Source organism: Lepidochelys olivacea, assembly GCF_965140295.1.
Source record: "Lepidochelys olivacea isolate rLepOli2 genome assembly, chromosome: 3".
Taxonomy (NCBI): domain Eukaryota; kingdom Metazoa; phylum Chordata; order Testudines; family Cheloniidae; genus Lepidochelys; species Lepidochelys olivacea.
This window is the reverse complement of record NC_140413.1, coordinates 191993587-192065675: the sequence shown is the minus strand read 5'-3', so window position 1 is coordinate 192065675 and position 72089 is coordinate 191993587. Positions and strand designations below refer to the sequence as shown.

The following is a 72089-nucleotide window of genomic DNA, read 5'->3' as shown; positions in this document are numbered from 1 at the left end:
TACCGGACAATGAAGTTGCAGACGGTTTAAAATCTCTAATTAGGCTGAAAAATGTTACACTACAAACTCAAACTGATTTGTTTGGGTTTTAAATTCACTTGTTCATCCTTCCACGATCAGAACAAGATTTTTCAGCTTCAGTTCTTTCTTTGCTAATATTGGAGGCAGTAGTGAAGGTAGATTTTGCTGATGCACATTGTTAATGCAGAGTTGTTTGCACATCACGAGTTGGGATATTTGTGTTGCTGTATACTTGGAATGCTGATGGACTTTTACAATGTGGTGCTACTCAGAAAGTGACTGTAAAATGGCACTTTCTTCTTCGAATGCTTCCATTCCATGCTAGGTGTGTGCATGTCACGGGCACTGGTGCCTGAGATTTTTTTTCCCTCAGCAGTATCCACTGGGCCAGCTCTAGCACTCCCTGGAGTCGTGTTGGGCCACTCATCCTTGCACAACCCAGTGATGGCACCACCAACTCTGCCTAGAGTGCCTAATCCAGTTCATTATCCACCACCAACTTCTGCAAGCAGCCGTGAGGCCAGACACTTTCTGGTTCCTTTGACCCCGGAGGCTTTCCAAGCAGCGAAGGACACACCGTCTCCTACAGTCCCGCCAACTCTGCAAGGACCCCCATCAACTAAGGCGTCAAAAGATAGGAGAGAGAAAGGAGCATAGAGCTCCTTCCTGGCACCAGCCACCTAGGCACCTGCTAGGGGCAAGCCCTCCATGATCCTGACACAGTGATAATCAATCTGCTGCTGGTCCCCAAATCCCCAACACCACCTGGCAGCAGAAGCAGGTACTGCTACTCTTCGCAGTCCGAAGACTAATCTTTCTGTTGACCTAAAACCTACACTCCACCAGACTTTGATACTGATGCAGTGGCTGTACTGGAACCCTTGGGAGTTTCCCCTGGTACTGGGTCTGCCTTCCCACCACTCATACTCAGTGGCTTCAGAAAGACAGGCTACCGGCCCTTCCGACTCGGCACTGGACCCTGACTCTGGTACTGACCTCGCTGCTGACGTCCAGAAGCTGGCCCCAATGGATGTGGTAGAAGCAGAGGAAGAGGAGGGAGCCCCTCCTCCAGGGTAAGCCTCCTCCTCATCGATCCAGATGAGGGGTTGCAGGACCTAGTAGCCTGCTCCCTCAAGACTATTTCAGGGCCCACTGGGACCTCCTGAAAAGAGTTGCCGTGAAGCTGGGTCTGGAGGTTGAGGAGTTTAAGGAGTCAGCATACAACTTGATCGATATTCTGGCTGCAGCTGCTTTCTCCAGAGTGGCCTTCATCAACAAAGCAGTGATGGGACCCATCAAAATGCTGTGGCAGACTCCTCCTTCTCTGCCCCCCCACCTCAAAGACGACAGAGAAGAAATACTATGTACTGGCAAGTGGGTTCAGATACCTTTATTTGCCCCCTCCGCCCCCAGGGTCCTTGATAGTGTTGGCAGATAATGAACGGGACGGACAGGGGCAATCAAGTGCTACCCCCAAGAATAAAGATGCTAAGAGACTACACCTTTTCGGATGAAAGATTTATTTGACAGGCAATCTCCAGTTACATATCTCCAACCAGCAGGCTTTGTTGGGGAGGTACAATTTTAATCTATGGGACTCATTGTCCAAATTTAAGGTCTTCCTCCTGCAGGAGTTGAGGCAGAAATTCATAGCCATCCTGGAGGAGGGCAAGAGTGTGGCCAAAACCTCTCTACAGGCAGTTCTTGATGTGACTGACTCGGCAGCCAGGACTAGGGCATCTGCAATCACCATGAGGTTTTGTTCATGGCTCCAGTCCTCTGGCCTATCTCACGAAGTTCAGCAGTCCATCCAGGACCTCCCCTTTTGAAGGCTACTCCCTGTTTTCAGAGCAGACTGACTTGAAACTTCAATGACTCAAGGGCTGCCCTTCCTTCCTTTACACGTCACCAGCTTCCAGGAAGCACTTTAGGCCCCAGCAACCTTTTGTGGAGCCTTCCAGGCAGGAGCCCTACAAAAGAATTGGGAAGGGTTACAAATGATGCAAACCCCTCCCTTCCACCTAAGCCTCCCAATCGGGCTCTCACAAATACTCCTGTGGAGCCAAACAGGTCTTTTGAAGATGCACCCGAGGGCTTTACACCAGGCTCCAGTCCAGATTTGCTCCCTCCTTTGTTTTTCAGCCCAGCGTGGTCATATATAACGTCGGACCATTGGGTCCTGAGTATAGTAATAGTCCGATTACAGCTTTCAGTTTTCATCCATCACTCTCCCACCCCCATCCATCTTCAGGGACCGATCTCATGAGCAACTCATTGCCCAGAAGGTGCAATCCCTCCTATATGTGGGGGCCGAAGAGGAAGTTCCCTGAGACTTAAGAGGGAAGGGTTTTACTCCAGGTATTTCCTAATGCCAAAGGGGGCCTATGGCCCATCCTGGACCTGCATCACCTCAACAGATATCTCAAGAAACTGAGGTTTTGCACTGTCTCCTTGGCCTCCATCATTCCCTCCCTGGATCCAGGAGACTGGTACGCCACCCTCGACTTAAAGGATGCTGATTTCCATGGTCATAGGAGATTCCTCAGATTTGTAGTGGGTCAACGCCACTGCCAATTCACTACTCTCCCCTTCAGCCTATTGGCAGCCACATGGGTCTTCACAAAGTATATGATGGTAGCAACCCTCCTCAGGCGCAGAGGCATGCAAGCTACCTGTACCTCAATGACTGGCTGACCAAAGGTTGGTCACAGGCTCATGTACAGCACAGTATCAGTACAATCTTGGCTACCTTCCAGGTGCTGGGCCTGCTGATAAACAAGAAAAAGTCAACTCTGGTCCCAGTTCAAAGAATAGAGTTCATCGGGGCAGTGCTTGACTCGACACAAGCCAGAGCACGCCTGCCGGATCTAATATCTGAGGTCACAGTCCACCCAATAAAGACTGCTCAGGTCTGCCCCAAACTATTGGGACACATGGCAGCATACAGTTTGCAAGGCTGTGCCTCAGGCCTTTCCAGATGTTGCTGGCATCAGTCTACTCCCTGAGCAGACTCCATTTAGACTCAACATGCATGGTCCCACCTTCGGTCCTCGCTTCCCCAGGGGTTGGTGGAAAGACCTAGGATTGGTAATGCAGGGGGTACCTTTTGTTGCCCATCAACCGTCAGTAGCCTTAGTCTTGGCACGTGAGACCTACGGTGTGGAGCCCATCTCAACAATTTCAGGAAGAAGAACTTTCCCTACATATAAATGTCAGGGAACTCAGGGCAGTGCACTTAGCTTGCCAAATGTTCCTTCCCCAGATCTCAGGCAAATTGGTACATGTCCTAACAAAGAACACCGCATCCATTTTTTACATCAACAAGTAGAGAGGGGCCAGGAGGCCCTCTGGCTGTAGGACTTCTGTGTGAAACACGCCTTCACCTTGAGGCAACACATCTCCCAGAAGCCTGTAACATGCTGCCAGATCATCTCAATCTTTTCCTCTCACCACGAGTGGTCCCTTCACCTGGAGCTTACTGGATCCATCTTCCAGAGGTGGGGTTCTCCCCAGATGGACCTGTTCGCTACCAAGCAGAACAGGAAATGCCACCAGTTTTGTTCATTGAGAGAAAGCCTGGACTGTGTCTGCACAAACCGCTTTCCTGCTGCCATGGGCAGAAAAGCTCCTCTATGCCTTTCCCCCAATTCCTTGGTTCAAAAGGTCCTCCTAAAAATCAAGTGGGATAAGGTGACAGTTACTCTGGTAGTCCCAGTGTGGCCATGCAAACATTGGTTCAGCACTCTCCTGGAATGCTGTGGCACCTCTGCTTTTGCTTCCACTCCACCCAGACCTGATTTCTCAAGACCATGGCCAGCTGCTTCACCTGAGCCTCGCTGTCCTGCACCTGACTGAATGGATGCCACGTGGCTGAACCCTGAAGAACAGGCATGCTCGGAACAGGCTTGACAGGTCTTGCTAGGTAGTAAAAAGCCTTCCATGAGGGCTACCTACTTGGCCAAGTGGAAACATTTCACTTGTTGGGCCTCTGAATGGGATCTCTCTCCATCTCTATCTTCTCTTCAGTCTATCTTGGACTATCTGCTCCACTTAAAGCAGCAAGGTCTGGCACACACATCTATAAAGTTCATTTAGTGCCCATATCAGCCTTTCACTCTCCAGTGAGTGGCAGAACAGCGTTCTCCCATGAGATGACAGTCCGATTTCTCAAGGAAAGACTGTATCCTCAGGTTCGCAAACCAAGCCCCGCATGGGACATAAACCTGATCCTGTTGAGGCTCATGCATCCCTCTTCGAGCCATTAGCATCTTGCTCCCTACAGCTTCTCTCTTGGAAGGTTGCCTTTCTGGTGGCAATCACCTCAGACAGCAGGGTCTCTAAGATCAAAGCCCTTATGTCAGAACCACCCTACACAGTGTTCTTCAAGGACAAGGTCCTACTGTGCCCCCATCCGGCCTTCCTACCAAAGATGGTGTTGCAATTCCACAGCGGCCTTCCTACCAAAGATGGTGTTGCAATTCCACAGCAACCAGGTCATTTTTCTACCTGTCTTCTTCCCAAAACCTCACAAGACTTCACAGGAATGTCAGCTTCATATGGTGAATATTAGGTGGGGGTCCTTGCCTTTTTATAGTGAGAGAACTAAGCCTTTCTGCAAGTCCATGCAACTCTTTGTAGCAGTAGCAGAAAAGATGAGAAGGCTACCCGTGTCAACCAAAAAAATTTCATCCTGGATAATCGTCTGTATCTGAGCTTGCTAAGAGCAGGTGAACATTCTGCCTCCAGCCATCATGACTGCTCATTCCACAAGCGCCCATGCTTTGTCAGTAGTATTCCTCGCACAGGTACCAATCCAGGATGTAGAATCATAGAATCATAGAATATCAGGGTTGGAAGGGACCCCAGAAGGTCATCTAGTCCAACCCCCTGCTCAAAGCAGGACCAATTCCCAGTTAAATCATCCCAGCCAGGGCTTTGTCAAGCCTGACCTTAAAAACCTCTAAGGAAGGAGATTCTACCACCTCCCTAGGTAACGCATTCCAGTGTTTCACCACCCTCTTAGTGAAAAAGTTTTTCCTAATATCCAATCTAAACCTCCCCCACTGCAACTTGAGACCATTACTCCTCGTTCTGTCATCTGCTACCATTGAGAACAGTCTAGAGCCATCCTCTTTGGAACCCCCTTTCAGGTAGTTGAAAGCAGCTATCAAATCCCCCCTCATTCTTCTCTTCTGCAGGCTAAACAAGCCCAGCTCCCTCAGCCTCTCCTCATAACTCATGTGTTCCAGTCCCCTAATCATTTTTGTTGCCCTTCGCTGGACTCTCTCCAATTTATCCACATCCTTCTTGAAGTGTGGGGCCCAAAACTGGACACAGTACTCCAGATGAGGCCTCACCAATGTCGAATAGAGGGGAACGATCACATCCCTCGATCTGCTCGCTATGCCCCTTCTTATACATCCCAAAATGCCATTGGCCTTCTTGGCAACAAGGGCACACTGCTGACTCATATCCAGCTTCTCATCCACTGTCACCCCTAGGTCCTTTTCCGCAGAACTGCTGCCTAGCCATTCGGTCCCTAGTCTGTAGCTGTGCATTGGGTTCTTCCGTCCTAAGTTGTGGACCCTGCACTTATCCTTATTGAACCTCATCAGATTTCTTTTGGCCCAATCCTCCAATTTGTCTAGGTCCTTCTGTATCCTATCCCTCCCCTCCAGCGTATCTACCACTCCTCCCAGTTTAGTATCATCCGCAAATTTGCTGAGAGTGCAATCCACACCATCCTCCAGATCATTTATGAAGATATTGAACAAAACTGGCCCCAGGACCGACCCTTGGGGTACTCCACTTGATACCGGCTGCCAACTAGACATGGAGCCATTGATCACTACCTGTTGAGCCCGACAATCTAGCCAGCTTTCTACCCACCTTGTAGTGCATTCATCCAGCCCATACCTCCTTAACTTGCTGACAAGAATACTGTGGGAGACCGTGTCAAAAGCTTTGCTAAAGTCAAGAAACAATACATCCACTATACAATACATCTGCAGAGCCGCAACCTGGTTGTCGGTTCATACCTTCATGTCCCACTACGCCATCACCCAACAGGCCCATGACAATGCCAGTTTCAGGAGAGCAGTGTTGCAGACAGCACATCCATGAACTTTGAGCCCACCTCCAAGGGTACTGCTTGTGAGTCACCTAGCATGGAATAGACATGAGCAAGCACTTGAAGAAAAAATGGTTACTAACCTTTCGTAACTGTTGTTCTTCGAGATGTGTTGTTCATGTCTTTTCAATGACCCACCCTCCTACCCCTCTGTCAGAGGTATTGGCAAAAAAGAACTGAGAGGGTGTGGGTCTGTGGCGCCCCTTATACCGGTGCTTATGCACATGACTCTAGGGGGCGCTAGAGCCAGCCCAATGGATACCATTGAGGGGAAAATCTCTGGCAACTGTGCATGCGGTGTGCACACACCTAGCATGGAGTGGACCTGAGCAACACATCTCAAAGAACAAAAGTTACGCAAGATTAGTAATTTCTTCTTACTCAGCAACTGCAGTTCCTGTGTTCAGAGTCGCATCTGACTAGTGATTGATGTCTCTTTGCCAAAATAGCTCTGGGAGAGTGAGCTGCATTCAGTTTTCTTGTGCATCACCACTGTCCACAAGTTTCTAATCTGTACTAACTCTAGTGAAGGCAAAGGGGTTGTTCTGGGTAATGGGGTTTACCCTCACAATGCTATTTTTAATGTCATTCAAACTATCTAACCACATTTTAAGGAGTTATTTTGAAAGCAAATTTTAAGCATCAAAATTTGGGCTTCTCAGCCTTTATCATCCTTTTCAGTTCTTCTAACATCCAAAAAAATATTTTTAGAGAAATATTTGTACTAATAGTTTCAGTCTTAGGACTGTGTCTATTGAAATGGTGGATTTCTGGACTGGGTGAATCAAAAGTATGTTGGGTTAATATACTGACATTTCCCTGTTGGAGACTGATTCATATCTAGCTTTGTTCACAGAAATGTTTGTTTTATCAGTGATGGACTCTTGGTTTTCACAAAAACATTATCCAGCTGTGTCTACTTTTGATGAAAAGACTGGAACAGCAGAAATATTATAGCAGTAAAAACCTGTATCACTGTTTTTGGGGTTGTTTTTTTTTTGATTCATGGACAGTGAGTTCCTGTCTCACTTGCCTGTTTCCACTCACTTAAGTTTCTTTTTTTAAAGGTAGTATTTCTTGTCACTTTAGTTCTGATATGCTAGGCTACAATAGTGAACTCTCAGTGACATCAACCACTGTTTTAGGAGAGAACTGAAGGACTACAATTAAAATACCCTTGGCTTAGTAAATCAGGTATGACTTCACTTACATAGCATATGTTAAATAGATGTATTTAAAATGTAATCTGTTGTTTGGGATTCCATCAATACTAACATTTTTTAGCTCACCTTTATATCTGTTTCTAGGTCTTTATGCTGAATGCTGGACATAGTTGAAAATTAAGGTTTTTTTATCACCCTGTCCTAAATTTTCCACACAAGATGAGGAAAATTGGTCATCAGATTCATTTAAATTGAACAGAGTTTACTAGTTAGATCTAAATCCAATCCTCAACTGTAAAAAAAAAAAAAAAATACAATTTCACATTATCCCCTTCCCTGCTGAAATGAAAGTTGCTACAATATTTTTTGAAAATGCTTTAAGTACAAATAAAGATTCCAATAATAACTAGACCTGCCCTCTTATTTTTGTAGTTCTGTATCTTTTTCTGTGATTATATTACTCTCTTTAGCAACTTACTATCTTTAATAGCCATGTAATGGGAGACACACAGGCTTAGTCTTCACAGAGAAATAAGTAACTAGCTGGTGGATGACTGCTGAGAACTCATTAATTTCTAGAGTTGCAGGAGGCTGTTAAGGGATACGATACGAGGGAGGGTTTCAGCTGCTTGGAATAGGCAGGGCAGGATCTGTTACACCAACTGCTCCACCCTGTCCCCTCTCCCTGCTGCTTGGAAGCCATTCACCTTATTGCTACCACGACGCTATAACTATTAATGGAAGGATGTCCGAGTGGAGAGAGGGCTCAAGTGAGGTTCCACAGGGAGCTGCTGTGGGTCTACTGTTGTTTAACATCTTTATTAATGACCAGGATGTAGGAATAGAGAGCATGCTGGTCAAGTCTGCAGAGGCCACAAAGCTAGCGGGAGGTTGCCAATACTTTGGAGGACAGAGCTAAAATTCAGAGGGATCTTGAACACTGGAGAACTGGGCTCTAGACAACAAAATTAAATTCAACACAGACAAATGTCAGGTTCCACACTTTTTAGGGAAGAAAAAACAAATGCACAAATACAGAATGGGGGAAAGGGGCTTGGCAGCAGCACTGCTAAGAAGGATCTGGGCGTTTGGTGGATCACAACCTCAACATGAGTCAGCAATGCAATGCTGTTGCAAAAAACAAAAACAAACGCAATTTTAGGTTGCATTAACAGAGACATAGCATGCAAGTCACAGGAAGTGATATTACTGGGCCCTGGTTAGACCTCAGCTGGAGTACCGTGTCCAATTTCACCAATGTATAGAGAAACTGGAAAGGAGCCAGAGGCAAGCAATAAAGATAATCAAAGGGATGGAATGCAAGCCATATGAGCAAAGGTTGAAGGAACGGGTATGTGTAGTTTAGAAAAAAGGAGATTAAGGGGGGATATGTGATAGAATCATAGACTTTAAGGTCAGAAGGGACTATTATGATTGTCTAGTCTGCCCTGCAGACTGCAAACCACAGTATCTCACCCACCCACTCCTGTAACAAACCCCTAACCTATGTCTGAGCTATTGAAGTCCTCAGACCATGGTTTAAAGACTTCAAGGTGCAGAGAATCTTCCAGCAAGTGACCCGTGCCCCCTTCTGCACAAGCGAAAACCCCCCAGGGCCTCTGCCAATCTACCCTTCAGGAAAATTCCTTCCCAACCCAAACTATGGTGATCACCTGAACCCTGAGCATGTGGGCAAGACTCACCAGCCAGACACCCAGGAAAGAATTTTCTTTAGTAACTCAGATCCCACCCGATCTAACATCCCATCACAGACCCTTGGGCATATTTAGTGCTAATAGTCAAAGATCAATTAATTGCCAAAATCATGTTATCCCATCATACCATCTCCTCCATAAACTTATCAAGTTTAATCTTGAAGCCAGATAGGTCTTTTGCCCCCACTGCTTCCCTTGGAAGGCTGTTCCAGAACTTCACTCATCTGAGGGTTAGAACCCTTTGTCTAATTTCAAGTCTAAACTTCCTGATGGCCAGTTTATATCCATTTGTTCTTGTGTCCACATTGGTACCGAGTTTAAATAATTCCTCTCCATCCCTGGTATTTATTCCTCTGTTATATTTAGAGAGAGCAATCATATCTCCCCTCAACCTTCTTTTAGTTAGGCTAAACAAGCCAAGCTCCTTGAGTCTCCTGTCATAAGACAGGTTTTCCATTCCTCGGATCATCCTAGTAGCCCTTCTCTGTACCTGTTCCAGTTTGAATTCATCCTTCTTAAACATGGGAGACCAGAACTGCACACAGTATTCCAGGTGAGGTCTCACCAGTGCCTTGTATAACGGTACTAACACCTCCTTAGCTCTACTGGAAATACCTCGCCTGATGCACCCCAAGACCACATTAGCTTTTTTCACGGCCATATCACGTTGGCGGCTCATAGTCATCCTGTGACCAACCAGTACCCCAAGGTCCTTCTCCTCCTCTGTTACTTCCAAGTGATGTGCACCCAGCTTATAACAAAAATTCTTGTTATTAATCCCTAAATGCATAACCTTGCACTTTTCACTATTAAATTTCATCCTATTACTATTATTCCAGCTTACAAGGTCATTCCTGTACGATATCCCAGTCCTTCTCTGTACTGGCAATACCTCCCAGCTTTGTGCAAACTGTATTAGCACACTCCCACTTTTTGTGCCAAGGTCAGTAATAAAAAGATTAAATAAGATTGGTCCCAAAACCAATCCCTGAGGAACTCCACTAGTAACCTCCTTCCAGCCTTCAGATACTTGAAAGGCTGCACAAAAAAGATGAAGAAAAGTTGCTGTCTTTTGCTACAGCGGACAAGAAGTAATGGGTTCAAACTACAACATAGCAGATTTAGATTAAATCTCAGGAAAAACTTCCTAACTGTAAGAACAGTGGAACAATGGAACAGCCTGCCTAGGGGAGATTGTGGAAGTTTCTTCACTGGAGGTTTTCAAAAAGCAGCTGGAGAGCCATCTGTCTTGGATGGTTTAGATACAACAAATCCTGCATCTTGGCAGTGGTTTAGACTAGATGACCCTTGTGGTCCTTTCTAATCCTATAGTTCTATGCCTTTTCCACCTACCAATAGAGCTGTCCAGAATCAGACGAGTGCACACACATACACAGACACATTAACAGAGCGCATCTGAGAGGACCGGGTTAATCAGCACTCCCAAGCTGACCCCTTATATGCCCCTGGAGTCAGCAGGCTGGGTCGAGCAGCATTTCCCAGCTGTCACCCTCAATATGCCCTGGGCACCGCCCCGGAATAGAGCACGCCTGCGCAAACTGGGTCGAGCAGCACTTTCAATCTACCGCCCTCATATGCCCCAGATTCAGCATGTCCCTATCCCCACTTTCACGTTACAATTGTTCTGGTAGTAACCCACTTGATGAGCAAACCTCACAGGATTTTTGGGCGCTACAGGGATCGTTAGCTTAGGTACGAGGAGCGTTGCTGCAGAGTGAATGAGGAAGCCAAAAAAACAAACACAGGGGGGGGGGGAGGGGAGAGAAAGAGAAGCAACCAGCTTAACCATGAATGTTATTTATTGTCAGGTAATAATCATAGGGGAGCCAAACAAACAAAACAGTTATAATATTAAATCTAACTTAAATTTGATTATAAAAGTCAGGTTTAGAAAACTGTAACTGATCACACAAGTCAGGGTCAGAAGGCTATACCTAGAGAGAGAGAGATGGGTTCTCACCACTCCATGAAGCTTGAATTGATCAGGGTTCCCAGGTGGTGGTGGTAGCCAAGGGTCCAGAGTGTTTTCCTGCTTTTCTGGTCCCAGAGTTCCATGCGGTTCTTGCCTTGGAATTTCTGTTGTCCATTCTGTGTGCTAATAGGGATGTCTCCCTGTCCTATCTTTGATGCAAATGAGGCTAGGGGAGTTTCCTTAATCCTGTCACCCTTGTCCGGAGGGGGTTAGGTGTGTCTTCCACTGCCTTTTCATTGCTTTTTGTAAGTCTTTTGTCTGATTGGCTTTGGTTCAAGCAGAGGGTGGGGGGGTGGTCTTTCATGAGTCAGACAGGCTGGGTATTGCACCCTGGTTCCCCAAGAACACAGAGCTGACAGGTAACAAAGGTTTGAAACCCAAATTTCTGCAATAGGTATGGGAATTGCCTCTCCCTTTGCAGTAATTACACTCCATTAGACACAAAGAAATTGTCAACTAGTTGAGGAAGGTCTGAGTATATGGAAGATAGCCCTGGACCCTGGAACTTATCACTAATCTTGCCATTCTAAGAACTAATACTTGAAAGGCACTTAGATATGGCAGTTAATGGTATGTGTAAATACCTAGCTGGAGAATATTAACAGATTCTAAGGCCAGAAGGGACCCATTGTAATCATCTAGTCTGACTTCCTGTGTAACACAGGTCATAGACCTTCCCCAGCATAATTCCAAAATCATAGTACACATGAGCTGCTGAGACAGGATGTGATGCAAGTTTCCTTTACTGCTGTTATACAATATAAGCTCCACAAGTTGTTTCAACCGTTCAGCATTTTCACCAAAATAAATGCATAAAACAAATGAAGGGGATCTACAGTGCTACCATAGAAAGGTGGCAAGGTGTGTTAACGCCATGTTAATGTGCTCATTAATATAGGAAGTATTTAAATAGCTAATGACCTATTTGTCTCATATACACAGTCATTTTGATGGCTGCAGCAGTACAATGCAGCACTGTATAACAATAAGGAAGAAACATATTAGATGTTCTGCCGAAGCATTCATTTCTGACTGAAGTCAGGATCAGGTAATTTATTTAGATAATTATCAAGCTAACTATCTTTTATTGGTGTGCAGGGTAATCTTAATGGACGTGTTTTTCATCATCAGCAAACTCCACAGGAAAAAAGTTGCACAACATAAACCCCTGAGGTGCAGGGTCCACGTGAGTATAAATGAAGATAATTTCACTTGCTAAGAACCCTTGTGCTGGTGCCTTGTATGCCCATGCCCACTGACATCAGTAGAAGTTTTGTGAACCTATTGAGGTGGTATGGTCCTAAAAGGGAAGAACACTGGCAGATCATACTGAAGAGCCCAACTTTGTAACCTGATGCCTAAAATGAAGCAATGAGATCTGCACTTAGGCACCTGATACCCTCCAGCCAAATTTTCAAACGTGGTCACTGATCTTTGGGTACCTCAATTTTTAAACACTAACTTGACACCTTGGGTGTGATTTTTCAGAGATGTTGATGTAAGTGTGAGCTGTGGGTGTTCTAGATAGAAGCACCCACTTAAATACCCATTTCAGGCACATAAGTTTAAAAATCAGGCTTCTACAGTATTGGATTTAATTATGCTCCCACTGATCTCTAGGAGTATGTTTACGCTGCAATTAGACATGCACAGCTGGCTTGGTCTAAGAGGTTGTTTAATTCCGGCATAGACACTCGGCTGGGGCCCAGGCTCTAGGACCCTGCGAGGTGGGAGGATCCCAGAGCTCAGGCTGTAGCCAGAGCCCTAATGTCTACACCACAATTAAAGCCCGAGCTCCACGAGCCCGAGTCAGCTGGCATGGACTAGCCGCGCTTGTCTACTTGCAGTGTAGACATACCCTTTGAAGCAAGAGCAAACCCTGTTGTGAGCTGTTACATTAAATCCTGTGTTTTGGCTGGATAATAGATCTGAGTTTCAGTTTCTGTCTTCTGAATTTACTCCGCATTTCTTAAGAGTTCTTCTTACATATGGTATTGCTTCTTCCAGAAACCATCGTCTTGTGTACATAAGTAGCATGACATCAAGTAGAAGGTTACGTTCTCTCTTCCTTTAAGAATAAGATGATTACATCACCATCTTTTTGTATATCTGAATTAAACCAGGTTAACAATTGCTACTTACACAGAGAGAATTTTAAAAGAAAACTTGATTTTTAAAAGAATATGTATTAAAGGGCTGCCTACATTGGAGTAATTTAATTTTTGTGTCTCATGCTGATGTTTAGACTACAGAATGGCAGGAAATGAAAACTGATACTCAATGTGAGTCTAACGGCTTCAGATCTTTTAAAGGTCAAATGATCAAAAATGGTTTCTCAATTTGTACCTACAATTTTATTCACACACAAAAATTTGTGCTTGCAGACAGCCCTATTCTGAATTCCACAAGAACTCAAAAGTGTCGTTGTTTTCAGTGGAAGATCAGATGCTCAAGGAATGTGGGATCAGACCTATGATTTGCCACAACAGTAGAAATGCCTTATACCCTATAATTTCGCCTGTGTTCAGCAGGGAAAGCAGGGACAAGGTGGGTCAGACAAGTTCTGTCACTGAAATAGAAACAGTGCTTCAGAGTTGGCTGACTTGTAGACTTCGATTTTGAATTATATCACAATAGCGCCAAGAGGCCCCCATGAGGATCAAGACCCCATTGTGCTAAGTGCAGTGCAAACACACATGAAGACACTTTCAGTAACTTTAGGACCCATTCCTGCAAACCTCAAAGCATGTGGGCCACTTCTATTCATATGAATAGTTCCATTAGTATTGGTCACCTGAGAAAAATTACACACACGCTTAAGTGGCTGCAGAAACAGGGACTACATTTGTGTATTTAATATTATGTGCCCTCTTTGTAAAGAGACTTTTTCTACCAGTTTTGTAATTTTTCCACAACTGCATTCCTTCCATTGTAGGGCCCAGTCCTGCAAACGTGAACATGCTTCACTTTATACATGTGAGAAATACCATGTTCATAAGTATTTGCACGATCCACAACTTGTTGCCCATATTCAGGATTTCCTGACAAAGCAGGTACATGAAGTACAACAAAGTTGGGAAATCTATGCCAGGATTGTAGGTTTGTTACAAAACCATCCTGACACTCCATTTAGATTATTTACTCTGTTTTTTATGTATCTCCCCCTATTTGTATAGGTGCAGTTGGTTGTGCCAAGTTGTCACTGTTCTAGTTACATGCTATTTGAATTCCTTATAATATGTTTCACACTCATTATAAACTTTCCAGAAGGGAAAATGGTATCCAACCCCCTTTTACATTTGTAGTAAGAAATAACAAAAATCAGTTCTTACAGCTGTTTATACATCTCTTTCATTCCGATTTCATCATCCTCCACTGAGCTTGTCCCAGCAACACATTTACCCCTTTGTGTCCCAGAATTGCAAGTTGCATCACCACAACTATTGAAGCAATGAGGGCTTTCTGAAAGAGACAGACAGACATTCCCTTGTTGTTATTCTGGGTCAGTTTTAATTGAATGAATGTGTTCTTTTCCCTTTATTCTTAAAGAAAATATCCTCTTTGCAATGATCAAGTAACAGACAGCAAGGCTAAAAATGGTCCTGATGTCCTGCTTTAACATGATTGGGGGGGGGGAGGGCTAAAACAAATCTTGGAAACATCTTTCTGTTACACTGCAAGTGGAGATAACTTAGTGGATGTGGTAAGCGACTACCAAGTATCACATGGTCTAGCATTTCATTGTTAATGTGCTCCAATCGGCGGGGGGGAGGGAGGGAAATGTGTTTCATCAAAGCAGTCTGGCTATAATTCTTCAAACTTTCACACACAATTCCAGAATTTATTTCAGATTATGAAAATATTTTTCCCCACTGCAAAAAATCCACAAACATACACTCAGTTCTAGCCTCACAGAACAAAGGCACAATTCCACTAAGCATCTGAAAAATAGATATTTGCTGTCTAATTCTGGGACACCTAACCACAGGGTTTTAATGTGAGGTTTGATACTGAAATCATCCACACTGTACTATGCAGGCTACAGTTTAGCTACATTCTACTAGAGTAACATCGAAAGGATTATTTATGACTAGGTGCCCTTTAAGAGCTTGTTGGGGCTTAGTAGCAACAGTATTGGTCTAGCTGCCAGCCACATGGCCTGTCTAGACTAGAGTGAAAGGTATGGTATCCAAATATTTTAGTTAACACGGTCTAACTACCATGTTTGAAAGTAGAACATAAACAAGGTGGGTGAGATAATATCTTTTATTGGACCAAATTCTGTTGGAGAGAGAGACAAGGTTTCGAGCCACACAAAGCTATCTTCTGTACACTCAGACCTCCCTCTATTGGTTGACACTTTCTTTGTGTCTATTGGAGTGTAATCACTGAAGAGAGAGGCAATTTCTTAGGTTGCCATATCCAGTTTGGGCTGAAAAATCACGACACTGAATACTTAAAATATGTCACCCTGAAGAAGAGCTGTGTGTGCCTTGAAAGCTTCTCTCTGTCACCAACAGAAATTGGTCCAATAAAAGATATTTTACCTCACCCACCTTGTCGGTCTAATATCCTACAACCAATACAGCTACAACTACACAGCATATAATATAAACAAGGCCTTTCATACACGTTAAATTGGCTAAGGTACAGAGAGAAGTCTAAGCTTTATCTCAATCGGCTTAGACTGTATTAAAAAAATACATACTGCCTAGTCTACGCTAAACTTTTCAGACACGTTAGAACATGTTAACTGTCATGTTCTATCATCAGATCTTTAAATCTTAATCTTGATAAGCTCATTATTACAGGTGTAATGGTTATGATTTTACAGTTAAAACTGAATCTAGACTTTTACAGAAGCATTATTTTTTGCCACTTCTAACCTGTGAGAGGAATAACCGATTTGTTTTCACACTTGGTGGGTCACATTATGGTATGAGATTAATTTGTTTTCTGGGAATTTGGATAGTGCAGGACTAAAGATGCGTATATGCTAATAATACAATGTGACATGTTCTAAATATTCAGTGTCATGATTTTTCAGCCCAAACTAGATCTAACTATCAAAGAAATTGCCTCTCCCTTCACAGTAATTACACTCCATTACACACAAAGAAATTGTCAACTAGTTGAGGAAGGTCTGAGTATATGGAAGATAGCCCTGGACCCTGGAACTTATCACTAATCTTGCCATTCTAAGAACTAATACTTGAGAGGCACTTAGATATGGAAGTTAATGGGCTGTGTAAATACCTAACTGCAGAATTGTTAATACATCCTGGGACATGTCATTCTATATTCTTTATGAAACTATGTTTATGATACGAATATGACATAACTGAGATATACTTTACACAAAATGGCTCATGTGAGATATCACTGGAAAGGTTATAATTTACGGAACGCGATTATCCAATTTGTATGCCTGTGTCATTTCTGTATCTGAAGTTAGGAATATTGACTCTGTATCTGTATTTCAACTGTGCTACTTTGGGTGACGGCCACTGCTAACACTTCAGGTACAACAATGGAAAAGCCAGACAGGGTGGATGGCCCATCAGCGAGGACAACGAACTGTGAAAAGCTTGGCCTTCCTGTGGACGCTCCAGACTGGCACTGACTCATGGACGCTGTGATACTACAGGGTCAGGTGGTCTTGTCACCTGATACTAAAACATTACCTGGGACTTCTTGTAACTTTCCACTGTAAAGGAAGGGGGGAGGCTGGGTCAAAGTTGGGAAACAAAGGATTCCCGCCTTATGTAAATCCTATTTAAGGGTGGGGAGGAAGGCAAACAGGACTCCTCCTTTCCTTGGCCTGTCTGCCTAAGAAAGACTGCAAAAGGGAAGGCCAGGGGGAGTCCAGACTGAAATAGGGGTCCAGTCTGAAAAAGAATATAACTGGAATTCTGAACCACAGAAACTTTGCAAACTGCCTGCAACAATATCTAGGGTGAGAAATACTATTCATAACCAATTTCTGTAATGAAACTAGCTTAGTTTGCGTGTTTGATTTCATTTGCTTAGGAATCTGCTTTGTTCTGTTTGTTACCTATTTTACCACTTAAAATCTGCCTTTTATAGTTAATAAAATGTGTTTTGTTTATTATTAAACCCAGTTTCTGTAATTTCTAACTGGGGAGAGGGCAAGAAATGTGCACATCTCTCTCCACATTGAGGGAGGGGCCGAATTTCATAATATATCTTTGGGTCTGTACTCCAAGGGAGGTGGACATCTGAGTGCTGGAGCAAGACCCTTAAACTGAGGCTTCCCAGAGCTGACCTGAAGCTGGGTGTGGCCCTGCCTGTGTGTGTGTTAGAGGAGGTTTTAAGAGCCTGGCTCAGCAAGACAGGTTAAAGGGACCCCATGCAGGCAGAACAGATAGACCCAGCAGTATCTTAGCACATCAGGTGGCTTTCCAAGGGGTCCAACCCGTCACACATCCCTCACAGAGGACCTATCTAACAGGCTTTAGACATTAGCATAGATACAGTATAATACACACATTACATAAGGAGTTTTAACTAATTAAGTACCCACAGCAGATTTCTCAGGGATTAACTGAATTTAGTTGCTTAACTAAATTGCAGGCTCAAAAATAATATATGTTTATCTGTTTTATTAATATGGAATGTAAAGATGAGAAATTATAGAAAGTAAAACCAAGTTGTTATGACTACTTGCAAAGTTTAAATGAATGAATTTAACAGGAATCCATTTAAACATTGATGAATTAATAACAATATTAAAAATCAAAATTTTATCACAGATATAACCTTATTATATTTTTTTACTGTTCAACTAACTTCTAGTCTAGTGATAAATATGAATTAATCATAATTAAGTCTAAAATAGTTACCCTTGAGTTGGATGCAATACCTTTGGTATTAGAAAATTATAATCTATAATTTTTCGACACTCTAATGATGTTTTACTACCGGCTACATGGGATCTCCGGCACGTCTCCCAACTTGAAGTCCTCCATAAAAAATGGTTACCAGCCTTCCATAACTGGTGACCATGTGGAAATTTATTTTCTTGAGATAGCTGTTGAGGTGGCGCAGATGTAGAATTGGTCTGAGACCTCCCTTGGCTTTTGGGATTAAGAAATAACGGGAGTAGAACTCCTTCCCTCTTAAATTCTGCATAAGCTCTTCCACGGCTCCAACCCAAAGAAAAGATTGAACCTTTTGGACCAGAAGTTTTTCGTGACAGGGGTTCCTGAATAGGTATGGAGAGGGAGGGTGAGAAGAAGGGGAAATAACCTGTAAAACGTAATCCACTTCCACCATGCTCAACACCCAGTGGTCTGTGGTGATATCAGACCATGGACTTAGGAAGTGGGAAAGGCGGTTTGTAAACAAAGGAGAAACAGGGTCTGACATCATGGAAACTGGTATGGCGTCCTCAAGTGTCATATCAAAACACCTGCTTAGAACCCCTGGATATCTGGGTGGGGCAGGTATCAACATCACAGTAGAAAGGAGGGGTGCCCTACATCTAAAACCCCTGCTTCTTTTACTCTGCAGATCCTGATGGACAGGCAGGGCAGAGTACTGATCAGGCTGTTGGGGCCTGTAGTGCTTCATTGAAGTTGCTGGTGTGTACAAACCAAGTGACTTAAGGTTGCATGAGTTTGTTCTGAAAAGAGCAAAGCTCCCTCGAAAGGCAGGTCCTGAAGGGTTTGCTGGACTTTCTGCAGGAGACCCGAGGTCGGAAGCCATGAACTCCTGCACATGGCCACTGCCAAAGCCATGGACCTGGCTGCTGAGTCAGCCACATTCAAAGCAGCTTGCGATGACGCCCTTGATACTGATTTTCCCTCGTCCACCAGCGAGGAGAATTCTTGCCTGGCCTCTTGTGCGAGCAAGTCCTTGAACTTCTGTCTGGAGTCCCACATGTTGAAATCATATCTGGTCAGCAGCGCCTGCTGGTTTGCAATCCTGAGCTGCAATCCTCCCCCGCCACCCATAAGATAAATTTTCTACCAAACAAATCCAGTTTATTGGAGTCCTTTGCTTTTGGGGTTGCATCCTGATGGCCCTGCCTTTCTCTTTCATTGGCAGCAGATACCACCAGGATGCTGAGGACAGGGAGGGAGGGGTGTACAAGAACTCATAAACCTGTGCATGAACAAAGTACTTTTGTTAAGACCTTTTTGATTGGGGGGGTGGGGGTGCAGCAGCCTGCCATATGGCTTTAACAGGGTCCATAATGGCCTCATTGAGAGGCAGAACCACTCCTGAAGGGCCTGCAGTGGCTAAAATGTCAACTAGGCTGTGGGAGGATTCTTTCACTACCTACACCTGTATGCCTAGATTTAAAGCCACCCTTTTCAACAACTCTGTGTGAGCCTTAAAATCATCCTGGGGAGAGGACATGCCTGCTTCTGAAACAGCCTCACCAGGGGAGGAGGAGGAGGAGGCCAGCACAGCTTATGGACACTCTTCCTCTCTTTATGCCTTGGCAGGATCCCGTTGAGCTGGCTCCTGTAGTTCTGTGCCAGGTTTAGTACCAGAGTCTGGACCAGTTGCAGCCCCATGAGACAGCAGTGACCTTTGTTTCAAGGCCACCAAATAAGAGCACCTAGAGTTAGTTCCAGAAACTGGGGGGAAACCTCATGGATTCCCAAAGGGCCACTGGACCAGCATAGGTCCCCAGTGAAGACCTGACCATGCACTTGATGGCACCCCTGTGCCTGGGCCATGGATGGGTAGGAGCATCTGGGGGAGTAGCAGGGACGACTCCTCAAACGAGAGGAGTAAGATTTGAACTCTGACTCAGAAGACAAGTCTATCCAGTGACCATGGAGGTGCAGTTCCCACCAGTGCTGAAGACAAGATACCTACACCCAGGCCAGCATAGCCAGTTTCCCTTTTGACAGTACCAAAGGGCCTGGCATTGAACCATGACCAGAAACAACAGGCTCCCTCCTGACCATCAGCACCGATACCACTTACCCTTGTACTGCCAGTCATACTGGTACCAAAAGTGAAAGAAGGTCTCTAGCTGCAGCAAACGCCTCCAGCCTGGTCGGCACTGAGATAGCGTTGGTACCAATATTATAATGCAGATGTAGACTCATCCGGTACTGGACTTGATGGTAGTTGCATAGGTGCCGGAGTCAACAGTGCCGACTTCTGCCGTACCGAGGCAGAGGAGTGCCCTGACCTAGGTCGCACTCTACTCTGATACCCACAGCGGGCCATCTTTGGTGCCGAGGACCGTCCCCTCTCGGCCGACTGCTTCTTGTGCCTTTTCCTAGGCACTGGGGATGGTGAACGGTGCCGGAACTCCGGTATGATAGGAGGAGCATGCCTTATCAAAGCCGAGGCACTCTGCGCTGAGTCAGACTGACCTGGTTCAGTGCCGCCTCCATTAACAAAAACTTCAGCCTGGCCTCCTGGTCCTTCTTCATCCAAGGCTTAAAGTCTCTGCAGATCTGGCAGCGGTCTCCAACGTGAACTTTTCCCAGGCACTTCAGACAGCTTGAACGCAGGTCACTCAGGGGCACAGCCTTGTTGCAGAAGGCACAGGGCCTGAAGCCCGGTGACTGAAGCATGCCTCGGTACCAGGGAATGGACAAAAACTCAGCTAACTCAGTAAGTTAAAAACTTACACTAAAACTATTTACAACTATCTAACTATGTCCAAATATACAAAAGAGAAGATCACAGAGAGCTCGCCAAAGCAAGGATAGCTGTTCCAGTGATTGTCACGGGCAGTAAGAAGGTTAGGGGAGTTTATACCAGGGCTATGAGCACACAGCACCAGAGGGCGCTCAAACTGTCCTGACGGGTACCACAGAAGGAAAAATTTCCGGCAACTGTACTTGGGGCATGTACATACCTAGAGTGGAATGCACATGTGCAATCACTTGAAGAAGAAAACAATTTCTTTACATGCATTGCAGACAGGTGCTTAAGGAGTAACTCGTCTTGTTCTCTTGATTATTTTAATGGTCTATAACAGACCTCTAGCAGACCCTGTTCTGGGCTTGGTTAGTTAGCATATTGATTTATGTGCACTCAAGAGCCTGTGATTCTGAGTTATTGTTAACTCTAAAACAGGTATTGGCATCTTTAATGAAGAGTGCCACTCCCCACCCATCTTTTATCCACGCTATTCTTTCCAAACAGATTGTAACCAGTGATTATAACACTGCAATCATGCAAATTGTCTTGTTTTAGTAATGCTAGTGATATCAAATTTCTCCTCATCATATGAGGAGTTCCATTTCCTCTTACTTATTACCTAGACTCTTAGCACTGGTATATAAAGAATTGAAGAAATTCTTCTCTCTACATTCTGTGTCCCCTTGGTTCAATTTGTTCACAACATACTAAATTTGCCTTTCTCCTGCGTTTGCCTCCTTAGCACCTTCCCCTTTCACCAGGCTTCAACTGAGATGATTAGCCCTCCCTACCTGTGATATGCCGGCTGTCCCATTTGCACAGCCCCTTTCCCCCCTGGAATGCAGCCCACAGTTCCACAAAATGAAACCCTTCAGCTTCACACCAGTCCTGTGGCCAACGGTTCAACTCCAGTATTTTCTGCCTTGTACCTTTTTTCACTCATGGAACCGGAATGATTTCTGAGATTACTTGGACTTTCCTAATAGGACTTACTTAATAGCTAAGCCTTGTGCTTACCTTGTGCGCACCCTTAACCCAAATAAGCACTCATGATCTGATCCAACTCCCACTCAGCTGAATGGAAAGACTCCCATTAACTTCAATGAAGTTGGGTCAAACTCTTACTGACTCAAAGCTACTTCTAGTTTCCCTTTAAATTCAGTAATAGCAATAACCATAGGTAGTCTGTAACCCTAATCTTTATTTATACTATACTCATCTTACTTTAACCAAATGTTAAAACAACAGTTTTAACAACAGTTAGCTTCTAACTCAGCAAAAAGTTCATGCCCCTTGTTTGAGAAGCTGGCAATTTAATGTCACATCACAAATCATGTGTTACCAAAGAAATTTCTCGGAGTCAAGCAAATAGAGCAGATTTAGCCCAACACCTGTACTTCTTTCTGAAAACAGGATATTTTCAAAGATTTGACATACCTGCATCAATACCAAATGTGCTTTGGTGAGAAATTGTTAGTATTTCTGCATTGCCATGAACCACTGAAGCCAAACAGCAGCAGGAAGACCTATTCTCCAAGGCTTTCATTTTCTCCATAAGTGAACTGTTCTCTGTGCTCATCTATAGAAATATAGGTGTTAATGTATTAATGCAAGACAGAAAAACCCATCAAAAGCAAAAATGTAATGAGCCCAGTTAACTCTGAAGACAACAGGGTGCTGTCTACCACGCTTCACAAATAACATGGAGAATAATGTGAAAATGAAACATCAAAAACCCCATCAGATGTTGTATTATATAATGTTACACTATCTGCAAACACCAGCACCCACCAACAGAGTTAGGGCTAGTTGTAAAATGTGTACAGACAGTAACACATGCTAGCATCGGTGGGGCAATAAATAGTGTGTATAGTGCAGTTCTCCATGAAAAGCGACTGTCAAAATTGTGCCTGCTCTCTCATCAGCTCTGCTACCCATGTGTATTCTACGACTTCACTGACACAAATGTCAACTACCTTTTACGCCTGTTCTCACTGTAGAGTAAGCACAGGTCTAGCAGTGTGAGCTGGACTCTTCTGGTCATCTCATTCAAATTCACCTTAAAAACTGACTTGAGACAAATAAAATTAACGAAAAACCTGCTCCCCAAGAAGTGTAAATGCACTTGTATCACAACTAAATTCTAGGTTGTGTTCTCTTTGGTAAAGGAATGTTTGTTTTCTGAGGCTCCCAGTGCATCTTAGGGCATGGTACAAGTAATAAATGCTAATGATGAACAGAAGAACTGTTAACTAAATTCTGACTGCAGATTCTTTATTGGTGATGGATGGGCCAGAAAGAACCCAGCTTGGCTTTCTGACCCAGTTTGAGTTTGCAGGGCTGGCAGTTAGAATAAACATCTTTTCCCATGTAAACTTAGCAAACATGATACTGCACACTGAGTGACAATAAACCTGGAGCCCCACAGGGCCATTTTTACAGCCCCCCTTTTCAAAGTCAAAACACACTTTAAAGAGACAGCAAGTAGTCCTGCCAGGCAGGATAATATACAATCGTATTAATTCATCTTCCTTCCCATGGCTCTGACCACATCTCCCCCTCAGCAGAAATCCACTCTGTACTACTTGTGTTCATTGTAATGTACTTGTTTGCCTCTAGGTGGCAAGAGCTTCAGGGTGGTGATATTGTTTTATGGATACTTTTTTATTACTGTAAAGAACAGTATTCATCAACAGCACTATGCAAGTAACAGTATTTGAATGATGACGGCTATTCCTTCAGGTCTATGTTAGCCGGTGAGTACCAGTTGGTTCTGATACTCTGGGGTGGTTTACGGAGATCATATTCACTTCTGAGCACTTGTAGACGCATGTAGGTACAGTGAAAACCTGGAACTTTTTTCTCATGCCCTTGCACATGAGTGAGCAATAAGCTACTTCTCTGTAAATATTATTTGCCATCCATTACACTGTCCATAGCGGTACTAAATTATTGTTTTCTTCTTGATATTTGACTGACAGACATCTCTTCATTCTAGCACTTCGTTCTGTGATGTGATCAGCCTGAGCTGACTTCATTGTTTTTCCTTTTTTCCGTTTTTTTCCATTGTTTCAGATACCTAGCAACCAATGTTTGAGAGAAAAACAATCTAGATGAGTCAATCCTGCTACATCAACAAATACAGGAAGGAGAAGAAATTGATCTTACATCCAGGCAGAGAAGAGAAGGTAAAGGGAAGGGAGAAGAGATGAAAACAAAACAAGATGTTACATGTACTGTGCGTCATGCCCATGAACTCTGTACACAAATGAAAGCAACGTAGCCAAATTGTGCTTTCATGTTAACACTAGTCTCAATCTGAAGTAACACCACTGAAATAAATAGGACTTTGTTTCAAGTGTGATGTTATTGACATGAACTGTGACCGTATAGATCATTGTTGCAACCAAGATCCTATAGTCACACCAAATCTTATACAAAGGCAGTCAAGTAAAGTGTCTATAGAAAGGTTGTAATTTGCTAGTTATGATTATGTTGGCTGTATGTATCATTTTTGCATCTGAAGTTATGAATATTGGCTATGTACTTGTATCTCAATGTGTTTGATTCTAAGTAGCATCAGTGAAGCATTTGGTCAGCTTCTTGAGAAAGGACTATTCTGCGTAAGTGCCCAATCAAGAAACACTTAACTGACAATGGACTTTGGGAGACGACAATCCACATCTGAGCTTTCCTGGGCACGTTCAAACTAACATGTAAACAATGACGTTGGCCTGCAAAAAGCTAAATCATTCATGGACATGTGACTTGTCCAGGTAGCTACAAACTCCATCTTGTTGCTGTGATTTTGCACAGGAAAACAAAGGGGTTTCCGCCCACAAGAGAGAGAATATAAAAGGCCCTGGAAGCCTCTCCTTTTTGTCCTCAGCTGGCTCAAGAGATGGCCTCTCCACCCCAAATTGATGCCTGAAAGAAACTGGGACAAAGGACTGTAACTACGGGTGGGTGAGTGATTGCTGGACCCAGGCCATAAACCACAACATTGGTCTGAAAAGGATTCGGCCCAGACTAGAAAGGTGTCTAGTCTGTGAAAGAAGCTTATTGGAACATCTCTGAGGGTGAGATTTATGCACCAGTATAAGGGGGAGGTGCCGACCCCGCACCCTCTCGGTGCCTTCTTGCCAGCCAACTCCAACAGACAGGTAGGAGGGTGGGTCATGGAATGGACATGAGCAACACACCTCAAAGAACAACAGTTACAGAAAGGTTAGTAACAGATTTTTCTTCTTCAAGTGCTTGCTCATGTCCATTCCATGTTCAGTGACTCACAAGCAGTATCCAAGGAGGTGGGCTCAGAGCTCATGGACATGCAGACTACAACACAGCTCTCATAAACCTGGCATGTCTCAAGCCTGTTGGGTGATGACGTAGTAGGATGAGAAGGTACGCACCGATAACCAGGTTGTGATCCTGCAGAGGTCCTGGATTGGAACCTGCATGAGGAATGCTGCTGAAGAGGCCTGAGCTCTTGTGGAGTGAGCAGTCACTATGGCTGGAGGTGGGACATCTGCTTGCTTGTAGCATACAGGAAGCTATTCAGCATGAGAGCCTCTAGGCCGATGCTGGTAGCCCTTTCATCCTTTCTACTACTGCTACAAAGAGTTGCATAGATCTGTGAAAGGGTTTAGTCCTCTTGATGCAGAAGGTGAGGGCATGCCTAACATCCAATAAGCAAAGCTGCCGCTCGTCTGAATTCTTGTGAGACTTCAGAAAGAGGACTGGCAGGAAAATGGCCTGGTTGCTATGGAACTGCAAAACTACCTTTGGCAGGAAGGCCAGGTCGGGCACAGTTGGACCCTGTCCTTGAAGAACACCATGTATGGTGGTTCTGACGTAAGGACCTTGATTTCAGAGACTCTTCTTGCTGAGGTGATTACTACCAGGAAGGCAACCTTCGCAGAGAGAAGCAGTAGAGGGCACAACACCAGGAGCTCACAGGGAGGTCATGTGAGCCTCAACAGAACCAGATTTAAGTCCCACAGGGGGGGATCAGCTCACAGGCCTGAGGATAAAGTCTCTCAAGGCCTTTAAGAAAGCGGACTGTCATTTTGTGAGAGAACACTGACCTGCTGTTCACCTGTGGGTGGAAGGCCAAAAATGCACCTTCATAGATGCGAGAGCTGACCTTGTTGCTTAAGATGGAGCAAGTAGTCCAGGATCGACTGAAGGGAAGACTGAGTCGGAGAGAGGTCTCTTTGGGATGCCCATATCAAAAAACACTTCCATTTGGCAAGGTAGATAACCCTAGTGGACAGCTTCCTACTACCCACCAAGACCTGTCAAACTTGTTCCAAACAGGCCTGCTTCTCCGGGTTCAGTTATGTAACAGTAGTTAGCTGAAGGGAGCCGAGGTTCGGTTGGAGTAACCGACAGTGGTCTTGAGAGATCAGACTCAGGTGGAGCAGAAGCAGAAGTGAGGTTGCTACTGATAGATCTAGCAGCATGACGAATAGCAACACCGAGCCTATAAGAATAACTCTTGCCTTGTCCCGTTTGATATTCAGGAGGACCTGTGAACCAGACAGATCTGTCTGGGGGAAATGCGTAGAATAGGAGTTCTGTCCAACGAAGCAGGAAGCCGTTGGAGAGGGAGCCTGGGCTGTGCCCGCTCAGTAAGCAAAACTGCTGGCATTTCCTGTTCTGCTTAGTTGTGAACAGGTCCACTGGGAGACACTCACCTTTGGAAGATAAACCTGGTGACATCTGGGTGAAGGGACCGCTCATGGTGAGAGGAGAAGGATCTGCTGAGGTGATCTGCTTGTGCATTCTGGGCTCCCCGAAGGTGTGAATCAGGTGGATGGAGTGCTTCACGCAGAAGTCCCATACATGGATGGCCTCCTGACACAGGGCGGAGGAACGAGCTCCTCCCTGCTTGTTGATATAGAACATGGCCACAGTGTTGTCCGTTAGAACTTGCAAGACCTTGCCTGTGATCCGGGGAAGGAACACTTGGCAAGCTAAGCGGACTGCTCTGAGCTCTCTGATGTTTATGTGCAGGCAGAGTTTTTTCTGGGACCACAGGCCTTGAGTCCTGAGGCTGTCAAGGTGGGCTCCCCAACCTAGGTCTGACATGTCCAAGATTAGGGACACTAATAACTGGGGCGCAACAAAGGGGACTTCCATCATCACCGACCATGGGTCCTTTCACCAGTCTAGGGAGGTGAGGACTGGGGTTGGAACAATAAGCACCAAGTCCAAGCGGTGTCTGTTCGGGGTGTAAACAGATGCTAGCCATGTCTGCAGGGGCCTAAGGCACAGCCCTGAGTACCGGACCATTTACGTGCACGTGGCAATGTGCCCCAGTAGCTTGAAGCAAACCCAGGCTGTCATGATTGGGTGAACCATGACCTTGGATATCAGGTCCAACAGTGGTCTGTAATTGGGCCTCTGGAAGGAAGGCTCTGGCGTGGGTCGAGTCGAGCACAGCCCTGATAAACCTATTCTCTGAACTGTAATAAGTGTTGACTTTTGCTCATTTATCAATAGGCCCAGTGCTCGGAAAGTGGGTTGGACCAAGCTGATGCTGTTCTTTACTTGAGCTTCTGAACAACACTTCATCAGGTCTAGTTTGGATATTAGGAAACACTATCTCACTAGGAGGGTGGTGAAGCACTGGAATGGGTTACCTAGGGAAGTGGTGGAATCTCCATCCTTAGAGGTTTTATAAGGCCCGGCTTGACAAAGCCCTGGCTGGGATGATTTAGTTGGTGTTGGTCCTGCTTTGAGTAGGGGATTGGACTAGATGACCTACTGAGGTCTCTTCCAACCCTAATATTCTATGATTCTATGATCAGCCAGTCCTTGAGGTATGAGTAGAGATGTTTGAGGAAGGCAGCTACCACCGCCATGCACTTCATGAAAACCCAGGGGACTGCAAACAGGCAGAAGGGAAGAGCGGTGAATTGGTAATGAGTCTGGTTTACAATAAACCTGAGAAATCTTCTGTGGCCATGAAAAACAGAATGTGAAAGTAAGTGTCTTTCAAGCCGAGGGTGGCGTACCAGTCCCTTGAATCCAGAGAGGGAATGATGAAGGCCAGGGAGACCATGCGGAACCTTGGTTTCTTGAGATATCTGTTGAAGCGACACGGGTCCAGGATGGGACGAACGCCCCTTTTGGCCTTTGGGATTAGGAAATAATGGGAGTAAAACCCCTTCTCTCTGAAGTTTCAAGGTACCTCCTGTGACATGGCATTCCATATGTTTTATGGAAATATGGTATGAGTGTGAATATGATGTAACTGGAATATGCTTTATGGAAAAGGTCTCTTGTAAGGTATCATAACAAAGGTTACAACCTACTGAATATATTCCTCCTATTTGTATGCACGTATCATTCTTGTATCTGAAGCTAGAAATATGAAGTATAACTCTGAGGTCCTATTGTAATTATGCCAAGTGTGGGCCATTAATGGTTGTAAATGTAAGTGTGGCCCAGACAATTGGTTGTAAATGGCTTATTTACCTGCAAACCTTCCTGTGGGCCAACCCAGGAAGAATGGAGACTAGGGGTGTTACAGTGACATGTGACCATGTCACATGAGGCTGGTATCCATCTTAATCCTTGTACTTTTCCATTGATGAGGCAGAGCCAGGACAAGCACACAGAAAAGATTTCCGCCTTGTGCCAAAGCTATAAAAGGGGTGGAGCACGACAAAAGGGGCGGCCAGTCATGAGAAAACCCCTGCTTACCACCTGAGATGTCTGCTGGAACTAACAAGAACTGTACCAGGGGAAAGGATTGGGCCCAGACTAGGAAGTCATCTAGTCTGTGAAAGAAGCTTACTGGAACATCTCTGAGGGTGAGATTTACCTGTATTCAGTTTCTTAATGTATTAGACTTAGACTTGTGTGCTTTTGCTTTATTTTGCTTGGTGACTTACTTTGTTCAGGCTGTTATACTTGAAACCACTTAAATGCTACTTTTTATACTTAATAAAATCACTTTTGTTTATTAATAAACCCAGAGTAAGTGATTAGTACCTGGGGGAGCAAACAGCTGTGCATATCTCTCTATCAGTGATACAGAGGGCGAACAATTCATGAATTTACCCCGTATAAGTTTTATACAGAGTAAAACAGATTTATTTGGGGTTCAGGTTCCCAGAAAGGCTGAACACTGGGTGCTTGGGAAGTCCCTGTTAACTGAGAAGCCCCTGGGCTGAGTGAATCTCAGTTTCAGTGAACTTCAGAGAGGCATGGCCCAACCTCTGGGTCTGTGCTGGAGCTGACTGGAGTGTCTAACTCAGCAGGACAGGAGTGGAGGGGCGCCTGTTCTGGCAGGAGGGTTGTTCTCAGTGGCATCCCAGCTCATTGAGTGACAGTCTTGAAGGGAGTCTCTGTGACCAAACCCGTCACACCTCCTCCTTGGCCCCCATCTGTAGGAGGGTCTGCACCTCCTGGGCAAGGAGTTGCTCGTGAGAAGGTCCCTGAAGAGGAATGGGGATGGTGTGGGAGGGAGGAGTGGATGAAAAAAGCAAGGTATAACTGATTGCCACAGTATTTAGCACCTAGCAGTTCAATGTTATGCAGGACCATGCCGGGCTGAAGTGGGACAGTCAGTCCAAAAATAAAGGGGAGGCAGGATCTGAAGCGGGAACTAGTATAGTGCTCTCAGGCTCACCTTCAAAAGACCTGCTTTAGCCCACCAGAGTACCTATGTGACCCCAGCTAGGAGGGGTCCTGTCTCGGAGGCAGAGCTGAGAAGCATGGCAGCTGTTGGGCCCTGACATGCTTTCTAGAAGCAGATGGAAGCATAGAGGCCTAGGGACGAGAGGGTAGCCCTTGAGTCCTTCAGGCCATGTAGTCTCATGTCCATCTGCTTGGAAAAAAGTGAACAGTCTTTGAAAGGGAGGTCCTGAATAGACTGTTGGACCTCCTGAGGGAGTCCCAAGGACTGCAGCCAAGTGCATCATCTCATGGTGGAAGCAGAGGCCATTGTCCTGGCTGCTGCATCTGCTGCGTCCAGTGCCTCCTGGAGAGAGGCTCTGGCAACATTCTTTCCCTCTTCTAAGAGGGCTGAGAATTCCTGCCTTAAGTCTTGGGGCCCGGAGTCCTTAAATTTAGACAAGGAGTCCCACCAATTGTAGTTGTATCTCTCCAGTAATTCTTGCTGGTTTGAGATACACAGTTGCAGACCACCTGTCAAATAAACTTTCTTCCCAAACAAATCAAGTTTCTTTGCGTCCTTCTGTTTGGGGGTAGTGCTCGACTGGCCCTGTCTGTCCCTTTCATTAGCCGTCAATATAATGAGGGACTGTGGAGAGGGGTGAGAGTACAGATACTCATACCCACTGGCTGGCACACAATATTTCTTCTCTGTCCTCTTCAAAGTGGGAGGTAGAGAAGATGGGGTCTGCTACAGGGCTCTGACCGGACCTATTACAACCTCATTAATGGGTAAGGACACTTTACATGGAGCTGCTGCAGCCAGAATGTCAGCGAGGCTGTGAGAGGATTCCTTGAGCTCCTCAATCTCAAGCCCCCAGTTTGAAAACACCTTTCTGCTTTAGAAGCTCTTGATGAGCTCTAAAGTCATCTTGGGGAAGCAAGATGCTTGGCCTTGAGATGGCCATGTCAGGGGAGGAGGAGGAAGAGGCCTGTACTTGAGGAGGGGCTTCTTCCTCTTCTTCAGCCTCAATAATCTCCATAGGGGCCATGTCCTGTAAATCAGTACCAGGGTCAGTACTGGAGTCAGGGTGCAGTGCGGGAGCCCACCTCTCAGAAGCAAACAAGTATGAACGGTGGGAGGGTAGACCTGGTATTGGGAGAAAACCCCAAGGGTTCCAGAATAGCCACTGCATAGGCCACTCTCCTGGCCAGGTACCCACAGGGGGACCCGCACCAAGGTCCGGCGGTATGTAGGACAAGTAACGGTGGCCCTTAGGGTGAATGCAGGGCTCTGTGTTGGACTCAGATGAAGAATCCTCCCTAGGCTTCCACGGGGAAGCAGTACCTCTCATTACCTTTGATCGGTGTCAAGCATCCGGTGATTGGTGGTGGGCTGGGGACGACTTCACAGAGGACAGAAGAATCAGCTTGTCTCTAGAAGGAGCTGGTGGGCCCTGTGCTGGGAAGGAGCTCAGAGCACCGGTCTCTTTCCTGCTCCAGGATGACAAAGCTGATGGCTGACCTAATGGGTTTGGCAGGACCAGTAGCGACAAAAAGTCTCTGGCTGCTGCAAAGGCTTCTAGGGTTGAACGCACTGCAATTCCGCTGGCACCACAATGACTTCCCAGCATCGGTGGATTGTCCCACACCAGACTCAATGATCTCAGCTGAGTCGATGGTGCCACCATGGGACCGGGGGTGGAGGAATGGCCCAATATGGGTCACACTCCACTGTCTTCCCCTGGCTTGCCTTTCTTTGGCATTAGCGAGCGAGCGCGCGCTGTCAGTGCGCTGCTTTTTGTGCATCTTCCTCGGCACCGGGGATGGAGAGAGGTGCTGGGATGCATGCAATGCTGGAGGAGTGCTTTGCACTCAAAGTGCAAAGGCCAGTGCAAAGGCCAAAGTGCTCAGTGCTGAATCCGAGAGGCTTGGTATCGAAGAGCAGCTTCCATTAGGAGAGCCTTAAGTCTGATCTCTCTATCCTTCTTTGTGCGAGGTTTAAAGTCCCAACAAATTTGGCAGCTGTCTTTCACGTGAGATTCTCCCTGACACTTCAGACAACTGGGGTGTGGGTCACTCACGAGCACAGGCTTGCCACAGGAGGCACAAGGCTTGGAGCCCAGGGGCGAAGGGAACCCCTTGACAATAAGGGGAGAGGGTACTAACTATCTACACTAAAAGTATTTACAATATATACACTAAAACTAAACTATAGACTAAACTATGAAACAGAAACCACTGATAATCGCCTTGCCAAAGCAAGAGGAGACATTCCAGCAACTGTTACAGCAGATAAGGAACCAAGAGGGTGTGGGACTGGTGGTGCCCTTGTACTGGTGCATAAGCGCACAGCACCAGAGGGAGCTACAGCGGGCCCAACTGATCCCACTGAGGGAAAAATCTCTGGCAACAGTGCACGTGGCTTACGTGGAACATACATAAGCAAGCACTCGAAAATGAACTCTTCTGCCAGTTCCAATCCAGAAAGACTTCCCCCTCTCATCATTCCAAAGACGAGAGGATGGGTAACCTGTTTTAAACAATTTTAGAAGCATTGTTGTCCTTACAATGCTTCTCCAATGCTGACTTGAATGGTGAGAGCACTAGTGGTTGATCATCTGCTGTTATACCCAAGAAAGAAGAGGTGGCCGTCAAGCTACACAATGTGGATGAGTTAGCAGAAGTGTCACTGACATGAGCACAGGCCAAATTACACTAAGCAAGAACCTAATGAACTACACAGAGTTTTCAGTGCAATTTATTCATACCAGGCATCTTAATATTCTGGACAATACCATACAACAGCCCTATGTGGAACAAGTCTAACAGAAGGAGAGAATACTTTATCAGAAGCAAACAATAACCCTAAGGAAATTTTAAGGGTCAAAGAAGCTAAGAAATGTGAGGGGAAACTTATATGATGATTAATATAAACTGCAATAAATCAATAGCTGGCTCTTAAAACACACCAATCCCAGAGAAATAAGGTAAAGCTAGTGCACTTCCAGAAGGAAAGGGATGGAAACATTTTACAAAAATCTATTAACTCATCTGTTAACTTTAATCATGAGAAGATCCAACGTCCAAGATTAAAGCATCGTCAGGGGACCTGACAAGACTATGTGTATCACACAGAGTCATTTCACTATACAAGATTGTCATCTAGTTCTTACTTGCCCAGAGAGAAATGAGAACTGTATTATAATCCTGCAAAATTACTTTATTCACACATTTCAGCCGAGGATTTTTGAAAAGAGTTGTTTATATCAAACAAGGGTTTTGTGCACTGATGATGAAGTTATACCAGCTCATTCTCAGAATAGATATGCATAAAATACAAAGACCTTTCCTCTTTGTCTACTAGAACAAAAGATGCACTAAACTTTTTTGGAAGCTGGAACTAGCTGTCTGAAGAAGATAATGCTGTGGCCACTCTATACCTAGCTCTCAGGCTGGGTTACTGTGGAAACCAACAATGATTTCACCAACCTTTCTAATTGAAAAAGAATGAGAGAAGGACCATGAGCCTGGGTCGGTTCTGTCCATTCTGTCTAGGTATTTATACTGCATGCATCAGTGTGGTATCTGTGTGCGGGACTCTTCATTGCTATTTATAAGAGTAGGGGTTGATTGCTGGTTTGAGCCAATCACCTCTGAGCTTGGGTGCTTATAAAGGCTTTGCGCTCAGGCCCTTGTGGCTGAGAAAGTGACTGGTGTGTGTTGGATCATTCAGTGACTCCTCTGCCCAATTAAGGAACAGAAGTGATAAGCTTTAAAGGAATTCTCATCCAATCCTTCTCACCTAGAGAGGTTAAGATGGTGCAGTAAGCTTGAGCTAATGTGCATTTAATGCCCAACGCAGCAAGGTGCTGAGAGCCCTCAATTCCCATTCATGTCAGTAGAACTGCAGCCCTTCTCAAGACAAAGGGTGCTCTGTCCCACTCAGGACTGCCCCATAAAAGGAAAAACAGGGGTACCTTTCAGGACCTGATAAGGACACCACAAAAATCCCTTCCCCCAAAAGACAGCTGAGTTTTAGCCAACACTTCCACTTTACAGCAAGACAGAGTGGGCCCATTTAGACTCTGAGCTGAAAGCCAGGAACTCCAAAGTTCTAATCTCAGCTCTGACCCGTTGTGTATCCTTAGAAAGTCACTTAGCGCAACTATACAGATGACAAAACGGAGGCAGGGAGGTTAATACTTATTCTCACAACACGGCTGAGAGGTAGGTTAACGTTTGTACTTGAAAAAGAGTGTCAAGCACTAAATCCATGCTAAATATAACTACCCTCCAATACTTTCCCTCTAGCCATTCAATACTTGGATGGGACAATACTAAAGAAAACCCTGATGCTGGTGAGTCAGTAGGTGCTACTGTTCCCTCTGAATCAATGCCCAAAGACGGTTTAGGGGTCTATTCTGCAGCTGGAGATACTAAATCACTGTGGTCATACAAGATCCCACAACATTTTTTCTAAGAACAGGAGTGTTAAAGGCCAATGTCCTGCCGAAACTCCCCCTTGCGGTTTCAACTCAGGACAGAAGAATTCATGTTCTCTTCCAAGCTGCCGTGCAGTGTTGCTGTGACCTATTAGACAGCTACTATGTTCCACCTTAGAGGTGGCTGCATTTCACTGATGGATGAAGTGATACTTTACCCCTCTGTTGTCACACTAGATTAATTAGAGAAAGATTGTGGCCAGCCCCTGCAAGGGAGAACAAAGTGAACAAAGGGGGAACAAAGGGGAGAGAGTGAAAGGGGCCTCCCACTTGCTGCCCCAGTCCATAGGCTGGGCACTATGGCATTCTTGCTTTCAGAGAACACAAGGACTGTGAGATGCTAGTGCTAAGGCTTGGATTAGCCTCAACAAACAGGATTGAGGGGGTGGACCTTGGCCTCATCCCTCCCACACGACAGCACTCAGCAAAGCTGGGTGGATGCTGTACCCACTTCAAGATAGTGGAGCAGCGGCAGGCTCCTGCTCTGGCACAGCCTCTCCACACCAGGGCCTAACTCAGGGCCAGGCCGCAAGCCCGATAAAAGTTTCAGCTGTTTACAAAGTGCTTCCAGAAATTCAGATGAAAGGAGCTATAGAAATGAAGAGCATCACCATAAATAAACAAAGTGACACTACACAGTAATTAATCTCAAATGGAGAATCCTTCCATTTCATTCAATGAAGATACAGGACTCAGTTTTCCAAAACACACTAAGGGCCCAATCTAACTCCTCTTGAAGTCAATGGAAAGATTTCCAGTGGCTTTTGAAAGGTGCTGCACTGAGTCCAAAAGTAGACTTCATTTTGTAAGTGTTTTAGCCTGAATTCTTAACTTCCCTTGGAAGAAGCAAGTATTTTTCAATTCTCCTGATTTGATTATTATTTTTCTCTTTTACACCAAATTTCTAAAAAACCCTAATATATAATCAAAGGAATATTTACATGTTAAGAGGCATACATGGGTTGCACAGAAAAAATAATGAATTTCCTTTACACTTTCACTAGTAATGTTATATTTCTAATCTCATTTAGAAGAGATTCATTTTCATACTTTACCTTCTCAATGCAAGTTTTCATTTCTGCTATTTCTCTCAGACAGGCATCCTGTAAAATAATTCAAAGTATAATCACAACTTTGTGGTAAAGAGTTTGTTGTTCATATATACTTATATGTTTGGGGGATATAGTTTGTATGAAACAAACAAAGCTGTCTGCTATTAATCATACATTGCTTTCTTATTAAATTTAGGGAGGGATTTTTCAAACACACCTAAGGAAGTTGTGTACCCAGTTCCCATGGACTCTCATTGGAAGTTTGGTGCCTAACTCTCTTAGGTGAGTTTGAAAATCCCACCCTTAGAGTCCATGAAAGAGGTTGTATTGACATCCCTGGGAGCCCTGAAATCTCCATTCCCAAAACAGGTACAGCACAGACAACAGGAGAATAAGCTTCCCCACACTGGCCTGCCAAGACACCTCAACCTTGATGAGGAGGGACCAACTGCAAGAGTGAGAAAGTAGTTCAGCCTCCCTGCTAGAACATTTTGAAATTTCAACAACAAAAAATTCCACAAAATTTTATTTTCCATTTTTCAGCAAGTCTACTCCCTGCCTTCCCATCAATCCTCTACTTCTCATAGACAGCCAAGGAATGGGCCATTTAGGGGCCATTTGTCCACTGGGAACTAGACTGAGATCACCAAACTCATTTCATATGAGCCAATCAACAGCCATCAGATACTAACCGCCCTTGGTCACCACCTGTGTAGGTTAGATTTGAAGAGGGGACCTAAGGCCTTAGCCTGGGAGGTCTCTGCAAGGAGCTGACCAACCTTAAGTCACATGGACGTCAAAGGGAATGGAGGGTCCTTAGCACCTCATGGCAGAAGGTCTACATTTTGCAGGACAGGGAATTCACATACTGCAATAGGTGATGCCTACACTTAAACCGCTACAGCGGCACAGCCAGAGCAATGCTGCTGCAGCGCTTCAGTGTAGACACTCACTGCAACAATGGGAGGGGTTCTCCCATCGCGGGAGTTAATCCACATCCCCAAGCAGCGGTAGCTAGGCGGACAGAAGAACTCTTCCATAAGCCTAGTGCTGTCTACAGCGGGGGTTAGGCTGGCTTAACTGCATCGCTCAGAAGTGTGTATTTCTCAGACCCCTGAGCAATGTAGCTAGGTTGACCTAACTTTTTAGCATAGACCTGGCCATAGGTTCTTGTGAAATACCTAAGAAAGAAACTGTAGGCCTTTACAGGATCATTCACTCTAAAGTGGATTTGTTTGTTTTTGTCTTTGAATACTACATTTAAAGAAACACTGTCCCCTAGGATTTTTTTTTAAATTGGAAATATCCAGTTTCCGCAGTGTCTTAAGGCAACATTTTTAAAAGACCAACCTTCTAAAAAAGAGGAAGAGGAGGGTGGTTCTGCTCCACTGTTATCTTTATAAAGATCTTTTTAGCAAGGAAAAAATATTGACTAAGGACCTGATCCTGCAATGAGATCCATGCAGGTTGACATCAACAGGGTTTTCTGCAGGTGCAAGGGTCTGTCCATGTGAGTCTGACAGGGGGCTACCTGACTATACATGGTACCAGACTATACACAAAGTGGTGTCAGGTACAGGTAATAAAAAGACAAAACAGAGAAAAATATACTTTCACTGACTTATTTTAACTATAATAATCAGAGGGGTTTCTGGTAACTATAACAGGTACAAAATTTTCAGCGAGAGAGGTGATTGTCTACATTTATTCCTTTCAACAGTACAGTCTACAAGTCAGAATTTGTATGCAAGGAAACAATCACTCTGCATGATTGGAACAATGGCATAGTCATTTTCTTTAGAACTTCCTTTCAGATTACTCATGTGGATTTTATCCTTTGTATTGTGTTGTAGAAAGTCCCCATTATTTTGTGATCTCACAGAGAACATTCTAAATGAAACTGGCAATATACAGAAAACGCTAAACTCCAGCAGAATGGAATAGAAAGAGTAAAATAAGGAAAATACAGTAAGAATTAAGAATAGCTCTTCCTTTTTTTCTTCCCAAAGGAAATAAGTGATTTTTATCCAGACATTTTTTCATTACTGCAACAATGGTTCACTTTGGCCACACTTCAATGTGCATTAGAGGTCAGGAAAATCTCATGTAAACATACCAGGGCCAATTGTGCTTTTTTTCCCTTGTAAGTCTGGCATAACTCCACTGATTTCACAAGAATAACTGCAGTTTGGGTCACTACATATAGATTCTGAGCCACCTAACTACAGAAGAATTCTCTGAGATCCTTAGCATTTAAATACATTTAGTACAAATAAATGGAGTCCTCACAATTGAAGGTCACTTCATTCAATCTTCCAACAACATTTTATAATGTTTCTCATGTTACAAATTAAATGTAGAAAAAATATTAAAATGCTTAACAAATGTATGGGCCCAACATAGTTCAGGCCTACTATATGTCTTTCTTCATTCCCAGGTTGACAAAAGCAGGGTGTGCTGCAGATGGATGGTCAGCTCCTTGAGTGCAGCAACTTATTGAGAGCTTGATTGTACTCCTTGAGCATACTCCCACTGAGCTCAATTAAAGCCCTACTGTTGACTTCCAGGGAAGTTGCAAGTGCTCAGCAATTCTCAGGATGTGAGCCTAATATAACAAATGGTTTTGATAGGATCAGTGGGATTAAGCATCAACTCACCTTGATCACAAGGAGTGGTGTTGTGATCTGGGATCTCAGAGTCAGGGGGAATAGTCAGGGAGAGTCAGGTCAGATACACAGAAATTTCTCTTCTGCTCTCACAACTCCATTTGCCCCAGTGACCCTATCCATCTCCTGATCTCCCCGGTGCCCACTCCCCTCCCTTGCCTTTCTCCTTAAACTCTCGCTCTTCTCTGGTTCCTTCCCCTCAAAAAACAAACATACTTTACTCTCTCCCATGCTAAAAAAAAACCCCAATACACCCCACTTGCCTCTCGAACTACTGCCCCATCTCCCTTACACCTCTAAGCAACCTGAACATGCTATTTACAAGAACTGTCTGAAGTTCCTCTCTTCCAGTTCTGTCCTGGACACTCCCCTATCTGGCTTCCACCCCTGTGTTCCACTGAAACCGCTCTTGCCAAAGTCTGTAATGACCTCCTCTTAGTTATATCTCAGAACCAGAACGCCATGCTCATCTGCCTTGACCTGTCAGCTGCCTTTGACCTCAAATGCTCTTGAAATCTTGTCCTCCCTTGGCTTTAATGACTTTGTCCTCTCCTGGGCCTCCCCTTACCTCTCTAACTGCTCCTTCAGAGTATCCTCATCCGCCCTGCAGTGGTGGTTCCACAGGGCTCTGTTCTTTGCTGCATTCTCTTCCCTGTCAACATCAATGGCCCTCAGACTGAGGACTGCGAGCTGCAAACGGCTCTTTAATGTGTCTCCTGCAGCTCTCTGCAGCACATGATATTAAAACACAATGTGATTTAACTATTAACCAATCTAAGTTGTTAACCAAGCAGGATGCTTTTACTATGTTATTAACCAATTAAAGTATTAACCAGTCAGGATGCTTTTACTATGATCACATATTTCCTTGCCTGAGCTATTGAATATATAGTACTATAGTAAATAAAACAAGGAATTCACACAACTGTGGCTATTTTGGGTAATGTTGATAGCTAATTTGGCTCCTGAACCACTGAGGCCTTAGTAGCACTGCACTACACCTTATCTCTGGGTAATCTCATATGTAAACACAAGTTCAACTACCACGACTACTCCCAGATCTACCTCTCTACTCCAGACCCATCTCCTTGTGTCCGAAATAAAATCTCTGCCTATCCATCTGACGTCTCCTTGTGGATGTCTAAATATCAGCTCAAGCTCAACATGGCTAAAACAGAGCTCCTAATCGCCCCTTCCAAAGCTCTCCCTGATACCACCTTTCTTGATTACTGTGGACAATACCATCATCCTGTCTGTCACTCCAGCCTGCAACCTGGGTGTCATCTTTGTCTCAGACCTCTCTCTAGCTCCTCACATTCAGGCTGTCTTAGTCTTGCAGACTCTTTCTGAATAACATCTCTAAAATATGACTTTTCCTGTCCATCCACACAGCTGAAACTCTCATCCAGCCTCTCATCACATTGTATCTTAATTACTGCAACATCCTTTTCTCTGATAGTCTTGCCCCACTCATGTACATTCAGAATGCTGCTGCAAAGATCACCTTCCTAGTGCATTGCTTTACCATGTCATCCCTTTGCATGCCTTCATTGGCTCTCTCTTCTGTATAGAATCAAACAAACTAGCTGTCTTCACTTTCAAGGCCCTTCAGAGCCAATCCCTACCTTACCCTGTCAACTCCCATTCAGTACTGAAATGTTGACTCCTGCCTCCAATTGGCCCATGATTGACCCTCCATCACTCCCTTGTAAAATTTTCAGACTCCTTTGTGCTTTCTCCCATGCTGCTCCTTACGCTTACTCCCCATAAACATCCACAGAACTAATACATTATACTCTTTCAAAATCCTCCTAAAAACTCTCTTTGCCATGATACCAACAAAAAACTTTACAGGGGTTAGGCTGCTGGTGTGCTAAGATTATTGCCAACCAGTACTGTCTCATTGTTTACTTTCCCTCCCACAGCTGTCTGTATCCATCTGTTGTATCTTGTCTTATATTTAGATTACAAGCTTTTGGGGACAGAGACCATCTTTTTATTCTGTGTTTGTACAGCTCCTAGCACACTGGGGTCCTGGTCCATGACGAGGATTCCTAGGCACTGTGCTGCTGCTGCTGCTAATAATAATAATTAATAAAGGTGTTAAGATGTATCAATAACTTAACTGCCTCTTCAAATGTTTACACTGGGAGTTTATACTTCACTTTGAGTACAATCTGTAAGTATTTTGGATGGTGCACAGTAGCAAGGCACTAATTTGTGTATATCATGTCAGAGTTTTAGAGCAAATGCAACCTCAGTTACTGAAAACAACCCAATGATCATGTTAACTATGTTGCAAATACAAAAGACTGTACCCGGACTATGTACTTCCACCATAACAGGAACCCTCAAAGCTGGTCTTAGCTGAAAAAATAGTAAATAGCCATCTTCCTGAAAGCTACTGTGCAATATTGCAAGCTAACTCCCTGTCTGGGTCTTATCCTGAATCACGGAAGTCAGTGGCAAAACTAACAGATTTCAGTGACACAAGATTGGCCCCTTGCTAGGGTTGCCAACTTTCTAATTGCACAAAACTGAACACCCTGGTCCCGCCCCTTCCCCGAAGTCCCACCCACTGCACACTACATTCCCCCTCCCTCGGTGGCTCGCTCTCCCCCTCACTCACTTTTACTGGGCTGAGACAGGGGTTAGGGTGTGGAAGGGAGTGTGGGCTCTGGGGTGGGGCCAGAAATGAGGGGTTCAGGGTGTGGGAGGGGGCTCCAGGCTGGGGCAGGGAGTTGGGCTGTGGAAGGGGGTGAGGATTCCAACTGGTGGCGTGGGCTCTGGGGTGGGTCCGAGGGATTCAGAAGGTGGAAGGGGGCTGTGGGTTGAGGCAGGGGATTGAAGTGGGGGAGGGGGTATGGGTCCTGGGCTGGGGGTGCAGGCTGTGGGTTGGGGCCAGGGATGAGGGGGTTTGGAGTGCAGGAGGCGGCTCCAGGTTGGGGGGGGGGCTCTGGGTTGGGGCACAGGTTTACCTTGGGCGGCTCCCAGTCAGCAGCGCAGCAGGGTTAAGGCAGAGTCCCTGCCTGTTCTGGCACCGCGCTGTGCTCTGGAAGTGGCCAGCAGCAGGTCTGGCTCCTAGGCGGGGGGGGGGGGGGCGGAGGCTCCGTGTGCTGCTCTCGCCCACAGGAGCCACCCACCCTGCTCCCATTGGCCATGATTCCCGGCCAATGGGAGTGCAGAGCCAGTGCTCAGGGCAGGGGCAGCACACAGAGCCCTGTGACCGCCCTGCCTAGGAGCCAGACCTGCTGGCCGCTTCTGTGGCGTAGCATGGTGCCAGGACAGGTAGGGACTAGTCTGCCTGAGACCTGCAGCACCGCTGACCGATCTTTTAATGGCCCGGTCGGCGGTGCGGACGGAGCCACCAGGGTCCTTTCTCGACCCAGTGTTCCAGTTGAAAACCAAAAGCCTGGCAACCCTACCCCTTGCTTATGTATTCCACTAAAAAAGAAGCAACAAGCCACTTTTTGTTTACAGATCCAATATTGCCACTCTCTGACTATTATCAAAGACATTAAGTAAACTCGTGTGTTAACATGCAGTGCGGCCTTTACAAATTCAGTGCAAACACACATCCTTTCATAAGCACCTTCTCATTTTCTAAAACTGATACTTTTTGCCTTTCCCGCTCCTTTGTTTTTTCAAGTTGGGACTTTAACTCTTCCATTTCAAGAACCAACTTGCTTTGCTTCATCTTGGTCATCTGGTCTTGTGTTTTCTCATTATTCTGAATTCTTTGCAGCTGGGCTTTTAACTCCTCCATTTCAACTAACAAACTATCCTGGGGAAAAAGAAAAAAAAACATAAAGCACACTTATTATTATTTTGTATCCATTCTAAATAAATGTTTAACACACCCTGATTCTGTGTAATAAATATGCATTTATACATCCTGGGACAAGATCATGCCTGTAGATCTGCCCCGACCATAAAGGAGTATCACAGCTCTAGTTACAGACTCAAGAGTTCCATGCATGGAGTAGGCTTGGGGTGACATTAACAGTTCTGTAGATTCAGGGGGTCAAACTGGGCTGGGACACATTGTTTTAGATGACTTTGCCTTTTTTTTTTTTTAAAGGCTGCCACCTTGTTCTCTAGAAACAGAGCAGTTATTTTAAAAAGTAAGGACGAAATCCTAGTCTCATTGAAGCCAATGAGAGTTTTGCCACTGATTTCAACGGGGCCGGGATTGCATCTCAAGTCTCTAATCCTTATGGTTGCAGAGTAAACCTGGAAACCTTGAAAATGTGACATCAGCATAACAAATGCAGTATTACCTGCCTGCATCTGCACAGAGCAGACTAGGCCTCTAGCCATCATGGGGCTTCAGACTCCAACCCCTGGCCATGAGGTGGTGGGCTCCGATCCCTGGCTCTCGCTGCGTGGCCCCAACCCCCAATCCCACCAGCAGCTGCTGGCCCCAGGCACTGACCCCCATCCGTGCCCTCCAACCCACAGTCCTAGTCACTGACCCCAGGAGCTGGTGCTCGGGGTGGGGGCAGCGTGTGGAGCCCCATGGCCTGCCCTCCTAGGAGCCAGACCTGCTGCTGGCCGCTTCTGGGGCGCAGTGCAGTGTCAGAACAGGTAGCGACTAGCCTGCCTTAGCCAGGCAGCACTGCCGATGGGACTTTTAACGGCCCAGTTGGCCGTGCTGACCAGAGCCGCCGTGACCCAGTGCCTTACATTCCGCAACCAACTACTGGGTTGCGACCTGCAGTTTGAAAACCACTGGTCTACAAGATACTGTCCTGTTTTAAAGTGCAATGAGTAGTCTGTTTCTAGTGCTAGCAGTGATTGCTGATGTGTTGCTATGAGAAGTGCCTCTATATAACATTAATCTTGTGAGGGTATAAAGATTTCTTGAGGGATGACCGGTGTCATGAGATAATTGTTTCAAAATCAAATAACACACAATAATGCTCTTAAAAATGTCTTCTAATGGGGGGGAGGGGAAAACGGTGTTTTACACTCTTATTTTTATTGATTTATATTTTGTTTATTTATGGTGTACCACCAACAGCCTGAAAAATGAGTACATTTTTTTTTTCTTCTTGGAAAAATCAGGAATATAAAGTTTCAAGTTCCTTGCTTTTGTTAGCTGTCTCCTTGGAGAATGAAAAATGTGAAATGTGATCTTTCCCAGTCCTGAATTTAAGACAGGGTCTTAAGACAATTATCTCATGACAGGGTCTTGGTCTTTTGGAACATTCATACCCTAATGGGCTGCGTGTGGCCTGTGGACCACTGCTCTACGGGCAGCCACTGCAGCTTCATGCCCTGCAATGAGGTAAGAGGCTACCTGAGCAGGCAGTGGGGCTTCCACCTGCAAATCTGCTTCCATCTTCCACCTCCTTTTCTTTGTAAACATAAAAATGTATGTATGTTCCAAAAGACCAAGACTAGCCACACACTCACCCAGACCATCCTTTTCATGAGATGTGAGGGTCAGTAAAAACTTGAGTGCAGCTGCACTTTAATTTTTTCTTTCTATTGTAAGCATTTAGCCATTTTGTCTCTGCTGTTCCAGAGCTCTCGATTGCAATGGCTGTACACTGATCGCACTGTGGATGGGCAGGGTTTTCTTCATCCTCGGGTTTACATATTTAATGATGTCTCGGGACTTGGCTTAATCATATATAAAATCAGATGTACTGGTCATATAAAGCCACCTTATCAGGAACCAGGAGTTGTATTTTTCATTTCTGGAGGAAAGCCTTAATTCAGTCAGTAGGCAAACGGATTAATGCCCTGGATGCCTATTTACCATTGGAAAAAGCTATTTACAGAGTAAGAGGTTCTCCTAAAATGGTGAGCAAAAATGGAAATCCTATCTGAGGTTTAAAACACTCAGTAACATGCACTGTTTGTGTTGCGTGGGGGTGTGGGATTGTTCCTGAATGTTTACTTGAATATTTTAAATGCCTTATCTTTTTCTTTCGTTAGGTACAGTTTTGAGTAGGAATCAAATAAGACAAAAATAGTAGACGTGCTCTTCCAAACTCTACCCACAAACTAAACTCTATCCTCCCACGGTACAGCAATGAGATGCCATTCACAATAGATTGTTCAGATCTACATACTATGATTGTCCATCAGCTTGATCAGCTGTGAAATAATCAGTGCTTAATTTGTGTCTGGGCTTGCCACCTGGCATCTCTGAGCTTGCTGCATCAGTTATGAATATAAAAAAATTGCTTGAGCCCCAGCACCTCTTTCATTATAAATTAAGCACTGGAAATAATTAATGTTTATATTTATAATTAGGCTTCAGAGTCAACACCTCACAGAGATGAACAGCAGTTATTCACATTTCTCTGAACTATTGTATCAGGCTGCCTGGAGGCTCTGTGTCAACAGGTTCTCTGAAACAACGAGGGCTAGATTTTCTGGTCTGCTAAGGCCACTGTATGCTGAATTAACAGTATAATGTGCACTTAAAGCAGCTGGAGATACTCAGTGGAGCGTTTCCCCTGTGTATGAGGGAATTACTACTGGCAGAGGCAGTTCTTCTACCTTCTGTCCCCCAACTCCTGGTATGAGAGTTTAGTGCAGCAAGTCTAGAATCCAGACCTGAAGAGTTGCCAGGTAGTAGACAGCTCCATGGTACCATCCAGTAGAAGCTGTAACCAGTTGTTGCTTCATTACCCATGACACTCTGTGGACACAGACCATGGAAAGTCCCACCTCAAGGGGTCTGAGCCAGCAACCTCATGGCTTCTAATTGGCTCCTCACAATACATAAAACCCAAAGGGAAGTCCAGGCAATAGTGTAGATCTCATGTAGCTGCTACAACCATTCTGGTTCTTGAATTCCTGGTTTTGACCATGGCTTGATCTGGACTTTGCCTCCTGACCTGGAACCTGAATCCTAACTCTGACTCTGACCCTTGGTATTGACCCTGGTCTGGAACCTGACTATGTGAACTCCTCTGCTACTCCCAGCCTCAGGTCTGGCCCTGCCCTGACCCTTGACTCAGAATGCCCTTCTCAGGGTCCCGCCAGAGGGGGCGAGAAGGAGGCATGGCAACATGAGCTTTGCTTTTCTTGATTCTCCACAGGCATACGTTAGAGCTGATCCTCTGCAGCTCAACATCAGGAAGTCCTCTGCTTGGACACAGTGGAGAATTAACTCACCAATTTTCAAATGAAAACTTAGATTCTGGAGCATTAGATGTCACCCATCACAAAAAAGTACTTGGGCTTGGTGAGTTGGCACAATTTACCCCTGGCTTTGTGTTGGTTCTAAAAACTGCAGAACAGGACATACTGCTCTCCTTTAAGTAAAGATTAATTTTTGTTTCTCCCCCCCCCCCACCCTTCTCTGATACGTCAGTTTATTCCTGAAAGCAGTTTAGCACTGAATAGTCATTAGGGTCTCAAAATCCAGAGCCCGTTGAAGTCAATGCCAAGTACCAGGCCCAGATCCAAAGGGACTTAGATGCTTAAACCCCAGATTTAGGTACCTAAACCCTGCACCACCTAATTCCAGAAAAGGAGTTCCTGGCTACAGATCACAAGCAGTGATAAGCACCTCCCTGCCTAACCTTGTGAGAGGGATAGGGCTTAGGCACACCCCCAGTAGAGATATGTTTATGAACTACTGTGATTTGGAGATGCTTCCTCCTAAGGGACTGTGTTGTGAGTGTTACAGTGTGGAGATGTGCCCTGGAAGTAGGGGTTGGGAACAGTGCATGACTACGTACAGCAGTTCATCAGAGATGCTTTTCAGTTTGTTTTATTAAAGTTTTATTCCTTTCTCATTCACTGGTTTGTTAATGAACCCCAATATGGTTACAGCCTTCTTGCCTGGCTAGCTGAAGCAGCTCCTCAGGATGCTAGCTTTTGTGGATCCTGCTCTTAGGCATCCATTTCTCTCCATTCATTATTTAACTTAGGCTTTGCGGATCCTGTGATTTTCAAGGCACCTAAAATTTAGGAACTGCAACACTGAGCATTGCAACATCAAGTCCCTTTGTGGATCTGACTTGTAGGGGCTTTGGATCAGTCCTTAGCACATTTGACTAGGAATTAGGAGCTCTGGCTTCTCTTCTTGACCCACTGTGAGACTTCAGGTAAGTGATCACCTCTGTCTTTGTTTCTCCTTCTTTAAAATGGAAACAAAATTTACCCACTTCTCCAATATACTTTGAGATCCTTGTATGGAAAGCGTTCTACACATGCAAAAACATTGTTATTGGAATTATTGTTCAAATAGCTAAAAACATTGTAATTTCCCTCAATTGTCCAGAAAACTCAGGACTGTAGCTTCCTCGCAGGACAAGAATGAACCAACATTTACATTTCTGTCACTAATGGTGGCTTATATGAAGTTAGCCAGCAGGTAGGTTCCACATCACACCTTGCCGACAGTATAAGCAAAGTACACAAGTTCTGAATAGGCATGGAGTTTAAACTACCCTGTCAGCCCCAGAGCTGGGCCCTCTAGAGCAGGGCTGGAACAGACTGGCAGAGCAGCATAAGACAGACTCTCCTGTCACTGTCTGTGCTATATCTGTTTCGTGTGTAAGACCACTAGTCACCCACATGTGGACTTCCCTCTCCAGAGACCTCTCAGGTATGTTTCAGGAACAGTAAGTTCACCTTCAAATTTTGAAAGTGTATCAAGGAATAGAAACAAATCACAGACAACAAGCACAATAGAGCCAGTATATATTGTTCACTGTATCCAGCAGATGGCAATCTACTTACAGCACCACATAGAAAAACAGCGAACAGAATCTCCTGACTCCTAATATGTGCCCAACAATGAGTGTGTTGAGAGGAAAGAAGCTGACAGTCATAACATATTTTAATTTTGTGTTTTTAAAAAATAGTTTTTTAAATGAGTGAATTTGAAAAAGGCACTGGATGGCAAGAAGGCCTTATATAATAAGGTAACGAATAAACCATATAACTATTAAAACATTTATTTTGAAAATACTTTCAATTTACACACCCATTCCATGAAAGAGTACCTATCGTTTGCTCCCTAACAGATTTTAAAAATACAACTAAACAGAGTACTCCAGGAATTCTTTGACCAATGAGTAACGTAAATCATTAATATTGAACAATTCAAAGCAAATAAGAAAAGAAAATGAGAACAGGAGCAAATTCTGGAACCAACCCCATTCAAGGAAAACTTCATCCTAGATGAGGAATTTTATCTTCCCAGATCTTGACTGTTTGATGCAGATATTCAGGGATGCAAAACAAAGCTTCCTGAATGAGAGAGTAAAAACTGTTTCCTGCATGATTAACCGTGGTTTCTAATGAAAGTGTTAGATCTTTTAAGAACTATTCCCCTACTATTAGAAAGAAGACAGTCTGAAAGCAGAAGGATATGAAAGGACTGTTACAGTAGAACCTCAGAGTTATGAGCATTTCAGAGTTCCAAACAACCTCCTTTCCTGAGGTGTTCATAACTGAACAAAACATTATGGTTGTTCTTTCAATAGTTTATAATTGAGCATTGACTTAATACAGCTTTGAAACTTTACTATGCAGAAGAAAAATGCTGCTTTTAACCATCTTAATTTAAATGAAACAAGCACAGAAACAGTTTCCTTACTTTATCAAGTCTTTTTTTTAAATCCCCCCCCCCCCCTTTTTTTTTTTTTAGTACTTTACATTTAAAACAGTACTGTACTGCATTTGCTTTTTTGTCTCTGCTGCTGCCTGATTGTGTACTTCAGGTTCCAAATGAGGTTTGTGGTTGACTGGTCAGTTCATAACTCTGGTGTTTGTAACTATAGTAGAACCTGAGAGTTACAACAACTCTATTTTACTCTGCAGTTATTTATTTCTGCGAAAAGAACAAGTTATATAATGCTTACAGAAGACTGGTTCTACAATTGTTAAATTTAATTGATTTTTTTGTTTGTTTTTTTGGTGTGCCAATTTGAGCCCCAATCCTGAAAAGACTTACACCTTCATGCACTGCAAGTAGTTCCATTGCTTTAACAGTACAATGTATAGTGTAAGATTATGCACATGTATGAGTCTTTGCAGGATCAGGATGTTGGGGTTATTTGCACAGGTGTGCAAAGCTCCTTTGATTCCCCTTTCCCGTGTCATGCCAGCCACTGCTGAGCTGTGCACAGTGCTTTATATTCCTAACAAAATCAATTCAAGTTGGATCCCGTATTTACACTTTGTGTGTTTGTGAAAAGCTAAGTAAGCGTAATGTTTCAGGGAATATTTAAATTTGTAAACAACATTTATAAATTAAAAGTAAATAAAATTAGTACTCTCAATACCCATCATTTTCTATCCAAAGGAAAAGCAACATTATCTAATGGAACATTTTCCATGTTATATTTCTGATATTTCAGGTCAAGTCCTTCATTTGTACAAGTCTAGCTGTGTTTCCTGTCAGATTTAAATGGATCTCTTCTGCACTAAAACTAATAGTAAATCAGACTATTTCCAGACTGCAGTTGCAATCATGGATGAAAAATTGTCACACTGTATGTTGACAAACCAGCAAGACAAGTTAATTCATGAAATTTCAGGTGTACGGCAGCAGGTCAGTACAACTTTGCAACTTTTTTCTAATTCAATAGATTCAACCATATTTCCAGCTTTCTTCAATGCGGGGAAGGAGAAGACACATATGGAAAAAAAAGTCTGATTTATAAGAATATTTATCCTTCCTAGACTAAAACAAGTCTTGTTCTTGGAGACAGCCTGGTATAGGTAATATGCTTGATGAAACTGGATTCTGCAGGCTTCATTAAGTTCTTTCTCTACTGAATCAGTTTCTAGTTTATATTTAAAACGTGACACATTGGGATGTCTGTGTTTTTATCTCTCAAGCAGTTCTGTTATTCAGTGTGATCTTTTTAAAAAGTGCTTTATAAAGATACTCCAATTCTTGAGACCTCAGTAGTACTTTGCAGGAAAAACAACAAAAACAAAAAGTGAAACAGACTTTTACCATTTGTTGCTGCTTCCCTTCGCTCTCCTCTTCTGGTTTGTTCAGGTCTGATCTGCTTCTTATATATGCTTGTTCATTTTTACACATTCCTACCAAACCATCAAGAAAGGAAGCTTCCCCTCTCAGGTGCTGCTGTTCTTCCTGATTTAATAAAAGGAAAAATTAAGTCAGTGCAAGAGTCATTGCACATTTTATAGTGGCAGTGCACATTATGTTTCTTGTTTTCATATGACAAAAAAAGAGGCTCTTGTTAATACTTATAATTCCAAGTTGCTATTGTTTTCATGGATTCTGGCTGTTGCACACCAGCATAACTTGTGCAGTAATTGGTCACACCCAGGACAAACAAGGCAATTTAGAGACAAAATATAAAGGCAAAGAGTTGCTAACCAGCCATTTATTTAGGAGGAGACACTTAGATCCTGATCTTACAGTTACATGCTTGACTTTACACATAGGAGTAGTTTCACTGACTTCAACAGGACAACTTGTTGAATGTCAAGCATGTGAATAGCTGTTAGCAAGATAAGAACCTAGGCATTAAAAATATGCCCCCCAAAAAAGTTTTAGGGGAAAACCCACTATAAGAAAACCCCCTTATGGAACAGTTCTTTATCCTATTGATTTTTAAACAGAAAATGATAACCTTCCTATGGAAACTTTGAAATATACTGTAGAGTTCAATAAAGAATTCTATCCCTGCTGCAGAAGTCTATAGGGTGGTTCAAAAAAAACCTAAGAAAGGACAGAATTCTCTATTCATTCTATAGATCTTAAAATAACCCTATGACATTTCTAAAGTGGCCTGTCGGTTTAGGTCCCAGTTCCTCAAAGTACTTAAGCACATATCTAACTTTTAATCATGTGACTTCAATGGGACTACTCAAATACTTAGGTTTAGGACCTCACTGAACTGAGGCTCTATTCTCTAAGATTTCCAGGAACTTTCTGTAAGGGTAAATCCATAGGTGTTCAGAAAAGGAGAGTTCTGTTTATTGCTGAAGTTCTAAAGGGACGAGGAAGTGAAAAAAACTTCTGTAATCCTGTTTTTTAAGAAGACTAAAGTTGTGCTATGGGACACCATAATTTTCAATATACCATACCGGAAGTTCTCTTCTACTTCAAACATTTAGAGCCAGATTTCACCACCATACTGCATAGCACCTTATTCTAGAGGCAAGTCTGCTTTATTTTAAAGTGGATTTTGCAGTACAATATAGACATGATGGAATTACACCAAGGATCAGGTTGGCTTGCAGAGTTCTTTACTGTCTAAAGACCAAACATGAACATTTATTCTTCAGTCATTGTTTCATTACAACAGGGCTCCCTCCAATGAGTATCCAAAGGCCTCAGCAAAATATTCATTATTATTTTGGGGCACTTAAAATGCTGTATAATAAACATGCCATACCATGTCATGTCATTACCTCTAACATGTCACTAACACTAATGCCACCAAAAGTGAAAATACTGGAAAATTGTGGGTGGGTGTGTGGTTATATTCTCTCTCTTTTAAAACAAAAAATCCACACCTTTCCATTATTTAGGTTTCAGCCACCTCACCTCATGTCTCATTACAGCTAAAAAGTAGATAGCAACCAAACAGAATTAGAAAAGATGAATGATTCCATCTGGAACTGAATAGTGTTGGTTCTGTTTAAAATTCCCTCCTTTTTTGCAATGCCCTCTGATCCACATACGCACACTGATATGCAGCATAGGGAATAACAGGAGCACACTCCTCTGAAGTCATATTAAAAGGCAGGTATCTTTGACTTACCACAGAGCAGGTTACTTCACTCTCTTGCCCTTGAGCTGGTTTATTATGCTCTTCATATCTTTTCAGCTCAGCTTCTAGCTCCACAATTGTCTTCTGCAAGGCCTCCTTGTCCTTCTTTGACTGCCAAATGAACTTGTCGTACTCATTCTGGATCCTCCTTTCCTTTTTGCAATTTGGACACTCTGGAACTTGGTGTGTCTCGGCTGATAGTCCTTCTGATGCTACCTTTGAAGATGGCAAATCTAACCTGGATTTGTTTTCCAGTTTAATCTCTCTAGTACTATGAAAAGGCACCACTAAAGTGTTTGAGCGAGCCTTGAGGTATCGACTGTGGTCTGTTGTTACTTTACTTTTATCTACAGCAGTAACAGACTGGATGGGTGCTGAAATCTTCTCCGATGGCTTCTCCACCTGAGGCAGGTTGATTTTCTGCCCCCGGATGTCTCTGGAAACATCTAGGTTTGATACATGATCCTTGCAGCTTTTGTACATAGATCTGGAGGGGGTACTGAGACTGAAGTGAATAGGAGGAAAGGAAGTCTGCAGCTGTGGGACCCATTTTTAATTGTATTACTTTCTCAAAAAATAATAGTTAAGAAACAAAACAGCATGATTTTTTATCAAAGCATAGTTAACTCGTAGTAATTTTTGTTGTTGCATTCTCCAATCTCCATTTGTAAGCACAGAACAATAAATAAGATCTCTAAGTATTGAATTAGGGAGATATTCCTAAGGAGGTTACTACCATGGGGTTAAGCCTTTAGCATTCATAAATCTCAAAGTATTTTATTAAGTAAAGTAAGCATTATTATTCTCGTTTTACAAATAAGGATACTGATACACAGGGAAGCTGAGTGACTTGCTCAAATTTACATATCAAGTTAGTATCTGGATCAAGAATAAAACCAAGTTATAGAAATTTCAGAAACTCCTAAGTGACTTGCAATCATAAATCATTTAAGCGCTTTTGAAAATACCACTCCAGCTCTCCTGGTTCTCCAAGTAGGACACCAACCACTGAACCACTCTGCCTACCATGAAGTTAAACAGGAATTTAGCTGTAGTAAGGAATGACTAAGAAATGCAGGATTTGTCAGGTACAGAATTCTTCCCTAGATTATCTCTCAATGTATTGTGGAATTCAGTGCCAGTACTATATAAATAATCTACTTACCAGGTTAAAATTCTCATTTGCAGACTCTCTACTTACAGTTGTATTCCAAGTTTTAAAAATTATGGCCTCATTCTCAATTACTTTGCACCTTGTGTAATCATTCAGACCCATCCATAGCCGTAATAATGGCACATAACTCTTATACAGTGCTTTTCATCCACAGATCTCAAAGCATTAGAGCCAATTCATCCCCGTGCTAGTGCTCAGTCAGGGGGAAGCCAATGCACCTTCCCTATTCTGGGGTTCTTGGGGGTTAGATCAAGTCAAACACAGTTTACAGCAGCCTTATGCGTTGCAAGTTAGGGCAACCCAACTGCAGTGGCCCACACAGGAGCTGTGCCACCCAAGAACAGCTGGAGTCATGACCACCTCACCTCAATCTGCACCCAACTTGCTTCAGGCACCAAAGGCTCCTGGATATTCCTTGTGGAAGTCCCTATAGCTGCTTTATTTCCCCTTTGTGCCATCATGGCAGAAAAAAAGGGGCCACAGGGCAGGGATGAACTCCCTCTGTGAGTGCAAAGTGGGTGTAAAATGCTACCATTCTGATTTGATATTGTTTTATAGTCATTTTACACAGGTGTAAATGGCTATCCACAGTGCAGAGCTCTGGAGAAATCAGACCTTCCTAGTAATTTTAAAGTAACACTGTCTGCCTGAAATCTAGTCCATTTAGAACAAATGAATTCAATGTACAGTCATTTCAGTTACTGGACTACACCTGCCCCGGAATCCCCTTGACAATTCTGTGATTTTTAAAATCACATTTTATCATCTTTTTTCTTTCCCCTGATGCTATATGAAAACCACCCACAAAAAGCAGAACCTGACTAGCTATACAAGGAAATAGTGAAAGACTGTACATCAAGTGCTGTCAAATGCACAAAGTAATCAAGCTGGAAGAAAGATTTTGCTATAATAATCTTTGGTGCTAACTAAAATAATAGCAGGTAAAAAGTTTTCAGACAGAAGTGAGATTTTTTTCAAGCAGATAGTGTCCCTCTAAGAGGTATAAATAGGACTGGGAAAAGGGAGTGAAATAACTGGCTGACAAAGATTCCAACCTCAGCCAAAATAGCACACCAAAACATAAAAACGGCAGAAACAGTAAGCCTTGTAGCCCTTTCCAGATTAATAGATCAAAGGAATAAAAGGAGTATGGGGGAAAAAAACTAATTTTTTTGAAGTGCAGATAATTACGGAAATACTAGCGTTCCAAGATGAAAGAAGAAGAGCCACATAAGAGAGACAAATAGAAGTGTCAAAAGAATTTTTACACACGCTTACTTAACCTGTGTAGTTTTCCACCACCTTCAACTTGGTCTTAACCTTACAGGGCTGATTCTGCTATCATTTGCACTAATATAATTCAGGAATAATTTCACTGAAGTCAACAGCATTACACTCAAGTAAATCCTGTGCAAGTAACAGGTAAAAACCAGGCCCAAAGTTTTAAGCACCAGGGAGTACAGAAAACATGTTCAACTTGAATGCAGTTGTAACTGGTCTAGTACACAAACGCTTTGGCTTTTACCTTTCTTGCATTTGTAGTCTCAAATAATCCACTTTTTTTCCTGGGATTCTTCTGAGCAGAAAGTGCACAGAGTGTCTTCAATTAAAACAGAAATAGCAGAAGATCAACAAAGCTTTTCACCAGACTAATACAAACAAACCTGTTTTATTGTACCAGTTTATATGTTTTTTTCCATAGATAAGATCCTCTACTAGTAAAATTGGTAAAAGACATTTCATAAAGCACTTTGAGTTCTGAACTGAAATACAAAAGTCTGATCCACTTTATGTAAAGAGTAACCCTTTCATACAGGCCACATTGCAGAGACTGACTGACATTTGAAAAGTGTTCTAATTCACCAGGAAGGTAGGTTCAGAAAGCTTCACACATATCCCTTCACCACAGTTTTGAAATGAGGTTCAGCTAAATCAATTACATGTACAGCTTTTATTTTTGTACATGTTGTTACTGTCACTCTTATCAACATAATTAAATTAATACAATAGGACTGCATTGCATCAATGGTTTTCAATTATTATAAATCTGAGTTTGAGAAATTTAATTGACACCCAAGGTCTAAGCTTTTAACCCTGGGTAAAAAAAATATACCACTGATATACCATCCTTCCCTCAACCACAACACACCTCCTGCAATTTAAAGGGGTATTTGTGCACTGTTTAGTGTGCATTATATTTAATTGTAATATATTGTCAAGCAAGATAATGCAATGAAAAAAATTAAATGTGACTTATGGGTATGGCTGATTGCATACCAGAAAAAGCTATTTGTTGAATAAATTAGTTGATGGATAGTGGCGAAAATGATGAAGTGAAATATGTGTGAAGGCTGTTCAATTAGCTTGGTTCACTAGCAGCTCTTGCTTTTGTCACACTTAGCCCTGGTCTACACTAGGACTTTAGGTCGAATTTAGCAACGTTAAATCGATTTAAACCTGCACCCGTCCACACAGTGAAGCCCTTTATTTCGACTTAAAGGGCTCTTAAAATCGATTTCCTTACTCCACCCCTGACAAGTGGATTAGCGCTTAAATCGACGTTCCCAGCTCGAATTTGGGGTACTGTGGACACAATTCGATGGTATTAGCCTCCGGGAGCTATCCCAGAGTGCTCCATTCTGACCGCTCTGGACAGCACTCTCAACTCAGATGCACTGGCCAGGTAGACAGGAAAAGAACCGCAAACTTTTGAATCTCATTTCCTGTTTGGCCAGCGTGGCAAGCTGCAGGTGACCATGCAGAGCTCATCAGCACAGGTGACCATGATGGAGTCCCAGAATCGCAAAAGAGCTCCAGCATGGACCGAACGGGAGGTACGGGATCTGATCGCTGTTTGGGGAGAGGAATCCGTGCTATCAGAACTCCGTTCCAGTTTTCGAAATGCCAAAACCTTTGTGAAAATCTCCCAGGGCATGAAGGACAGAGGCCATAACAGGGACCCGAAGCAGTGCCACGTGAAACTGAAGGAGCTGAGGCAAGCCTACCAGAAAACCAGAGAGGCGAACAGCCGCTCTGGGTCAGAGCCCCAAACATGCCGCTTCTATGATGAGCTGCATGCCATTTTAGGGGGTTCAGCCACCACTACCCCAGCCGTGTTGTTTGACTCCTTCAATGGAGATGGAGGCAATACGGAAGCAGGTTTTGGGGACGAAGAAGATGATGATGAGGAGGAGGTTGTAGATAGCTCACAGCAAGCAAGCGGAGAAACCGGTTTTCCCGACAGCCAGGAACTGTTTCTCACCCTAGACCTGGAGCCAGTACCCCCCGAACCCACCCAAGGCTGCCTCCTGGACCCAGCAGGCGGAGAAGGGACCTCTGGTGAGTGTACCTTTTAAAATGCTATACATGGTTTAAAAGCAAGCATGTGAAAGGATTACTTTGCCCTGGCATTTGCGGTTCTCCTAGATGTAGTCCTAAAGCCTTTGCAAAAGGTTTCTGGGGAGGGCAGCCTTATTTCGTCCTTCATGGTAGGACACTTTATCACTCCAGGCCAGTAACACATACTCGGGAATCACTGTAGAACAAAGCATTGCAGTGTATGTTTGCTGGCATTCAACCAAAATCCGTTCTTTATCTCTCTGTGTTATCCTCAGGAGAGTGAGATATCATTCATGGTCACCTGGTTGAAATAGAGTGCTTTTCTTCAGGGACACTCAGTATAGCCCATTCCTGCTGGGCTGTTTGCCTGTGGCTGAACAGAAATGTTCGCCGCTGTTAGCCACAGGGAGGGGGGAAGGTTGAGGGGGTAGTAACGCGGTGGGAGGAGGCAAAATGCAACCTTGTAACGAAAGCACATGTGCTATGTATGTAATGTTAACAGCAAGGTTTACCCTGAAAGAGTGTAGCGACTGTTTTATAAAATGTGTCTTTTTAAATACCGCTGTCCCTTTTTTTTTCCTCCACCACCTGCATGTGTTTCAATGATCACAGGATCTTCTCCTTCCCAGAGGCTAGTGAAGCTTAGAAAGAAAAAAAAAATGCACTCGCGATGAAATGTTCTCCGAGCTCATGCTGTCCTCCCACACTGACAGAGCACAGACGAATGCGTGGAGGCAAATAATGTCAGAGTGCAGGAAAGCACAAAATGACCGGGAGGAGAGGTGGACGGCTGAAGAGAGTAAGTGGCGGGCTGAAGACAGGGCTGAAGCTCAAATGTGGCGGCAGCGTGATGAGAGGAGGCAGGATTCAATGCTGAGGCTGCTGCAGGACCAAACCAGAATGCTCCAGTGTATGGTTGAGCTGCAGCAAAGGCAGCTGGAGCACAGACTGCCACTGCTGCCCCTCTGTAACCAACCGCCCTCCTCCCCAAGTTCCATAGCCTCCACACCCAGACGCCCAAGAACGCGGTGGGGGGGCCTCCGGCCAACCAGCCACTCCACCACAGAGGATTGCCCAAAAAAAAGAAGGCTGTCATTCAATAAATTTTAAAGTTGTAAACTTTTAAAGTGCTGTGCTTAAAGTGCTGTGTGGCATTTTCCTTCCCTCCTCCACCACCCCTCCTGGGATACCTTGGTAATCATCTCCCTATTTGTGTGATGAATGAATAACGAATGCATGACTGTGAAGCAGCAATGACTTTATTGCCTCTGCAAGCGGTGATTAAAGGGAGGAGGGGAGGGTGGTTAGCTTACAGGGAAGTAGAGTGAACCAAGGGGCGGGGGGTTTCATCAAGGAGAAACAAACAGAACTTTCACACCGTAGCCTGGCCAGTCATGAAACTGGTTTTCAAAGCTTCTCTGATGCGTACCGCGCCCTCCTGTGCTCTTTTAACCGCCCTGGTGTCTGGCTGCGCGTAACCAGCAGCTAGGCGATTTGCCTCAGCCTCCCACCCCGCCATAAACGTCTCCCCCTTACTCTCACAGATATTGTGGAGCACACAGCAAGCAGTAATACCAGTGGGAATATTGGTTTCGCTGAGGTCTAAGCGAGTCAGTAAACTGCGCCAGCGCGCCTTTAAACGTCCAAATGCACATTCTACCACCATTCTGCACTTGCTCAGCCTGTAGGGAATAGCTCCTGACTACTGTCCAAGCTGCCTGTGTACGGCTTCATGAGCCATGGCATTAAGGGGTAGGCTGGGTCCCCAAGGATAGATATAGGCATTTCAATATCCCCAACAGTTATTTTCTGGTCTGGGAATAAAGTCCCTTCCTGCAGCTTTTGAAACAGACCAGAGTTCCTGAAGATGCGAGCGTCATGCACCTTTCCCGGCCATCCCACGTTGATGTTGGTGAAATGTCCCTTGTGATCCACCAGAGCTTGCAGCACTATCGAAAAGTACCCCTTGCGGTTTATGTACTCGCCGGCTTGGTGCTCTGGTGCGAAGATAGGGATATGGTTCCGTCTATAGCCCCACCACAGTTAGGGAATCCCATTGCAGCAAAGCCATCCACTATGACCTGCACATTTCCCAGGGTCACTACCCTTGATATCAGCAGATCTTTGATTGCGTGAGCTACTTGCATCACAGCAGCCCCCACAGTAGATTTGCCCACTCCAAATTGATTCCCAACTGACCGGTAGCTGTCTGGCGTTGCAAGCTTCCACAGGGCTATCGCCACTCGCTTCTCAACTGTGAGGGCTGCTCTCATCCTGGTATTCATGCGCTTCAGGGCAGGGGAAAGCAAGTCACAAAGTTCCATGAAAGTGCCCTTACACATGCGAAAGTTTCACGGCCACTGGGAATCGTCCCAGACCTGCAACACTATGCGGTCCCACCAGTCTGTGCTTGTTTCCCGAGCCCAGAATCGGCGTTCCACAGCATGAACCTGCCCCATTAGCACCATGATGCATGCATTGGCAGGGCCCATGCTTTCAGAGAAATCTGTGTCCATGTCCTGATCACTCACGGGACCGCGCTGACGTCGCCTCCTCGCCCGGTATCGCGTTGCCATGTTCTGGTGCTGCATATACTGCTGGATAATGCGTGTGGTGGTTGATGTGCTCCTAATTGCCAAAATGAGCTGAGCGGCCTCCATGCTTGCCTTGGTATGGCGTCCGCACAGAAAAAAGGCGCGGAACGATTGTCTGCCGTTGCTCTGACGGAGGGAGGGGCGACTGACGACACGGCTTACAGGGTTGGCTTCAGGGAGCTAAAATCAACAAAGGGTGTGCCTGTACATCAAGGAGTATTTCAGGCAGGACTGCATGGAGGGTTCCAATAAGAAATGGTGCACCAAAGTTATCGTTGTTATTGGAACAAGGAGGTTAGCCTGGCCTCTGATTGATACATGGCTAGATTAACCTCGCTGCGCCTTCTCTGTGACTGACTGCAGTGTGATCTAGACAGGGGAGGAGGAAAATGAGTACAAAACAAATCTGGTCTATTTCTTGTTCTGACCCACTCCATCTATCCTTTACATCTTTGGCTGGCAGCAGACGGTGCAGAAGGACTGCATGCCATCCACATCTCATGGCTGCTTGGCAGAAGATGGTACAGTACGACTGCTAGCCATCTTCATCTCTTGCCTGCCTGGCATAAGATGGTACAATACGACTGCTAGCAATCCTCATCTCTTGCCTGCCTGGCAGAAGATGGTACAGTACGACTGCTAGCAGTCCGTATCGCCTGCCCGCTCACCATAAGACGGTTCAATAGGACTGCAGGACTAAAGAGAATGACCTGGTCAAGTCACTCCAAATTTAGTCCCTGCGCCCATGTCTGCCCAGGCGCTCCCAGCCGACGTGGCCAGGAGCACCTCGGACACGACGAGGACGACTACCAGTCGTATTGCACCGTCTGCTGCCAGAAGGCAATGGGTTGCTGCTACTGTGCAGCAAAGCCGTACCGCGTCTGCCAGCACCCAGGAGACATAGGGTGACGGTTACCTGAGCGGGCTCCATGCTTGCCGTGGTATGGCATCTGCACAGGTAACTCAGGAAAAAAGGCGCGAAAGGATTGTCTGCCCTTGCTTTCACGGGGGGAGGGAGGGTGGGAACGGGGTCCTGACGATATGTACCCAGAACCACCCGCGACAATGTTTTAGCCCCATCAGGCATTGGGATATCAACCCAGAATTCCAATGGGCAGCGGAGACTGCGGGAACTGTGGGATAGCTACCCACAGTGCAACGCTCCGGAAGTCGACGCTTGCCTCGGTACTGTGGAAGCGCTCCGCCGAGTTAATGCACTTAATGCACTTAGAGCATTTTCTGTGGGGACACACACACTCGAATATATAAAACCGATTTCAAAAAAACCGACTTCTATAAATTCGACCTAATTTCGTAGTGTAGACATACCCTTAGCTGGCTTCCCTCCACTTTTTCTTTCCCCTCCCTATTAGGTTCTGATGTCTTTTTCCCCAAAGTAGTTGTTTTCAGTGTCTGCTTCTTTTTTTCCTTCTCTTTCCTTATTCCTCTCTTGCCGTCTCTACACTGTGTTCTCTGCCTCTCTCTCCCTTTTCCCTCCGATTTCTCCAGACACCATCTAAATCATAGGCACTGATTCCACGGGTGCTTCGGGGCTTAAGCACCCATGGGGAAAACACAGGGGGTTCTCAGCACCAATCAGCTGGCAGAAGGCACTTGGGGGAGGGAGGAGAGCAGCGAGCGGGTGGGGGGCATCAGGGAGGAGGTGGGAAGAGATGGAGTGACAGAGGGGCCTCGAAAGGGCGGAGCAGGAACGGAAAGAGGCAGAGCAAGGGCAGGGCCTCGGGGGAGGGGTGGGAGGCAGCACAGCAAGGGCAGGGCCTCGGAGGCGGAAAGAGGCAGAGCGGGGGTGGCTTGGGGAAAGAGGTGGAGCAGGGGCAGAGGCCTTGGGGTGGAATACTCACCAGGAAAAATAAAAAAAAGTCAGCCCCCATGCTTGAAATACCTTACCTCTCTTATCATAGCCCATCTCATCCCCCCACTCTTGCAAACCCTCAAACATCTCCATGCATCCACCCATATTCTCACCTAAAGGGCTTGGAAATATTACCAGACACCTACTAGTCAGACTTGCTAGTTACTGGCCTGTACAAAAGATGAATGGGTAGGAATTGGCCAGGGGTAATACTGAGGTAAGAGACCAATCTCCCCACTGCTGCCAGGAAAGAGGAGGATGCTGGAATTTCTACCAAGATGCTGTCCCTGGCCCCCTCTTTCATATCAGTCTCTAGCTACTAGATGACAGATAAATGTAAAACTCTCTGAAAGTCCTTGATTAGGTGGGGTCTCCACTACTCTAATATATCTTTGTTTTTGAGTAATCCCTCTCAGTGAATAGCCCCATTGCCTGCTTTGGCTCAGAGTTCCCAAGCAACATTAGGGTGAAGTGGACCTTAATTCTTGCCACTTTCACAACTGCCTACAGGATTCTGAATAGCAACAGACACAACTGACAAGACTATTTAGTTTTTTCGGTGCTGCATCTTGGGAAAGCTTTGAGCAACAGCAGAAACACTGCATTTGGACTGTCCATTTGCAGACTTAGGAAGACAGCACTGCATCAGTTTACATGCTGCTCATGTTTATAATGGTTAGAAATTTGAGGCCTGATTCAACTCTTGTTTATGCTATTTTAAATCAGAAATAAGGTCATTGGTAGTCAGTGTCAGACTAGTGGGGGGGGGGGGGGGGAGGAAGACCCACATTTTTTGTAAATGAAAATTTACTTTCCACAGAAATTGATCAGAAAGCTTCACCATGAGCACATGGATTTTTAAGATCTGCTGCAAATCACTGCCAAGAAAAAAAAATTATACCTGGTAAGCGCTATCTTGCATTGAGGTGGTTTTCATAGCTTGACTTTTCATACACTCCACTCTACTAGCAAAACTCCATGCCCATAGGAAATGATGAAGAGCAATAGCCAGGAGAGCTGAAAACAAAGAACTGTGTGAGCTTCGATGTTGTTGGTAAACATATTTTACGATACTTCAGTGGGATTTTCAGTCACTTATGAACTTTTCAAATCCCACCAATAATTCTGATGCACAAGGAATTACATGCAATATCCCCATTAAAAATAACAGCAGTAGTATTCATGAGTAGGGCCCTACCAAATTCACTGTCCATTTTGGTCAATTTCACAGTTGTAGGATTTAAAAAATAAACTTCATGGTTTCAGCTATTTAAATCTAAAACTTCACAGTGCTGTAATTGTAGGGGTCCTGACCCAAAAAGGAGTTGTGGGGGGCTCACGGGGTGGGGGCTTGTGGTACTGCTACCCTTACTTCTGTGCTGTTGCTGGCAGCCACACGCCCTTTAGAGCTGGGCAGGTAGAGAGCCGTGACTGCTGGCTGGGGTCCCATCTCTGAAGGCAGAGCCGCTGCCAGCAGCAGCGCAGAAGTAAGGATGGCATGGTATGGTATTGCCACCCTCGAGTCAGCAGGCGCCACTCTCCGGCCACTCAGCTCTGATGGCAGCAGCGCAGAAGGAAGGGTGGCATGGCATGGTATGGTATTGTCACCCTTACTTCTGCACTGCTGCTGGCGGAACGCAGCCTTCCGAGCTGGGCACCCGGCCAACAACCACCATTCTCCGGCTGCCCAGCTCTGAAGGCAGCGCAGAAGTAAGGCCGGCAAGACCACAACACAAATGAAGCCCCAAGCTAGCAGAGGCCTCTAGGCACTACCATAATATAAGCTAAATAATAGACCCTGCTGCCTCTAGGAATGAAGTGAAAAGACTTGATATGCCTTTGGAAGCATCAGTATCTTTTCCACAGACTTTATTAAAAATGGATTATTAAAATGTTTTGTTTAAATGTTTGACCTTTCTGGCCTGTACAATATCACAAACTGAAACAGACAAGATTTCAATGCCAAAATCCATTGCCACTGCTGGGAGAATATATTAAAAAAAACAAAACAAAAAACCCACACACACTTACAGGACAATCTAAAATATCATTTTAAAATGCTACGAGGATAGATTGCTTCAACATCTAGCCCTGCTGAAAACAAACACAACAGACCATCTGCCAGAAAGAACATTGATCAAAAATGATGAGCCAAATTCACTGCTGGAGTAAGTGGGTGCAGTCTCATTTATTTCAATGAACTTAGCCAATGTTTCTGTATGTTATAAATTGTTGAGATGACACATGGTGCAGACTGTTGCGGGGTGAATGAGATCAAAAACACTGACATTATTAGAGTGCTCTCACTGAGAGTAATATATCAATTTCAGCACATATATATTTATAGACTCAAAACCCAAGAATGTGGCAGCTATTCACTTGGGTCAGTATAGTTTAAAGGAAAAGATAGGATATTTTTACAATGATAAGAAAAATATATGGCCACTATTGCCAGTTTAAGGGACTCTGTTAGAACAATTTCTCTCTATCTAATTTGCCTTATAATTACACTAAATCCTACAATGATTGCTCTCATTTAAGTATTTACTGAATCTGCATTCCTTTGATGATTTTTTGTTTGGTTGTTTTTTTGTGTTTAGAAACCTCCTCTACACTGATTTCTAGATAACCCCTTACAGATTCTAGAAAGTGCGGGGCAAATTTCCATAACTGCGGGCAGATGCCTATTGCCCTCTGTAACAGGACTATCACGGTTCCCTCCCCACTCTGAACTCTAGGGTACAGATGTGGGGACCCACATGAAAGAACCCCAAAGCTTATTTCTACCAGTTTAGGTTAAAAAATTTTCCCAAGGCACAAATCCTTCCTTGTCCTTGTATGGGTACTGCTGCCACTACAAGTGAGTTAGACAAAGATTCAGGAAAAGGACTGCTTGGAGTTCCTGTTTCCCTAAAATAGCCCCTCAAGACAGTTCACCCCCTTTCCTGGGGAAGCTTGAGAATAATCTACCAACCAAATAGGTAAACCAGATTCTTAAAAAACAGAACTTTATTATAAAGGGAAAAAAAGTAAAAGAAGCACCTCTGTAAAAATCAGGATGGAAGGTAACTTTACAGGGTAATCAGATTCAAAACACAGAGGATTCCCCTCTAGGCAAAACTTTAAAATTAAAAAAAAAAACAGGGACAAACCTCCCTCTTAGCACAGGGAAAATTCACAAGTTGAAAACAAGTAGTAATCTAACGCGCTCTGCCTTATTTACCTACTCTTTTTGCAATACTGAGACTCACTTTAGGATGGTTTATAAGAGAAGGAGTTTTCTGACCTGGTACTTCTCTGCTTTCCAAGAGAACACACAAACAAAGCCTTCCTCTCCCCCCCCCCCCCCACAGATTTGAAAGTATCTTCTTTCCCCATTGGTCAGGTGCCAACCAGGTTATTTGAGCTTCTTAACCCCTTACAGGTAAGGAGGAATTCTAGGCTTCCCTTAGCTGTATGGTTATGCCAAGGACCCATTTCACTTCTAAGTTACCATCCTATGTTACTAGGGCCCAGATCTGCAAAGGTACTTAGGTGCCTACATCTGGAGTTTAAGTTCCATTTTTAGGCACCACTGTGATCCATAAAAAAAAAAAATCTCTCACCCACCTCCTAATCCTGTAGGTATCTGCACTGCAATTAAACACCTGCAGGTGGCCCAGGTCAGCTGACTTGGGCTCACAGGGCTCAGGCTGTAAAACTGTGGTATAGACATTAGGGCTCAGGCCAAAGCTCGGGTTTTGAGACCCTCCCACCTTGCGGGTCCCAGAGCTCAAGCGCCCGCCCAAGCCTGAATGTCTACACTGCAATTTTGCAGCCCTGTAGCCCGAGCCCACCAAGCCTGGGTCAGCTAACACAGGCCAGCTACAGGTGCTTAATTTCAGTGTAGACATACCTATATTTCTGCTGTAAAAGTTTCCCAGGCACCTATATTTCTTCCTCTGCTGCTTCACTTTAGACATCCAGACGCCTCTCTCACACCTAAGCCCTACTACAATCCACAAACCTGGGGAAGATAGGTGTTCCTCCACGTATCTTTCCCAAGGGCCCCAGTCCAGTGTGCAGTCTCTGAGTACCCCCAACTTCACACAAAACAGACATGAGGGGAAAGGGCTCCTTCATAGCCCAGTGGCTAGGGTACCAGCCCCAAATGTGGGAGACCCCAGTTCTTTTACTACCTCTGGCAGGGGAGAAGGGAGTTCAGCTAGGGCTTTCTACTTCTCAAGTGAGTGCTCCAACTACTGAACAGCCTGAATTGGGGGTGGGGGGGAGATGCTCTCAATCTCTTTTGTTGAAGCTTTTTCACTTTAACTGAATAATTAAATCTTAACACTCCAGCGTAAAGCCCCTATTCAGAGCAGGCAGAGGGAGGAATTGAACTGGGGGACTGGCCTATTTTCTGGGTGAGTGCCCTAACCATTGAGCTACAGGCTAGTAGAGAGGACTCCTTCCCAGCTATTATGTGTGGAGTTAAGCAAGCACCTAACTCCATCTCCCAAGAAACAGCTTAGGCGTCTATGCCACCTGACCCTAGGAGAGGGGTTCCAGCTGTGAATCGCAAGCGGAGATAAGCACCTCCCTGTAGCCTGGACTTCAGCACCTAATTCCACGAGACGGGTGGGCTTAGCAAGCACAAACACACCTCTCACTGACATCTCCCATTGGCTAGCTGAGGCAGCTCCCCTCCTAACATGCTGGTTTTGTGGCTCACAGTCTAACCCCCCTCTCTCTCCCCATTCATTGTACAGGGAACCTAATTTGTGGATTCCATTGTTATTACAGTGATTTCCTAGACACCTACAAGTTCAGTGCTGTATCACCTAAATCGCTTTGGGGATCCAAGCCTCGCTGTTTGGTGGTATATTTATTCTATACAGGGAACAGCAGGGAGAGCATTCAATATCCTGTCTCTGAATAGGAGAAAGGACCATAGCTACATGCCCTAAGCACAAGGACTGTAGGGGAACCTGACCTGGAAGGAAGTCTAGCTGTGGCTAATTAGGAAATTCCCCAGAACATTATAAGTGTGCTTAGAGTTTGGCCTGTGCTGCTCTCTTGGTGTAGGAAGCAGGTTATGCTAGTTGACACCTCCCCCCAAATATACCACTACAGGAAAGCTATATTTATGAGGACATTTGTTAATGTCACTGATAACATCTGATGAAGTGGGTTATAGCCAACAAAATCTTATGCCCAAATACATTTGTTAGTCTAAGGTGCCGCAAGGACTCCTTGTTGTTTTTGCTGATAACAGAGAGACAATTAAGACGGGTTTGGGGGGGGGTTGGTGGTTGAGTGGGGAAAATGCTAAATATTTGGCTAGCAAATAGACATGTTTCCGCTTAAACAGAGTTTCTAAAATGTAGACAGCTTTCTGGTGGGCTACTCAGTTATTTCTTTGGCTAATTTAACTTAGAAGCCACACTGATAAAATCCTTTTGGGTTCCTAATTTAAAACTGCCAAAACCTGGCCCTGTTGCCTGCTTGGTGTGGGGCCCAGACCTGCTCTGTGACTATAATGCGTCTAGCAGTCCCTGAAGAGGCCTCACTCACCCTGGCATTGCTCTGTGGCTGTCACAATCTGTCCCTTTTGGAGCAGGAGGGGTGCGGAGTCGGTAACTCCGCTGTTAACTCTTGACAAGTCTCATGATATTTGGTGTTTTTCTTGAAGCCCCAGCTTCCAGAGTCACGTAATTAGGTGACGACATCAGCTCTGATGGGGGCGGGGGAAGTCATGGAAAAAGCTTGAAAACTTGACCCCTATGAACTCTAAAGTCTCAAAACCAGCAGGCCAATATAAAAAAAATCTAAATTGTATTTTTTTTTTTAAAAAAAAATTATGATTTTTAGGCCAATGTCATCATGATCCTTGAAGGGTGGGGTTAACAATGCTCTAACTCTGCCCCACCTCTCAGCAAGAGGCTGTATGTGGACAGTGCTCCTAATTTGGGGAGTGGTGGCTAATCTCCAAAGCTGGGTAACAGCCTCCTTTAAAGGAGTCATGTGCTCCTTAATCTCCAATTACTCCAGCTGTCACCCAGGAAAGGGACAGAAATTATCAGGGTTTAAAAGGAATCACGAGAATGGATGACATAAACGCAAACTATGGCCCCGGCCCATAAAAGGAAACAAGACTATCTAGGGAAAGGACCACTCATGTGGGGATCTGACTGCTGCTTATCTTTCTCTGCCATGGCAGCTTAACAGAGTTGCTGTAGTAACCCCAAGGGCATTGTATGGAAAAGAGGGAGTGAGTGACAGGCCACACTGGTATTGGGAGGAGCCAACACTCTTCTCTGAGGGATTCCAGCTGCTCTACACCTCTCCCAAACAGTTCAGGATTAGTGAAGCTAATGTAGAGCTGGGTTATATGGTAGTAAATCCTCACAAAATTCTACTTACCCATCCTGTCCAGATGGAATAATTTTTGTTTTACTGAGTGAGTGAAATGTTAGTTTTTCACTACCATCATGGTACGGGTGGCTGGGTGTAGGGTGACCAGATGTCCCTATGTTATAGGGACAGTTCCGATATTTGGGGATTTTTCTTCTATAGGTGTATTACCCCTCTACCCCATACTGATTTTTCACACTTGCTGGGTGACTTCTGCCTTCACTGATAAATCTCATCACAATTTTGCCAGGCTGATGTGCCTCCCTACTCTCATGAAATCACTGGCTAGGATTTAGCCCTCTGGCTGCAGGAAGTCTCTTGTTTGTCTTTGACTGGGTAGTGAAATACTTGATTTTACCTGTTAGGTAGGGTTTAGGAAGTTGTGGGGCTGGTACCACACCACACTATGGTTTGTCTGACTACTGACAGGGTGGCCTATTATATGAAATGTTTTTCTAGGGGGCTAATGTCTGCATTACAAAAAAATACAACCACAACAACTGCAGTGATACTAATTAGCCTGCAGAGGCAAAGGACTGAATGAACATGGAGGCTGAACTGTCCACTCACGGACTACTCATTCTGGGTCAGGACTGAGGTACATAGGCAAGGCCGTATGGTGAAACTTACACTGCAGCAACTCTGTTCTACCTGTTGTGTGGATCAAACTGGCACCATTCACAACACTAAAAGTCACTCTAAAAACACCTCAAATATACTTTGGATAAGCTTGCAAGTCAAAATCCTCCTGAGTAAAATATGATCACACCTGTACGGACATGTTTTCAGATAAATCAAAAGTTATTTTGTTTTCCACCCTAGTTATAAACCCCTGCACTCTGGGGATTATAACAGAAAGGTTGACAGACATTACTACTGCCAAACGAATGGCATCACTAGAATATGATACTAATATGATAAGACTGAAACTTGATAACAGTGTGACTTTCATGCATTAGAATGAGAATACTGTTACTATCATGTACATCTAACTTAAAACACCAACAGCCAAACTGACAATTTCCACTTCATTTTTACGGAAAGGTCCATGTAGCAAGGTGACCACTCACTAGCACGGCACCTCCTGCTGGTCATCTTGGGAATTAGCTCTTCCAGCCCAGAGCACCCTCTGCAGGCCGGTGTCTCACCTGCCTTAGGGTCCCCCTGTCCCTCCTGGACCCCAGTGCCCTTTTACCTTGAGGTGCTGCCCCCTGGCAGTGCCCCACATTCTGGGTCTCCCCTCCCCAGGGAACCCCCAACCCTCTATCCCCACCTTGCCTCAGTGGCTACTGCCAGTCACCATCTAGCCCCCGGTCACTGGGGCAGACTGCAACCTGTAAACCACTCAACATCAGCAAGGGGGGTTAGGACCTGCTGCCTTTGCCTATTCCCAGGCTGTATCTCTGCAGCCCCAGTACCTTTGATAGGCCTTCAACAAGGCCTGCAGCCTGGGGGTTTACCAGGCTGGCGCTTCCCAGCTCCCTTTGCCCCTCCCCAGCACTGCTCCAGTTCAGGTACCTTTCTCTCAGGCAGCTAGCCCTTCTCCCTCCAGGGCTAGAAAGAGACTTTTCCCAGCTTCTGCCCCACAGCCCTCTTATAAGGGCCAGCTGGGTCCTGATTAAGACAGCCAAACCTGTGGTCAGCTACACAGTCAGCTTCCCCTAGCTGTTCTTAATCACTTTTCCCAGTCACAGCCCCCTCCAGGGCTGCTTTAACTCCTTCAGGGCTGGAGCGGGGTGACCACCCCGCTACAGTCCACAAAAAATGCTTCACATGAGAAGAGGCACTGATCTATTTATAGTCAAAACAGCTGGTTTTTACACTCCAGGTCATGGCCTCAGGACTGCTCCAACTCCCGTTTGTGCCTGAATAGTCTGTGTACAGAGTTACCTTGTGAAGCGCTGAAATGTGTAGCCTCTTTCCCAAACAGCGATATTGTTGGGTTATTTTTTTTTCACCTTGTACAAACACCTTTTATATGAACACAGCTTTAATGCTGACCTTTTCCCATTTGGACAGGGTCCGTTGCCTCTTTGGTAGGATCAGAGTTTCACACCCTGTCTTGGCTTGCTTTGAAAAACAAAAAGTACAGAAGAAGCTTTTCACCATCTAGTCCACAGCTGCTTTCCCCTCCATATCCTTCCTGAAACACACATTAAACTAAACAAATCATACAATAAGCAAAGGCCTCCAGCTAAAGCTAGTTCATCCAGATAATATGCCAGCTCATCATGTATATACTGATAGGCATGCTATAGGATTCTGCTCTAATCACCCATACACCAAGCTACTGCAAACACATTTTCTATTACTTCTGCTTGTGTAGTTACCAATGTATAACACTGCAATGAACACCTTTCTATAGTCATTCTGCAACAAACACATGCTTTGAAGTCCTTAGATGGAGTACACTGTAAAAGCAAAGCACTGTACATGGTTATTATTAAAATGCAATATCTATGTTAATGTAAATGTACATTAATGTACTTTTAAAGAAAGTCTAAAACATTAATATAGTTTGCATATGAACATTTAAAATATTTCCACTGTAAAGAAGATCTATAAAAATTCTGAAAACTAGGTCTGCCGTTGCAATATTCACCTTTTTTCATTTTCTCTTTATTTGTTCTCAAAGATGAAAAAGCTAATATCATATTAATTTTTAAAAGGATTTTATTAGTACATTAAAACATTTACTCTAACGAGGATTCACATCCAGAAACAATCTTAACTGAGAAGTTCCAAATTTCTGCACACTTAAATTTTCTTAACTGTAATGTTCTTTCATGGCTATTTTTACATGTTGGAAACAAATTAGCAAACATTTTGTGAGAAAGTATAAGAGATGTATATATAAATTTTCAATTTCGTTTCATGGTTACTTATTTCTCTTTGAAGCAATTTCATTTACAGTTGCCATTCTGAAACCTCTGTCCTGATACCAGAGTCATCCCTATGTTGAGAACCAACAAATATTAGGGGCTTTGCAGCTCAGCTTCTCAGTGGAGGAGACATAGATTCTCAATAGATTCTAAATTTAACTTGTTTTATTTACACACATACACCAGTCCTGGAACAGAGGTGGTAAAACAGCATGCAGGGCAATCCCTTCCTTCAGGAATCTTAATCCAACACCAGTGCCCAGTTCCCGGGAAGCAACTTTGACTCAAGAATAGACTAATCAGAGACCAAAGAAGAGAACAAACTCTCGTGCTGCTCACACAGCTCCCTCTCCAAGGACCACTGTCTATACATAGAACCCTGCATAACCCAAATCGAACAATAATACATCATGTCTTCCAAGTCTAAACATTCACCTACATGTTAAGGAAAAAAACTTGGAAGACTTGTAATACTGCCAGTCAGTGATGACCGCTATAACAAGAAGTTATTAAATTCCGTGGGCCAAATCCTGTCCTGAAATGAAATGGGATTGCATTGCGTATGTCGGGAAAGAATTTGGCCCTGTTTGTGATGTATTTTTCACACACTGGACCAACCACACACGCATGACTTACTTGTTTTATATTAAGGGACACTAGAAGTCTAAATACTAAAATGGGTGAACTTGACTGTCTGGCTTTAATTGAGGATACTGATATAACAGGCATCATGGAAACTTGGTGGAATGAGGATAATCAATGGGACACAGTAATAAAAGGGTACAAAATACATAGGAATGACAGAGTAGGTCACATGGTGGGGAGTGGCACTATGTGTGAAAGAAAGAATAGGGTCAAATAAAGTAAAAATCTTAAATGAATCAAACTGTACCATAGGATCTCTATGGACAGAAAGTCCATGCTTGAACAATAACAGTATAGCAGTAGGAATATACTACTGACCATCTGACCAGCCTGGTGACAGTGACTGTGAAATGCTCAGATAGATTAGAGAGGCTACAAAGGCAGAAAACCCAGTAATAAAGAGAAATTTCAACTACCCTCATATTGATTGGCTATATGTCATTTCAGGAAGGGATGCAGAGATAAAATTTCTCAACCAATTAATGACAGCTTTTGGAACAGTTTTTCCTGAAATCTACAAGAAGAGAGACAATTCTTGATTTAGTCCTAAGTGGAGCATAGGATCTGTCCAAGAGGTGAATATAGCTGAACGACCAGGTAATAGCGACCATAATGTAATTAAATGTAACATCCTGGAGGGGGAGGGGGGAAGAGACCCACCACAGTAACATTTAACTTCAAAAAGGGGAACTACACAAAAATGAGGAAGCTAGTTATACAAAAATTAAAAGGAAGGGTGAAATGTCTGCAAACTGCATGGAGATTACTTAAAAATACAATAATAGAGGCTCAAATTAAATGTATACCCCAAATTAAAAAACAACAACCATAAGACGACAAAAAAGTGCCATCAGGGCTAAACTGTTAAGAGGCAAGAAGAGATCCTTTAAAAACTGGAAGTCAATTACTAATGAGTAAAATACAGAAAGGAGCATAAATTCTGGCAAATCAAGTATAATTAGGCAGGCGAAAAAAGAATTAGAAAAGCATCTAGGAAAAGATACAGAAATGAACACCAAAACATTTTTTTAAATACATCAGAAGTAGGAAGCCTGACAAGGACAATAAAGCCTCTGGACAATAAAGATGCTAAAGGAACACTCAAGGTCATTGAAGACAAGCTAAATGAATTCTTTGCATCAGTTTTCACTGCAGAAGATGTGAGGGAGATCCCCACACCCAAGCCATTCTTTTTCTGTGACAAATCTGAGGAACTGTCCCAGATTGAGGTGTCAGAGATGGTTTAGGTCCAAATTGATAAATTAAACTGTAATAAGTCACTAGGACCAGATGGTATCACCCAAAAGTTCTGAAAGAACTCAAATATGAAATTGAAGAACTAACTGCGGAATGTAACCTATCACTTAAATCAGCGTAGATACCGGATGACAGGAGGATCGCTAACATAAATCCAATTTTTATAAAAGGTTCCAGAGGTGATCCTGACAATTACAGGCCAGTAAACCTAACTTCAGTACCAGGCAAACTGGTTGAAATTATAGTAAAGAACAGAATTACCAGACACATAGATAAACGTGATATGTTGGGGGAGAGTCAACACTGGTGAGGCATGATTTCCCTTAGCAAAAGCAATCTATTAGAATTCTTTGAGGGTGTCAACAAGCATGTGGACAAGGTTGATCCAGTCAATAATGACAGGTTTCAGAGCAGCAGCCATGTTAGTCTGTATCCACAAAAAGAACAAGAGTACTTGTGGCACCTTAGAGACTAACAGTTTTACTAGAACATAAGCTTTCATGGACTACAGCCCACTTCATCGGATGCACAGAATGGAAAATATAGTAAGTGTATATATATATACACACACACACACACGCACATATACAGACAAGGTGGAAGTTGCCATACAAACTGTGAGAGGCTAATTAATTAAGATGAACTATTATCATCAGGAGAAAAAAAACTTTTGTAGTGACAATCAAGATGGCCCATTTAGACAATTGACAAGAAGGTGTGAGGATACTTAACATGGGGAAATAGATTCAATATGTGTAATGACCCAGCCACTCCCAGGCTATATTCAAACCCAAGTTAATGGTATCTAGTTTGCATATTAATTCAAGCTCAGCAGTTTCTCGTTGGAGTCTGTTTTTGAAGCTTTTCTGTTGCAAAATTGCCACCCTTAAATCTTTTACTGAGTGGCCAGAGAGGTTGAAGTGCTCTCCTACCGGTTTTTGAATGTTATGATTCCTGATGTCAGATTTGTGTCCATTTATTCTTTTGTGTAGAGACTGTCCGGTTTGGCCAATGTACATGGCAGAGGGGCATTGGTGGCACATGATCGCATACCTAGATGTGCAGGTGAACGAGCCCCTGATGGCGTGGCTAATGTGATTAGGTCCTATGATGGTGTCACTTGAATAAATATGTGTGTCCACATATTTATTCAAGTGACACCATCATATAGAATTATGTACAAAATAACCTGCATTCAAAAATAAAACAATGTAAAATTTTAGAGCCTGCAAGTCCACTCAGTCCTAATTCTTGTTCAGCCAATCGCTCAGACAAACAAGTTTCTTTACCTTTGCAGGAGATAATGCTGCCTGCTTCTTGTTTACAATGTCACGTGAAAGTGAGAACAGGCATTCTCATGGTACTGTTGTAACTGGCGTTGCAAAATATTTACGTGCCAGATGCACTAAAGATTCAGATGTCCCTTCATGCTTCAACTACCATTCCAGGGGACATGCATCCATGCTGATGACAGGTTCTGCTCAATAACAATCCAAAGCAGTACAGACTGACACATGTTCATTTTCATTATCTAAGTCAGATGCCACCAGCAGAAGATTGATTTCCTTTTTTGGTGGTTTGGGTTTTGTAGTTTCCGCATCGAAGTGTTGCTCTTTTAAGAATTCTGAAAGCATACTGCACACCTCATCCCTCTCAGATTTTGGAAGGCACTTCAGATTCTTAAGC

At 44.2% G+C, this 72089-nt stretch overlaps 1 protein-coding gene across 2 annotated transcripts; it reads right to left on the bottom strand.

Moving 5' to 3' along the window:
* Positions 1–12239: 12239 nt before the first annotated feature.
* On the bottom strand, positions 12240–67649 carry LOC311517567 (uncharacterized protein). 2 transcript variants are annotated; one of them, XM_084622505.1, is made up of 10 exons: positions 67621–67649; positions 60128–60243; positions 52946–53020; positions 50238–50783; positions 48455–48595; positions 41105–41296; positions 34850–34897; positions 22099–22240; positions 14355–14484; positions 12240–13090 (listed from the first exon to the last, which is right to left on the bottom strand). In XM_084622505.1, the coding sequence occupies exons 1-10, from the start codon at positions 67628–67630 to the stop codon at positions 12958–12960; spliced, it is 1533 nt and encodes a 510-aa protein (XP_084478631.1). In that variant the 5' UTR covers positions 67631–67649; the 3' UTR covers positions 12240–12957. The 2 variants fall into 2 exon arrangements, with proteins under 2 accessions (XP_084478631.1, XP_084478632.1); XM_084622506.1 differs by lacking the exons at positions 60128–60243; positions 67621–67649 and having other exon boundaries at positions 50238–50751; positions 52946–53016.
* Positions 67650–72089: the final 4440 nt, after the last annotated feature.

What these genes read in the sequence shown, in the direction of transcription:
- LOC311517567 (XM_084622505.1), bottom strand. An exon ending in AGACTACAAATGCAAGAAAG is followed by an intron (nt 50,784 to 52,945) that starts GTAAAAGCCAAA and finishes TGGGTCCCACAG; the next exon opens with CTGCAGACTTCCTTTCCTCC. An exon ending in AAAGAGATGTATAAACAGCT is followed by an intron (nt 13,091 to 14,354) that starts GTAAGAACTGAT and finishes TTATTCTTAAAG; the next exon opens with GAAGAGAGAACGTAACCTTC.